The 72089-nt window shown below is 27.0% G+C and overlaps 2 protein-coding genes across 2 annotated transcripts; both read right to left on the bottom strand.

Moving 5' to 3' along the window:
- Window positions 1-1511: 1511 nt before the first annotated feature.
- LOC136075446 (zinc finger MYM-type protein 1-like) lies at window positions 1512-5218 on the bottom strand. The gene is made up of 2 exons (XM_065788676.1): window positions 5134-5218; window positions 1512-5062 (listed from the first exon to the last, which is right to left on the bottom strand). Exon 2 carries the CDS (start codon window positions 4130-4132, stop codon window positions 2735-2737), a length of 1398 nt encoding a protein of 465 aa, XP_065644748.1. The 5' UTR covers window positions 4133-5062; window positions 5134-5218; the 3' UTR covers window positions 1512-2734.
- Window positions 5219-29234: 24016 nt separating this feature from the next.
- On the bottom strand, window positions 29235-54843 carry LOC100203080 (glycogen synthase kinase-3 beta-like). The gene is given in 8 exon segments (NM_001309721.1): window positions 29235-29398; window positions 29476-29662; window positions 29811-30004; window positions 31350-31456; window positions 31529-31659; window positions 37037-37147; window positions 38844-39121; window positions 54756-54843. Coding segments are annotated over 8 exon segments (1260 nt in total).
- Between the last annotated feature and the right edge of the window lie 17246 nt (window positions 54844-72089).

Genomic DNA, 72089 nt, shown 5'->3' with positions numbered 1-72089 from the left:
GTCCTCGATGTATAAACAGCTGGTGCATGTGGCAGCCAAATAAATTAACAGGTAAATCGAATTACAAAGCTAAATTAAATCTTCCATTAGCAATAACCATTAGCAATAAGTGTTTGCATGGACAGACGCAAAATAATAACGAAGCGATCAACAACTTCATTTGGAAAAAATGTTCTAAAGATGTTTATGTTAGCCGAAGTACTCTTGAAATAGCTGTATCATCTGCTGTTTTAGAGTTTAATGATGAAGCAACTGGGCTATATAAAGTTTTTAAAAAACTGCAGATAAAAACCAGTCGATTTATGCACATTATGACAATTTTAAAAAATTCAACTCGAATAGGTTATATGACCAAAAAGACTTCCACAGCAGGTATCAGTAGAAGAAAGGTGCTAAGAGCAATAAAAAAAGGATTCATAGATAAAGAAAATGAAGAAGGAACATCATACTCTGTTGGTGGTTTTTAGAATGATAACTTTTTTTATTTTTTTATTACGAAATCTGTAAAAGCATTTTTCTTGTGTTTCATTTTTTTTATACTCTGCAACACATTAAACACGTTTTCTCAATTTCTAACGAAGATTTTGATTTGAAATTTTCAGGAAATGTTCCTTGATGTGTTGTCTGGGGTTTGTACCTCAACAAAGGTCTAATTTTTATGTTAAGTACAATTTTTTTTTTTTTAGGTACTTAATTTTACTAATTAAAAAAAAAAAATCTTTTATTTTATAATCTTTTGAAATATTTACCCGTTTTACACAAAAGTGGTTGAAACCCTAGTTGATAGTTCTCCTAACTTACCTTGAAAATTTGGAGTCAGTAGCATTTACCAAACTTTTATAACCTTTTTTGAAAATTTTTCAAAATGGCTGCTTAAATGTCTAACTACTCCCTGGTTACTTTTTTTTTCAAAATTTCAAAATAATAATAAAAATATTTAATTGATATAAAATAGAATTTAATTGCAATTGATGCTCCATTACAACAATTTAAGCAACTTTATTTTAAGGGGATCTGCTACCTTAATAATAGCCCAGTACTTTTCAATAACTCTCAATTCTGGGCAGCTTAAAGGATTTTCTGTTTTAGGCACAAATTTCACATAATTCTTTGTATACCATTCCATAGCTAGTTAACAATAATGAATTAAAGCTAAATCAGGCCAGAACACAGGTCTGTTATTGTGTGATTTAATGAGAGGTAAAAGAGCGTTTTTGTAAACATTCTTTAACATATACTTGTCCAGAATGTGTGGACTGAGAAATATAAGGTGCTAATTTTTTGCCACAACTGCAAATAGCTTGCCAAATCAAAGCTTTTTTAGCAAAATTGTCATGTTTTGTGTATTTAAATTTCTTATCTGCTTTTCCTCTAACTTGGCAATATAATAAACAGCACCAAGAATTTGTTAATGATCGTACTTGATAAAAGTTTCATCGTCTTCAATAATACAGAAATTTTTAGAAATAAAATTGTCATACAACTTTCTGCCGCTCTTTTTTTCTTTGCTCTTTTTTTTTCTTGCTCTTTTTTTTTTGAGTTTCAGAACGGTTGGGCATCTTTTGTGCTTTGAAAGACTGAAAACCATGTCTGTTTCTGACTTTTGCAACAAAACTATGAGAAAGTCCAAATATTTTTGCGCGTTTCTTTAGTGAAAGGTTGGGTTATTCCTAAAATTGTTAATTAATTTTCTAACTTTAAAACCTTCCTTTCTTCCACCACCAAATTTGCGTTTGATCGATTTTGTTTGAGAAAAACGTTGAATAACACGACTAACGGTGTATGGATGTATTTGCAACGATTTTGCTATCAAATTGTAGCTACTCTTAGGATTTTGTAAATATTTGTGCATAATTTTTTCTCTTTCGTCTTCTTCTTTTGTCATTTTTAAAACTAATTTCAAGTTAAATCCCAAAACTAACATATTTTTTTGAAACCACAACACGTTGAAAACAAAATACAAAACAATTAAAAAGATTTTAATACAACCACTGAAAAAAAATGACGTGCTTATTCTTTCACATTTATTTCATGTACAGGCTTTAAATCATATTTCTTGTTTCCAACCAGCTTTGCAGAAACAACTGATATTTGTTAGTGAATCGCGAATTGTTTTATAATGTCTCCACTATATTTAAAAAATAAACAATTACCGTTAACTTTGATGCACTTTTGCATATTCATCAACACTTATAATTAAGACTGGTTTGTTATTCATCAACACTTATAATTTGGTATTCATCAACACTTATAATTAGGACTGGTTTGTTAACTTCGTTTTCAGTAATAACTGTTTTTAAATGCAAAAAAATGACTGGTTCTTAGTAGTAATGTTGCTTCTCTTTCTCTTTTCTATAAATACTATAATGGGTGTAATAGGAGCTGATTATAATGGGTGCTGTTCTTACAGTGGCGGAACTTCAAAATTTGGCCCCCCCGCAAAAGAATGTTTTTTAAAAAAAAAAATAAAGCTTCACATATTAAATAGATATTTATTTCATATATCATATTTAAAAACAAAAAATTAAATAAAGATAAAGATAACTTCAAAACGAAACTAAAACTTAACCGAACTTAAATAGTGAAAACTTTCCTCCTTGATTTCATATTGGCAAAATCGGTAATGATGTTTTTCATTTCCATTTTTCCAGCCGCTTTTGCCTCAATAGAAACTATTGCAAGGTCGCTTAAACGTTCTTTACCAATGGTATTTCGTAAATAATTTTTTATTATTTTAAGTTTCGAAAAAGAATGTTGACAATTTTACTATTAAAAGGTCAGCCAATTCACGTATAGATGATATTTTTGATATTTCATCGTGTAGCATTGACTTTACCATAACCATTTGCAGCGGAAATTCAGTTGTTATATCTTCACTATATTTTCTCTGAATGGCTTCTGCACAGCCTATGATCTCACGTTCTTTCATTACCATTAATTTATTTGGATGGATGCAGGAAAATAATTGTACCACTTCTTGGATTCCTTTAAATCTATTGTCGAGTTGGTTGATAACGACGTCCAAAATTTTTATAAAAATATTGATGCGAAAAATTTCCTCACTACTATCAAAACGGTGATCTGTAGATAATTCGTCAAAATGCCTTTTCACAATTTTTCTTCTTTTTTGAAAAAATATTGCAGGAATCTGCCACGTAGTCGCTATTTCTACCGCTTCAAGTTTTGCTGAATCAAACATCTTTCTATATTGTTTTAAATTTTTGCTGGCATTTTCTAGAGAACCTGAAGCTGTTGTAAGATCTAAATTTTTAGTTTGCAGCAATTTTGATGGTATATGTACCTCATTAAGGATTTTAGACAAAAGCACGCATAAAAAAACAAATTCGAAACTGCTCATATTTTTTTGTATTCGTACTGCTTCTTCGCGTTCTTCACGTTTTGTACTTGTTATTGATATCTCGGAAAGAGCTTTCATTATATCAAGAAAGCGAATTTTAACGGCGAAAAGAGAAGTATATCGTCCTGCCCATCGCGTTGGATTTAACCTTTTTAATGTTATTTGTGATTCTCCTGTATACTTGGATAGTAGATCCCACCTGTTTATGCTATTTCCGAAAAATGAATACACATCTTCTAGCATTACAAAAAATGAAGCAACTTCAACACAACATTTAACCGCATCGTTAATAACAAGATTTAAATTATGAGCTGCGCAATGCATGTACATAGCATTGGGTTGATTTTTCTTAAAAAGGGCCTGAACCCCATTGTATATCCCACTCATGACGTTCGCACCATCATAACCTTGACCCCTGCAGTTACTTAATTTTATATGATGTTTTTCTAACAGATTTAAAATTTCTTCATGTAGTCCAGCAGCAGTGTGGTTATATATTTCCGTGAATCCCAAGAAAACTTCTTTAATTTCAATTGATGTGGCTTCATCTTTTTCATTTTTAATAATTTTTACGTATCTAAATACTTGACTGAGCTGATCTCTTTTAGTAATATCTTGTGTTGTATCCATTATGATTGAATAAAAAGGTGAACTATTAATATCAGCAGTAAGAGTGGCTTTTAAATGTGTTGCAAGGCAATATATGACTTCATTTTGAATTTGATGGCTTAAATATTTTATAGATCCATTTGGCATACTCAAAACTTGCTTCATAACATTATTATATTTAGCTAAAAGTTGAACTTGGGTTAAAAAATTACCATTATATTCATTGTCAAATGATTCACGATGACCACGAAAAGCCAAAGAATTTTTACAAAGTGCTAATGTTATATTTACTATCCGCTCTAAGACTTGCACCCAAAAATTTGATTGGTATCGTATTTGTTCTTCTATATTTTTATCAATTGTTTAATTATGTCGCCATTTTTCATAAATGCAACAAGCAAATATATGTTTTTGACTATTTTCGTGAACTTTAATTTTTTTAGAAAGACCACGCCAATCTCTGACACCATGCTCACGCCAGTTATCCTTTGCTTTTCGTTCTTCTGAGAAAAGCCAACAAGGCTCGCAATATACGGCATCAAGTTTTGGGGAATAGCAAAGCCAAAGAGGCGGAAAGTGGTAGTTTTAAAATATTCCTTGGAAAACCTACGGTTTTCTTGCAAGGGGTCGCGTATAAAAGGACCTTTTGGCCGACACGATTCCGATAATACAATTATTTTCTTAATATCTTTTGTTAGTATTTTACCATGAAAATTTGCAATGTCAGTAGAAAATAATTCACTTGATTTTTCTAAATTAATTTGTTCAATGGCGTCATTCGTATCAGAGTTTGAATCTTCCTGGTCTTCATTTCGGTGGTTTCTCGGAGACCTATTCACATCTTCTTCGTTCACATTTTTATTACCAGTAGCAATGTTTTCTTCGATATCATCATGTTCTACTGACTGATTTATACATACCACTTCTGCAGAGTTTTGACTTTCCACTTCCGTTTCCGCTCGCTTTTCGATTGGTTTCAAAAACGTTGTTAGCTTCGGCAATTTAGCTAAAGTAGCTTTTGTTTCTTTTAACTTTCTTCTTTTTGCTGCACCGCTTGTACTACTTAATTTCTTTTCCATTATTATGAGTCAAAATCTAAATTATTACAAATTTATAAATTCAGTACCTGTTGTAAAAATTTTAATTATTACAAATTTATTAATTACCTTTTATTAAATATATCAGTGAAGTAATAAACTCTCGTGCAACAATACTTTATTATTCGTAACACGATTAAATAAATTGGAGACTAGTAATTCAGATAAAATAAGATATGAAAAGTTAACTTAATACAACGGAAGATTTAATATAAAATTGAAAATGAGAACATAAATTTAAAAGTTAATTTGTATATGCAACAAGGATTATAGAATCATTATCCTTGATATGCAACGACATAACAAATAATATTGTTTATATTTTAAAAATATTGAATATGCAACTAAGAACTTATAAATTGAAGAACTTCTTACAGTTTAAAAAAAATTTATACGCAACAAATTATTACTTTTACCAAATTCAGTCTAATTGTCTAATTCATACACAAACACAACATAACGGTATAAAAATTAACTATACAATAACATCTGGAAGTTCGCAGCTGATAATCGTACTTTATTTCTCAATTGCGTATGCAATTTTAAAAAGGTTAAAACTTTTCGTTTAAATGTAAACTACGCATTCCAATACAAAAATAAATTTTTGAACAATATATTTTAATACGATGGATGACATTTTTTTTATCCAAGTTTTATATTTTAGGGCCCACTATACCTGCGAAAAAGAGTTTTATAGTATAAATATTATTGAGAGTATAATTTTTTTATATGAGGGCCCCCTATCGCTGGTAGGCCCCCCCGCAACGCAGGGTCCTGCGTCCAGTAGTTCCGCCACTGTGTTCTTAAGAGCTAGTGTATCATGCGCCACCTTTAAAACTCATTATTGTGTTACTTGTCATTCAATTAAGTCTCATCCTTTTACTGTGACTGTTTCTAAGTATTCCAAAAATTCTTATATGTCTAGTTTTTTTTCCTGGAATATCAGCTCTTTAGAATTTACCCAATCTTCTTGTTTTCGTAATTCATATCATTTGCAACCTTTCAAGTCATCTGTTAACAGTTATCTTGCTTTATAAAATTCATCTTTTCTTTTCCAGTAACTTTCAAATCTAATAGCGGTTGCTTGCAGCCTTTTTGAAAGTGATGATGTTTGTTTTTTGTTGTTTTTTTAAGGCTGACAGTTTAAATTTCTGGTTGATATTGTTTGAGAATAAATAAGATTGTTTGTTTGAGAATTTCTGAGGTTGAGAATTTCTGAAATTTTTTGTTTGAAAATTGTTTGAGTTTGAAAATTGTTTAAGTTTAAGAAGTTTATTGTTCAATGGAAAAACTTTTTCTTTTTCTTTCTTTTTTTTTTTCTTTTTTTTTCAATTGTAATAGTTTTGAAGTCAAAACAATTAAAAAAAATTTTTACCAATTTTTAAAAGGTATTTTTAGAAAATACATTTTTCTTTTTGAAACTCTCATTACTTCCAAGAATAAACAACTTGAGCAAAACCAGAAAAAGCAAACTAACTGGTAATAAAACCAGTTAAACAAGTTATTCGAATTTTTTATTCGAGTTTTTTCAAGTTATTTGAATTTTTTTTTCCATACCCATTATCTTTTAAAAACTGGAATCTTTTTTTTTTAAATTACAAACGCTAATAAAACATATAATATGTTTCTTAACAAGTTTCAAAGTTTTTCCGGAGACTACAAAATTTGTCAAAACAAAAACGCTATTAAATCCTTGGATGTTCAGAACCAAATGCCGGCTGGGTTGGTATTATTAGAATTTAAAAAAGGTTCGAATTTTACTTCTGTGGCTTCTATTTTTAATGCTAAGTTAGAACCTACATTAACAAAATACTGATTAAATTGTTCTGCAATTAAAGATTTATCTGTAATAAATTAATTATTTAAGATTGATTCCAATTCCGATTAGGATTTTTTTTTATCCAGTAACTTCTTTAATTATGTTCAGATCCTTTGCGTGTCATTTTTGCGTTTACTTAACTGTTCAGAATGATAATATTTTTAAGAACGTCTTAAAATTAATTTATAATTTTAAGACGTTCTTAAAAATATTAAAACGCTTATAGTTTTATAATTGGTTTCATTTTCAAGTGTTCCTTTGTTTGATAAATTTGTTATATAAGCGCTGTTTTTTATTTTGGACGACTTTAGAATTTTGTTACCTTTGTTATCCGAGGATTTAATCGCGTTTTTGTTTTGACAAATTTCGTAGTGTCGAAATAGATAGAAACTCCCCAAAAAGTTAACTTCCGGTTAAAACATTCTAACTCCCCGGTTAATCTATTTCGAAATAAACCCTGGAAGTTAAATTATTTTAAAATATAGCAAAATGGATTAACCGGGGGCTTAAGTATTTCTAACCCCCACTGAAATAAATTAACCCCCTATAATACGCGTTTTAAATAATTTGACTTATAATTATATCTACAAAATTGTGTAAGTATTCTATTTTAAAATTATTTTAAAATATATTTAATATTATATATATTTAAATATATAATGTATAAATATTTAGTGAGCGTTAAATAAAATTACTTTTTAACTGTTTATTTTTGACAAGCCTTTATATTATATATAAAAAGGAGATCAATACAATAGTTTTAGTAGAATAATAGTATTAGTAGAAGTTCGTGCAATAGTATAACTATTGTTTTGATCTACTATTACTATTCTTTGATACTAATACTTCAAAACCATTCTCTTTTGCTAATAATAAGGTCTAAGGTTATATATATATATATATATATATATATATATATATATATATATATATATATATATATATATATATATGTATAATAATTAGAAAAAATCACGCATAAAATACTTCAAATGCATCAACCACACACACACACACAAACTTATTATTATAAAACATCTTTTTTATTATTTTGCTTTATCCTATATATGAATTTTCAGTGAGCAAAAAAAAAAATTGCAATAATGGCATATGAAGACCATAAAGTAAGGGTGAAGGGGCGGGAAGGGAGATTTTATAATTTGGTGAATCCAGACAATCTATTAGGGAGGGGGTCGATTTTCATTTTTAATGATTTGTAAGCAAGCAAGTCATTATTTTAATATTTTCACTTCACAATGTTATTAAAGTTTAATGCCACTTTCAAACAGCATCCCTAATTTACAGCATCCCTAATTTACTCGTCAAGGTTTGTATTTCGGAGTTAAAGAGTTCAGAGAGGGTTGTACCACGGTAATTACATAGAAATTTAAAAAAAAAATGAGTAGCCTCCTCGACTGTAGTGACCCCCTCGGGCCTTGGAGAGGAGAATAATTTAAAACAAAAAAAACAAAAAAAAACTTTAGTTTTCAAATAACATGCGGTGTTAAATACAAAGATTTATAAAAAACAAAACTCAAAACATATAAGGATTACCCATCACCCCCTCCTTACTATGGATCTGCTCTTGTAATTGTAATGAATACATTCTTAATCTCTGCTAAATTGTGGCCATATAAAACATAATAAACCATAAAGTGACTGTATATAAGCATTTGCCTCCTAAGAAAGGCCTAATATAAAATCCCAATATAGGTAAGCGTAGACAAGGCCCTCAAGAGAATAAAAATGTGATAGTGCAAATTTTTTTAGGGGCCTCCCTCGTGTAGTAGTAAGTCATGTAGTAGTAGTAGTAATATGTAGGACGGGGCCCCTATATAGTAAGATCTGTGGGGCTCCATAGAATCAATGGGGGTTCCCATCCCATCAATTATAAAATGTGTTCTGAATGTCTTTAGAACATTTAAAGAAGGTTTTGAACGATCAAAAAATGTTTACTAAAAATTGGTAGTACTAAGTCACTGATATTTGGCAATACTAAGCAATTTAAATGTCTACACATTGTTATGTAATTGTTATGTCATATTTTTTTTTAAACTAAAAACTTATAATTTTCATGGGCATCTAAAATCTTATGGGTCCTGGTGCGGGCACCAACTGCATCCCCCTCTCATATGGCTCAATCTGAGGTGAAATTTTCAAACTCTTCTCTTAAGATTTTATACGATGAGATTGGATTTTGATAAAAATGAGTTATTCTTTCCAAACTCCTTAACTCGAGGTGGACATCACCTTCATTGCACATGGTTCACTGCTATTCATTGTAACGATCAAGATTGTAATGGATATATATATATATGTATGTGTGTGTGTATCTACATTTAATATAATACAAAAACTATATATACATATATATATATATATATATATATATATATATATATATATATATATATATATATATATATATATATATATATATACCATATATATATATATATATATATATATACCATATATATATATATATATATATATATATATATACCATATATATATATATATATATATATATATACATATATGTACATATATGTATATATATGTTTTTAAAAACGATTAATTTGTAATTAAATTAATGGTTTTGACTTTCGTCCAACACGCAAATGTTGGACGAAAGTCAAAAGTAATTAAAAGTGACGTATATGTTGGCGTAAGAATCACTTTTTTCCTTCCGTAAAAAAAGTCATTATTTTCAAGTTCTAAAAAAATAGTTTTTTTAAAAAGCATGTTTAAAAAAACTATTTTTTTAGAACTTGAAAATAATGACTTTTTTTATTTTCAGCTAAAAAAACAATAGTTTTTATGCATTTATTTAAGAAAAAAATTATTTTTTTGTAAATTGATTATTATTTTTAAAGTTTTTATATAACTTTGCTTCTTTTGAGTACCAGGTTGACATACTTTAGAAGAACTTTTATTTTCAAAATTTTAGGGACCAGTCAAATTTTTAAGGGTCTTGAGCTACCCCTAAAATAATTTTTTGTTCAAAAAAATTTTAAACCTAGTGTTTTAGTATTATATAGAACAAAGTAAAAGGGTAGGAACAAGTTTTTTCAAAAATGTTGTTTTAAGAGCCACCCTAATATAAGCTCATTCAAGACCATCTAGAGCTCTTTTTCTGTGCTGTAAGATCTGCAGGAATGTTTAACAACAATCCCAATTGCCAACAATTTACAGCCACATATAAACGACTCTTGATGCGAAGTAGCATTCAATGTTCAAATGGTAACTGCAGCATCAGAGATAAAACACATATATTAAATGTATTAGACGATTCTTTTGCTGACTCCAGCAATATAATATCTATGACTGAAATTGAATTGATAAAATATGATTTGATGGAGAGAAAACTAACTAGTAGTGATCATGATTATGCAAATATTCCAAATTTCAGCAACCTATCTGAATACAAAAAAGCTTCAATTTCATATATTGCTGGATATGTAGCAAAAATGACTTCAAAAAAATTATCTGCATTAAATGTCAAAATGCACAAGTACTCCCTTTTCATTTAGAACAAAATAGCTTTTTAATATTAAAAGACAGAGGAGGTTTGATTAAACCAACCATAAATGTTATCATAATATGCAAAGAAACTGAAAAGTGTTTCCAAAGATTGCTTGCTTCAACAGATGGCCATCTTCCAAATAAAATCGGAATTCAAAAAGTAATTGCAAGTGCTGTTTTGAGATCAGTGGATTTCTCTAAAATTTTCACTGAACTAGCATCTCATATGTTTCTCATATATATATATATATATATATATATATATATATATATATATATATATATATATATATATATATATATATATATATATATATATATATATATATATATATATATATATATATATATATATACATATATATATATATATATATATATATATATATACATATATATATATATATATATATATATATATATATATATATATGTATATATATACATATATATATATATGTATATATGTATATATATACATATATATATATATGTGCAAGGGCCCCGGGCGCCGAATATATAGGGGCGAAACTAATTGCAGGCCTTGTTAAGAAGCGTTACGCAGTCAAATCGCATTTTCTTGCGAAAAGGCGATTTGCCTACGCGTTCAGCAGTTTTGCGCTACGCAAAAACCTTTTAGAATATTTAAATTATCTTTTGATTGTCGTTAACTTTTATTAACGTTTATTCAGAAGAAATAAAGTCGTAAGTAAAATTTACCGCAATTTACCGCAATTGTAAACTAATAGATTTTTTGTTTAAGAAACTGTTTGTTTCATAATTTTTTTTGTTGTTGTTAAAAATTAGTTAAAAAAAATAAAGAGTTTTAAGTTTTATCTTAAGGAATTAAATATATAAATTCCTTTTAAATTCAAAAGCTATTTTTAGTCATAATAGTTTTAAAAATGCACGATTTATTTTGATGTAAATATTTTATTAATAAGATATTTTGTTTATTGTTAATTCAATAACGTAAAGTTTTAATGACGTTCGTTTAATTTATGAAAATAAACTATGATCACGAATATGTTATCTGTAACTGATAAATAACAAAAAAAAACTCTTTATTGTTTAAAAACATTATTAAAAAGAGTTCACAAATTAAATAAGAAAAAGTTTATTAACAGTTAATAAAATAACCAAAAACCAACTGTAAAATCATAAGAAAATAAACAAACATTATTTTACGTTTCATGAAAAAAATATTTTTTTTCAAAATAAAATTTAATTCATATTTGAAATAATAAAAATGATTTTTTAAATAAGAACTTAGGTTTTAGTTTACTTTTGTTATAGCGAGAAAAAAAAAACTGTTTGTATGATTTTTAACGCGTTAATAATAACGCGTTAATAACTTTAATTACAATGCGGTACTTGAGAAGACGCTAGTGACGCAATATAACTTCTAACGATGCAAAATATATTTGCTAAGTTAGAAATGCGTTGCTAACTTAGAAATGCGTTACGCGTTTTCGCTACGCAGCGAAATCTCGTAACAAGGTAACTGGTTATTTTACCCTTTGCCTTTTTTTTTGAATGGGGTCAAATTGAGCTAGGGGCGCCGTAGAAATCTCGCCCAGGGCGCTGGTAGTGCTAAAGCCGGCACTGTATATATATAATATATATATATATATATATATATATATATATATATATATATATATATATATATATATTTATATATATATATATATATAAAAAATATATATATATATATATATATATATATATATATATATATATATATATATATATATATATATATATATATATATATATATATATATATATATATATATTCTTCCAAAAACCCTAATGAACACAATCAAAATATACATAATTGCTGTTTTAGGTCGTTAAAAAAATAAGTTAACTAAAATAGTTGTAAGTTAATAAAAAAATAAAGTTATTATTTGAACATCAGTGGCAAAAAACATAGTTAGTTTTCGCCCGACTATAAAAAACTATCAAAAATGATGACGAATTTCCGACTCCAAGGATATATATATATATATATATATATATATATATATAAATATATATATATGTATATATATATATATATATATATTACATATATATATATATATATATATATATATATATATATATATATATATATATATATAATATTATCATATATATATATATATATATATATATATATATATATATATATATATACATATATATATATATATATACATATATATATATATATATATATATATATATATATATATATATATATATATATATATATATGTATATATATATATATATATATATATATATATGTATATATATATATATATATATATATATATTATATATATATATATATATATATATATATATATATATATATATATACATATATATGTTTTCTTAATGTTAAGTAAAACCGAAAATTATATTTATATTTGAGGCTTGTACATTAAGGGGGAAGTACCCCTTGAATTAAGTAAAAATTGAAAAAAAATTTTTTGTTTGTTTCGGAAACAAAAATTAATGAAGAACACAATGAAAATAAGAGATATTGTAAACAATGTCAGGAAAGTGGAATAATTTCAATTTTTTGAACCATACTCATCAAGTTTAACCATAGCAACGCACATAGCAACGATAAAGCTTCTGCTTTTCTGCTTATTTCAGAGGCTCACATAAAGTTATTAATCTGCTCATTATTAAGACTTTTTTCTACTTTGTTTTTACTTTAATTATCTACTTTGCTTAAATTAAGTTTGACTCGATTGCCTCTAATTATTTCAGTTTTTAAACATTCTTAAAATTCTATTATTTACTTTGTTATGAGTTGTTAAGTGTAATAAGAACATATTTTATCAAATTTTAATAAAAATTAGTCTTAATTATGGGAAGAAAAGATAGAGTCAAGCAAAGAACTAGAGTTACTGGAAAGAAAAGAGTTTTTTGTGGTAACCAACACACTTTATCATCACCAACATCAATGACAAACTCAAAAAAATATTCAGAGGTTGATACTAGTTCTTCAAGATCAGCCAACAAGATTGAATATATTAAAAATGATGTTCCAAATAAAAATGATGAAAAAATAAATGGTTATAGAGTAATTGATGTTGAAATTTTAAACACTATATTTGAATCTTTATGTTGTCCACAGTGTATTAACGACAATAGCTTGGTATTGAAAGAAAACTTTGTGAAAAAAAAAGGATATGCTTCGAATTTAATATGTTGCTGCAGTGTTTGTGGATATAGAAAAGATTTCTATACATCTAAAGTTTGTAACCGCACTCATGATATTAATCTACGTATTGTATATAGCATGAGATCAATTAGGCAAGGGTATTCAGGACTTGAAAAGTTTTCTGCATTAATGAACCTTCCAAGTCCGATGAGTAAAAAAAATTACAATGGTTCTGTAAAAGTTATTACTGACGCTGTTACTACAGTTGCTAAAGAAACAATGCTTCAGGCTGCAAAAGAAATTAAAGGTAATAGCAACAACATTGTTGATACTGGAGTATCAACTGATGGAACTTGGCAACATAGAGGATACAGTTCACTGAACGGAGTTGTGACAACATTGTCGATGGATAATGGAAAAGTGTTAGATGTTGAGCCAATGAGTAGACTTTGTAAGCAATATCAACTACGCAAAGATATAAAGTCTAAGAATTCAGAGAGCTACAAAAATTGGTACAAATCTCATAGTTGTAACGTAAATTGTATTGGCTCAGCAGGAAGTATGGAAGTGACTGGTGCCAAACGCATATTTAGTAGATCTGTCAAAGAATATGGACTGCAGTATATTAAATTTTATGGAGATGGTGACAGTAAAAGTTATCCAGCTGTGAAATTTACTTATCCTGGTGTTGAAGTTGAAAAGTTAGAATGTGTTGGGCATGTTCAGAAACGAGTTGGGACACGTCTAAGAACATTAAAAAAAAACATGAAAAACCTCTGTGGCCGTGGAAAGTTAACAAACAGTCTTATTGATAACCTTCAGAATTATTATGGGATTGCGGTAAGAAGTAATAAAAACAATCTACAAGGAATGAAGAAATCCATTCATGCTACACTTTTTCATGTTGCCTCATCAAAGGAAAATAACTGGCACGCTCACTGTCCAATTGGTGAAAACAGTTGGTGCAGATATCAGAAAGATAAAGCAACTGGCAAATCAACGTACAAACCAGGTGGAGGACTTCCACTATCAATTATAAAACATTTAAAACCAATATATGCAGATTTAAGTGAGGAGTCTTTGTTACGTAAATGTTTGCATGGGCAGACACAAAATCAAAACGAAAGTCTAAATGCAATGATTTGGGATCGAATCCCGAAAACAAAGTATGTCAGCCTAACACAGTTAAAATTTGGAACATATGATGCTGTAGCAAATTTTAATATTGGGAGAAAAAGTTCTCTTTTAATTTATAAACAGTTAAACATGGCTCCTGGGAACTATACATCAAGTTTGTGCGATAATCAAAATCGAAAACGTATTTATATAGCTGGATATAAAAATCTAGAGTCATCCAAGAAGCGGCGAAAGGTTCTACGAGGGTTGACAAAAGCATCAAAGGACAAATATGAAAACTTTGAAGGAAGTCAGTATGCCCCTGGGTCATTCTGAAACTTTATTTTAAACATAAATTAGTTCTATTTTATATTTTTTGTGAAATTTAAATTTTTTTTTTCTGTTTTTGCGTTTTTCTCAAAACAAGGTTTTTAAATGCCCCGGCTGTGATAACTTTGGAACTGCTTGGTGTTTAATGATGAAATTTTCAGTAATTGTCCTATTTTATACCTTCTGTGATTTGAACCTCCACTTTTATGAAATACTTGACAGAACACGTTCTACGCCTATTTCAGTTGCCTAATTTTGACCAAAATTCATTAAACGGCAATATATTTGCCCCCTGAAGAACTAACTGTCATATTTTTCATAAAATTTGAGGTTCAGATCACAGTTCAAAGTATTAGTTAAAGGGAATTGCAGTATGACAGTTTGAATATATGTAGTTCTTCGGATAAGTTAGCCGGGGCATTAACTGTTTTTTGTTTTTTTTTCAATATTTTCCTGGTTACCATGGCAACAATGCACAATTTCTAAAAAATTTCATTCTGAAATGTAAAATTTTGACATTATATATTGTTTAAAATCAATTTTACTGTTTGAACATGAGTTTTAACGTTTTTGGGGTACTTCCCCCTTAAATGATATTTATATACGAAAGATATAAAATTTCGCGCCAAAAGTTTTTTAATTTGTAATCAACCAAATTCGCTGCCATCTTGGGAGGCCAAAACTGGCTTCAAAAAATTTGCCGTATACGCTATCCAGTTATATTTTGAGATCAGTGAGTGATATATACATATAATGATCGTCATTAAATAATAAAAGAACGCGGGAACTCGTAGAAGACCATACGGTCTTGTCGTCGAGTACCGCTCAGAAATGATCGTGTTAAAATTTATAAGATATTTACAAGATAAAAAATAAGTTCACGAAGTAAGAAACTTAAAATATTCCGTTACAAATACAAGATACATTATTATATATTACAGTTGTTAATGATACATATATAATTTTTATAAATTAATAGATTAAATAGGGGGTAAAAAGGAAAATCACTAAAAAAAAATATTAATAGTATATTGTTACATCTTCGATTGTAAAAATGAGTTCTTTAAGCTTTCGTTTAAAAGAAAAGTAGTTACTTTGATGAATAATATCCTTAGTAAAATTTTTAAAACTATTTTATTCCATAAGAATTATCCGCGATAATCAATACAAAGTTTAAAAAGATTTGTTTGAAAAATGGGCTGCTTAATAAAAATATCATTCTGTAAAATGTATTCTTTTTTATCGTTTGATGAATACAAACTATAGAAAGAAATAGGGGATGAATTGGTTTTACATTTAAACATAAAACAAAGAATATTAAAAATGTTAAGATTATATATATTAAAAACTTTCATTTCAAATAATAGAGGCTTGGCATGAGTATAACGGTCTTTAAAATATATGAGACGTGCTACTTGCATTTGCTGACAATAAAGAGATTTAAGTTTAATTTTCTTTGCACTACCCCAAGCAATGTTTGCATAGTTTATGTGACAATGAATATATGAGTGATATAATTGTACTAAATTACGTTTATTTAAAACATTTCTTGCTTTGTACAATAATCCTATACTTTTTGAAATTTTACTTGATAAGTTTTTAATGTGACTTTTCCATGTAAGATTTTCATATATACAAACACATAGAAAGTTGGTTACTGTTACTTGTTTAATTTGTATATTGTCAATAACAAGATGAGGCATGTTAATTGGCAGTTTATGTTTTTTGATAAGAGGATGAAAAAGAACCCATTAGTTTTATCAATGTTAAGAGATAATTTGTTAGTCTTAAACCAGTCAGATATTTTGATTAACTCGGTGTTTACGCAATGAAATAAAGTAGGAATGCTTTTGTGTGACATAAATAAATTAGTGTCATCAGCAAACATAATTGTTATTAAATCCGAGGCTTTGTATAAATCATTAATATAAATAAGGGAAAGAAGAGGTCCTAATATGGATCCTTAAGGAACTCCACATGTAATATTTAACAAGTTTGATGATAATGTTTCATTGGCGTAAACAAATTGTTTACGATTAGTTAAATAACTTTTTAACCATTTTAAAACATTGCCTGTTATACCATAACATTTTAATTTTTTTAGCAAGAATTTTATGATTAATGGTATGAAACGCTTTCGCTAAATCAATAAATATTCCTAATGTGAATTTAGAATTATTAAATGAGTCTGATATACTTCTTGTAAGCTGAATAATAGCATGCTCTGTTGAATTATTTTTTTTAAATCCATATTGCATGTTATATAATAATTTGTTTGATAAAAGGTGATTGTATATTCTGTTGTACAAAATTCTTTCTAAAATTTTAGAAAAAACAGAAAGGATAGAAATTGGACGATAGTGTTTTACATTCGTTTTTTTTCCTTCTTTAAATATAGGAATAATTTTTGCTATTTTTAAATCATTAGGAAAAACTCTCTGATTAATAGAGCATTTAAAAATTTGGAAAAGTATGTTTTTTAAAACGTCTAAACAGTTTATAAAAACATTCCCATTGACATCATCTGGACCAACTGCTTTATTTGACTTTAACAATTTATAGACACTTTCAAACTCTTCAAAAGACAAATCAAAAAATTTAGATACGAGTCTAGAGGGTCATATGTTGCCTTTAATAATTTTTTAGGGTTTGGAATTTTTTCGGCTAGGTTTTGTCCTACAGATACAAAATATTTATTAAATTCGGAAGCAATTGTTTTTTGATCAAGAAAAAAATTATCATCTACTTTAATAACTGAGGACAAAGATTGCGATATTTTTTTTTTAGTGTTACTCGTAATTTCGTTTATTAGTTGCCAAGTGCGTTTTAAGTTTAGTTTGTATTTTTCAAGTAAATTAGTGTAGTATATTAATTTTAAATTTTTCCTTAGGCGTTCAAATAGTCTTACGTAATTTTTATAAACGGTCTTACTCTCAGTTGTTTTTGATTTTAAATATTTAATTTAAAGTTTTTGTTTAATTTTAGAAGATTTTAGAATACCTTTAGTAATCCATGGCGATTTAATTTTTTTATGTTTGTAATTTATTTCTACTTTGGGAAAATTGATGTCAAAAATTTCATAAAAAATTTAAAAAAAAGATTTGTATATTAAATTAATGTCTTCAGAAAAGTTAATAATGTCCCAATTAACTAAAGAAAGTTGATATTTAAAAGATCCTAGGTTTTTATTATGAAATTTTATTATGAATTTTTATTATGAATATTATTATAAAATTATATTATTATGAAATTATTTTATATGAAATTATAATTATAATATTATTATGAAATTTTATTATGAAAAAGTCGTTTTTTAAATGATTTTTTTTCATTATATAAAATTTTCGCATTAATATCTATTGAAAAGAAAATACGGAAATGATCAGATATGTCACTTTTAATAATGTCTTTTTTAAGCGAATTATTAAAAATATATCGTTGGTTATAATGTTATCAATTAAGGAAATTGTTGTTTGAGTAATTCTTGTTGGTTTGTTTATTAGAGGAACTGCTCCATTTTCAAATAGGCCATTATAAAACCCATTAATGTCTTTTTTGACGTGATACTCAAAGCAATTTAAATTCAGATCACCTAATATGTAAAGTAATTTCTTTTCGTGGTTGATTTTATTTATAATATCGTCATGTAAAAATGTACTAAATGTTTTAATTTCAACTATTGCAAAGATTTTCAAATTTTTTTTTAAAACTTCTTATATTTATAAGAATTGCATTAAATTTATCACGCTTAAGAAATTCTTTTATTTCAAAAGTATAAAAATAGCTGCAGTTGCTTTGTAAAGCATGTTTCACTAAAATAACTTTGATCCGGATCGGACTCTTTGTTAAGTATAGAATCATTAAATTTGAAAATATCAAAATTCTTAGAGCGATTTGAATCCATATTTGTATTTAAAAACAATAAAAATTAAAAATAAATAAATAACAAAGATAAAATCAATAACTCTAAGATAAAAGAATTTCTTAAAAGTCGCGCGTTACAAGTTTATTATATACAACTTTAGCATATTTACCTTTGGCTCTCAAATCTTTTGCTTATTTAAATAATTGTTTTCGCAATCCTAAAGTTCTTTCGCTGTAGTCTTCGTTTACGTAAAGTCAATTGTTCCACAATTTTAACTGAACGTAGTTATCCAACGCAGTTTTTTGTCTTTGTAGTTTAAAAATTTTACTATTATGGTTCTGTCGAACTTTTTTCCATCGCTACTTTTTTTCCCCGTCCTGTGCGCCCGTTCAATTTTAACATTACTTTAAATCCAAGTTTTGTCTTTAAAACTTTTTGAATCTTTTCCTCGCTCAATTCCCACGTTTCGTTTTCATCTTCTTCAATTCCCGTAAACCTTAGATTATTTCTTCTGCTCTTGTCTTCCAACTCAGCTAGTTTGTCTTTGACAACAACGTTTGTAATATCATTTTGGTTTGATGTTAAGTTTTGCTTTTTTTTCATTTCAGAAAGTTCTTGAACAATTGTTTCATATTTCTCGCTAAGAAACTCCGCCGATTTCCTTAATTCATTAGTTTCTTTTTTTAGTTTTGTATTTTCTTCTTGAAGATTTAACAGCTTAATTTCCATTTTATCAAACTTCTCGTTAAATATTTTTAATAAAGTATTATCACGAATATCTAATAGGTCTTTAATTTGAGAAACTGTTAATTTAGTTTACAAAAGCACGTCTGTTCAACGTCAAAAGTTTTTGCGTAAAAAAAAATTTATATATATATATATATATATATATATATATTCGAATAACGTGTTTACCTGGTTTTATTGATTGAACCGTATGTTCATTATTGTTCATTACATTTGTAATGGACAATAATGAACTTACAGAAAGAGAATTGTTGGATGCAACGTTTTTGTTAAAACCTAAAAAGTGTTTAAGATATGATGATAATCAGTAGTCGCGTCATTATAAAATCAATAAAATATATAACTATTCAACTATTGGACATTTTGAATCTTTAAAACAAGGCATTTTTCCTGAAAAACTTAAAGTTGCAAAAGTTGTACCAATTTTTAAATTTTGTGATGTTTCGAGCGTTGTAAACTATAGACCGATTTCAATTCTTTCTTGTTTCTCGAAAATATTAAAAAAAATTAACGTACAATAGACTTTATTCCTTTCTAAATAGAAATAATATTCTTTACAACAAATAATTTGGATTTAAACCAAGATATTCCACCGATCATGTCATTATTCAACTTATTCATGACATACTTAAAGCATTTGATGAAAAAATATATACAGTGTGAGTTTTCATAGATTTCAGCAAAGCGTTTGACACAGTTGATCATTCTTTTAGTTAAACTAAAACATTATGGCATAAAAAACTTAAACATTGCTTGGTTTAAAAGTTACTTTTTTTTTTTTGCCATATAAATTTATTAAAGTTGTAAACCATAATATAAATACAGATAGCTGGGGTAAGAAAAATACATAATTGGTCTTATCACCTAGCCCCTTATTATACTTAACAAATAGAAAACAATATATATATCGTGTAACGAAGAAAAACCAAAATATATGACAGTCACATTCTGTGTTCTTTAAGGATCAATTCTCGGACCACAACTCTTTCTTTTTAATATAAACGACTTACTTAAGTCTTGTAATATTTTAACTTCAATTTTATTTGCCGATGACACAGACTTGTTTTACTCTCACAGTAACATCGATTTCTTGTTTGAGTCGGTAAGAAACTCACAAGTTTAACTGAATGGTTCAAGTCAAATAAACTATCCTAAATATCGGGTGGACACGGAAAAATCCGGTCAACTTTAAATTGAAATTTCTCTAAAGCCACAAATGCTTTATTTCTTTTATTTTTTTCATTAAACGTCACTTCCTTATCTTTATCTGTGTTGATAAACTTTTGTTTACAAATGTATGACTTGCAAAATGTTTCGGAAACAAATTGAGGTGCGTAAAAAAGTTGTGAACTTTTTTTTGAAAAAATCCATTCACTTTATATTGCTTAATTGCTTAAACGTACAAATGTTCCAAAATCTACAGTCATAGATATTATAAATAAGTTCAAGATTACTCAGAGCTTTGAAGGAAAACCTGGAAGTGGAAGAAAGAAAATTTTCCATAAATCTAAAAAGGTAAAGTCGATTCTTGGTTGAAAAGCAAGAAATCCGAACCATTCACAGCGAGATCTAGCGAGAACATTCAAGACCAAAAAAGTACTTAAAAATGCTCGAATTAAAAATTTTTATAAGAAAATATACTTTAGAGAAGTTTAAATGGTGAAATTAATGGAATTTGATGCGCAAAGAAGGTGATTAAATAAATGGCGGATAAAAGTATGTGCATAATTGAAGACGACAAAACATATTGCAAGGCGAATTTGTTACAAATTCATGGTCAACAATTTTACTATAAAAACAAAGATAAACCTGTTGATAATCAATTTAGATATATTTGGCTAGAAAAATTTGCTTCCAAGTCCCTTATGTGGCAAGATTTGTGTAGCTGTGGTATGCAGTTCTCTTGTTTTGTCACTAAGAAGACCTTGACTGGCGATCTCAACATCAAAGAATGCTTTTAAAAAAGACTTTTGCCATTTATGAAAAAACACTAATACCGATATCTCTTTTGGCCAAACCTTGCTGCTTCTCACTATTCTGAAAAAGTTCTATAGTGGTGCAAAGATAATAATGTTAAAATTGTTCCTTAAGAAGCGAATCCTCCAAATCGTCCTGAAGAGCGCAAGATTGAAAATTTTTGGGCAATAGTTTAGGAGTTCTCACTAAGAAAGATGGAGAAACAAAAAATAAAAAGGACTTGCAAAAAAGTGGATTAATGCCACCAATAAGGTGAAAAAAGAAAAGGTTTGCGAGATGATGGCATCAACCCGCTATAAAATTCGGTCTCTTGCAACAGCCCATCACGCCTTATAAGTTAAGTTGAAACCCTTATTGATGTAGACATAATTAATTTTAAAAAATTTGAAATAAAAAGCATTTATGGTTTTAGAAAAATCTCAATTTAAAGTTGACCGGATTTTTCCGTGTCTACCCGATATAAGTAAAACCAAATACACTCGTTTTCATAGACTCCACGAAAAAAAAATTTTTCCATTAAAACTTCCCTATCTATGTATTGATAATTTTGATATAAAAAGAGAGCACTCGTGCGCGTTCTTAGGAATATTTCTTGACGAAAATCTTTCGTGGCGTAACTTCTTTCGTTCTATTATAGTGGCGTAAAATCTTTCGTTCTATTATATGTAACACATAAGTATAAAAGAAATCAAAAAATATTGGCTTATTATATAAAACTAAAAGGTTTTTAAACCACAAATGTTTAAAAATAATATGCTTTTCTATTATTCACAGCTACCTTAATTATGGGAACATTATTTGGTAAAGCACTAACGCAACCATAATAAAAAAACTACTCAGTAGACAAAAACATGCTATGCGAATTAATTCAAACATAAATAGTTTAACGCCCTCAAAAGATTTATTTAGTAAACTAAATATACTCAACTAAACATTGATCACTTTTATGTACAAAATTGATAAAAAAATGACTCCTTTAATATTTAAAACCCTTTTTAACAAAAGAAATCATGTTTACTCTACTAGATTTTTAAATCAGAACTACATTCAACCCAAAACCGATTATACGGCCACTAAATTCTCTATTGCAAATAGGGGACCCAAATTATGGAATTCTAAACTTAATAACGACAGCAAAACTCTTCTTTTCACAAATTTAAAATAAAACTTAAGGAACTTCTTACTATTGAAAATAAATTAAAAGTTATTTCTAAATATCTTAGATAATCTTATTCTCTTTATTATTATTATTATTATTTTTTTGTTTCGTTTTTATATATACATTTTTTTTTGTTTTTAATTTTTTTTTTAATAATATTTTATATTGATTTTTTTTTTTTTTTATTTGTTTATTTAATTCCTTTATGCGAACAAGCATCCTGGTTTGTTTTTTTATGTTTTTTTTTTGTTTCTTTTTGTTTTTTTATGTTTTTGTTATTATAATTTAAAACAGTGAAAAAAAATTTTAATGCTATTAACAATTATTAATTTAACAAGTTCTTTTTATAACTTTTTATTTTAAACTATATTTTTCTTATATTTAATTTACGTGTGCGTGCGTGCGCGCGCGCGTGTGTATGTGTACATCTTGTTTTTTATTGTCTTTTATTAAATTGTCATATTTTTTTGCTTTTTGAATTTTGTTAATTTTAAACCTATTTCAAATAATTTTTAACGGTATTATAAAAAAAGAATTATATAAGATTAAAAAAATAACTGCTTGTAATCTAAAAAAAATATGGAAACTACGGGGTTTAGTGATAAAACTATTATTGTTATTTTATTGCTACGGCCATGTAAATTTTAATTATACATTTTGGTATTGTAGCAATATACATATACATATATATATATATATATATATATATATATATATATATATATATATATATATATATATATATATATATATATATACATACATACATACATACATACATATATATATATATTTATATATATATATATATATATATATATATATATATATATATATATATATATATATATATATATATATATATATATATATATATATATATATATATATATATATATATATATATATATATAAACATATATATATAACTTTAATTGCTTTAATCTTGTTCTTGAGATTTAAAGTTTAAATTTCAATTAAACTTTAAATGCCAGGAACAATATTATTTCAAATAATCCGTCAAAACTAGTTTTATCGGATTATTTGAAACAACCTTTTTTTTCCTAGTACTAGGGAAAAAAAAGACGAAAATAAAAATAGATAAGAAATAAAAAATATTCAAGAAAGTGCTAAGCAATTAAGTATTTGAAAGCTATAGTACTTACAACTACCAAAACTTTTATGAAATATATAAACAAAAATTCTTGAATAAAAAAAATAAGTCTGTGTCATAATTAACATTATTACTGATCAACAATTTATGTTTTTTTCAGATATTTTGAGATCTACGAGCAAAAATAATTGTTTTGATTCATTCTTAAATTGCTATGATGTAGTTTTCTTTTTGTTAACACAATCTGGAATTTTTTTCCACAAATATTTCACAGAGGTCCGCGGTGTTTAATTGAGTATGAAATTAATTTTAAGATATTTTGGAACAACAAAGTTGTTACCTGAAAACTTTGTTGAGATGATTAATTTTACTAAAAGTTATTAAGAAATTTTTTGGAGACTATCCCATTTTTGTTTTAAACATAAACAATAAAACTTGGTATAAGTTGAATTTATGCACATTTAAAGCAAGAATCGGGTTGCATAGAATATTTCTGTCGCCTCCATGTATGTCGCCTCTACACGCATTTTTTTTTTTTAGTTGTGGAGTTTCTTTAGATTTGTATGAATAGTTACTAGCCCACGCAAAATTAAGAGAAATAATTGTGAATAAAGGCGAAATATAATTTTTTCAGAGATGTTGTTTTTGGTAAAAGTTTAATCCTAAACATTATTGCAATAATTTTTGAGAGTTTTGTAAAAGTATATATATATTTTTAACCGGATTTAGTAAAAGGTTATTACGTACAAACCTCTCATTAATTTTACATAACTGATGGATTTGTGGTTTATCCTCCGCCAGCTAATTGCCTTATGGAGGCCACATTACCAAAGCTCGCAAAGACAAGTTCAGCTCCCGAAGGAGTATCATTACTTGCCTTGCGGACCAAAGGAGTATCATTACATGCCATGCGGACCAAGAGTAAAGTGAGTTTGGGAAGAACGAAGACATATTAGAGCGAAAGATAGAAGAAGTCGTGTTAGATAGATAGCATACAGAAAGCGGACAGGAATTGCACACGATCTTAGAAAGTGCAATATTACGGTTAGTCAAACCAACTGGGAAGCCGTTTCATGACATTGTATTCATGATCCGACTTAACTTTTACATTTTACATAACTGATCGTTAACTATTTTATTTTATTTATTTGAATTTTCGTGCTATATTTTTACTATACAATGTTCTTAGATCGATTGATAATTGTGGGCTTAGTATAGGAACAGCCACAAATAGACATTATTACTAATCCAAAGTAGAGTCCGTTATTGACCAACATTTTTCGTTCGAAGTACTACTCAAGCGCTGAGTTGGCGGTGGCAGGATTTGAACTCGTATCTTACTACAGTCTGGGTTTTAACTTTTCGTTTGATGCTCTAACCAACTGAGTAATCAAAACACCTTGAGATGAAAAACAAAGAAGGATTGATGTAGGCTTGTATCTTAAAATATTTATCTTTACTTATCTCCAAATTAAAAAATTGGGGTAGTTATGCGGGTAGTTTTGAGTTTTTCAAGAACGATACCTGTTATTAATAAAAGATCAAAACGAAGAAATAAAGTAGGTTCAATTACATCAAATATAAATTCGAACTCAAGATTAAAAATATAATTTTTACATATTTTTAATCTTGAGTTCACTAAGTTCAGTTCTCAACTCGCTCAGTTTTAAATGTGTAAAAAATTATTACTTTTCTTTCTTTTTTGAAGATTTTAATAAGCTTTTAGACATCTAGGGAGTTTGAAGTGACTTAGTATATATATACTTTTTATCTGGAAACCCTATTTTACATCGTTTGCAAATATTATATTGTAGGAAACTTATGCATTAAGAGCCTTATTTGATTGCAGTACCAGATCACAGCCAACGCAAATTTTAAATTTTTTTACGGAGTTTTCAATGATCTGCCGTGTGTAGTTAGCGACTCCACGGCTCAACGAAAAATATTTGACGTTTAACAAAAAACACGTAATTTTTATAAACTTTACTCTCTTATATCTTTTTGTATAGTTAAGGAAGCACCTTGAGGTTTTTTGCATCAGTTAGTGTTACTCAAGTTCTTTTCAGCCATATATAGAAAGTACTATGGTTTTTATGGCTTCACTTAAATATTATCCATATTCTAAGACCACTTTTGAGAAAAAAACTTAAAGCGGGAACGTTTTTTTAGAACGAAACTTTTGGAGGTAAGGTTTCCTTAGTACTAAAAAACATCCAATTTTTATAAAATTTTCTGTATATATTAAAAAAGAGATAAGGAATCTAATGGAATGTGGAGTCTTTTGAACATTCATACAAAATATTTTAGCTCTCAGCGTTTAAAAACTTCTAGGTTGATTTATATAGAAAAGAAAGTGTTTTTTGAAAGACTCCAGGTGCAAATGGCAACTACAGCCTTTCCTCATTTTAAAACAGTTATTTATTTATGTTTTCTTGAAAAATTAGTACTAAGGATTTGCATATATAAGTTGTGTGTATAATGCCTTTCATACTTCGCGTATTTTATGATGTTTTTGTTTTGATTTTTGCGTTTGTTTTGGTTAAGTTGTGAAAATAAAACTGAAAGTGAATGTATAATTCTTTAATTTTTTCATTTTTTCCATAACACTGCAAATTTTCCATGCTTAAGCCCTATACCCTACGTCAAAAAATTATCAATTGTTGCACTACAAAAAATTCAAAAAAATCGTCTGGAATGGCTAGTGTAGTGTAGGAAAATGATCCGACAAACTGGTCTAAATCGGTGTAAAGAGGATTATTATGAAAACTGTTAGTTATGATGTTATTAAGTAGAGAAAACTTATTTGTTGATTAAAGCGTGTACACGAAATAAATGTGAAAGTAGAAAAACAACTAAAAAAGAGTACTTCTCAATTTTTATTTTGAACCAAGTAATGATTTTAATACAATAATATAAGAAGATCAAACATTAAAAAAAATTAATTTTCTGTTTTAGGCACAATTTTCACATTATTCTTTTTATACCGTTCCGTAGCTAGTTTACAATAATGAATTGAAGCTAAATCAGGCTAGAACACAGGTCTGTTATTGTGTGATTTAATGAGAGGTAAAAGGCGTTTTTGTGAAAATTTTTTTACCATATATCTGACCAGAAAGTGTGGACTGAGAAATATAAGGTGCTAATTTTTTGCCACAACTGCAAATAGCTTGCCAAATCAAAGCTTTTTTAGCGAACTTGTCATATTTTGTGTATTTAAATTTCTTATCTGCTTTTCCTCTATACTTGGCAATATAATAAACAGCACCAGGAATTTGTTAATGATCGTACTTGATATAAGTTTCATCGTCTTCAATAATACAGAAATTTTTAGAAATAAAATTGTCATACAACTTTCTGCCGCGGGTTCTTGCACTTTTTTCGTTGAGTTTCAGAACGGTTGAGCACTTTTTGTGCTTTGAAAGAATGAAAACCATGTTTGTTTCTAACTTTTGCAACAAAACTATGAAAAAATCCATATATTTTTGCGCGTTCCCTTAGTGAAAGGCTTTGATTTTTCTTAAAACTGTTAACCAGTTTTCTAACTTTAAAACCTTCCTTTTTTCCACCACCAGATTTGCGCTTGATCGATTTTGTTTGAGAAAAACGTTGAATAACACGACTCACGGCGTATGGATGTATTTGCAACGATTTTGCAATCGAATTGTAACTACTCTTAGGATTTTGTAAATATGTGTACATAATTTTTTCTCCTACGTCTTCTTCTTTTGTCAATTTTAAAACTAATTTCAAATTAAATCCAAAAACTAACTTATTTTTTTGAAACCACAACGCGTTGTAAACAAAATACAAAACAATTAAAAAGATTTTAATACAACTACTAAAAAAAATGACGTATTCTTTCACATGTATTTTGTGTACACGCTTTATATTAGATTTTTTGCTATGTTAATATGATTATTGCCAAGAAAAAAAGCGAAGAGTATTTACTAAATTCTTTGCATTATTCTTTGAAGCATAGTTGATCAGTTTGAGATTAAAAAACCCCATCAATTAAATGTTTCCTTAAATTTGTAATCTCTTTAGAAATGTCTAAAATGAATTTCAAAACTTTTCTTAAATTACCAGGTGGTCAATAAATTGTATTTGTAATTACGTTTTTTTCAAATTTATTTATTCAATGCATAATAATTGACGATCCGTTTCATTATTACATAGGTCGTTACGTATAATATAATATAGTTAAATGAATTATATAAATATAGTTAAAAATACTAACGCCCTGCATTCACGCGATTGGCGAATTGATGTTTAATTAATTAGTTCAAATTCGTAATTTGTTTCACCGCACATTTACACCAAAATTCCGTCAGACACAATTTTCAAATTATCTATTTAAAATTAGAAAAATGCTAGTATTTGCTTTCTTTTATATAATTTTAGGCAAATTATATTCGCTTAACGAATAATTCGTTTTTTTTAAACACGATTCGCCAGTGCTTATTTAAAGGTGGTCCAATTTTTTAATCTACTTTTGGACTTAATTGTGTTGTGGACTCATAAAATTGTAATTTTATTTAAAAAAGCACGAGAAAATATTTTAAACGTTTTTTTATATCATACTTATATACAACAATTTCATTTCAGATAAACTAAAAACATTAATGTTTTTAAAGCCAAAAACCTTTAGAGAAAGATCTGAGCGAAACAATTTACAAAGCAAATTTAAGAAAAATATCTTTAATTTATTAAAAACAAAAGCGGCGATAAAAATCAATTTCAAATGAAACCATGCGTTTAGGCTCAGCATATTAGGTTGAACCGAGTCGACAACAATAATAAAAAGTAAAACAAAACACCATATTAAAACAAACACAAAAAAAAATTCGCAGAGACCGATAAATAACTTTTTTTTCTTCCACCAGCCAGGTTCAAGATTTTTGAGAAAAAATTTTAAAACTCTTTAAAGAAAGTAATCGATCTTATGAAGCAAACCCTAAACGATTGGTTTCGGTTAGCTGATGAGAAAACAAACACACAAATACTGATTGCGTTTATCGTCGTTATTAAAGAGCAGACTTTAAAGTAAATTAAGAGCAGACTTTAAAATAAATTAAAATTATTTGTAACAAAATTGAAGAAAAAATAAATAAGGATTTCGAGTACAAAAAAAAGAAGAGGTTTACACATTACAACGACGATTAAAAAATATTAAATATCCACAGCGCGTATCCATCTTATACAATAATCTTATTAAAACATTGCAAATCCCTGTTCGGCATCCAAACATAAAAACAAATATATTAACATGACAGAGATCGTTGGGCGGCTCTAATTTACAGGTACCACAAACGCTCTGCCAATTCATTTTATAATTTAATAAAAAAATTAAGAAGCTTCTGTTGAAATATTGATTGATGTCTTATTAGAGTCCGTAGTATTTACTTGATTAGAAATGGTAGAAGAGGAGCTTGCCAGACTTGTGCTACTCTGATGTTTCTTTACAAAGTCGGGAATAAGTATGGACTGTAAACTCGGTTTTGAAGATAATTCTACAAAAAAAAAAAGTTCAAATTAAAAAAAAAAAAAATTAAGTAGAAGATTAAGAAAAAAACAGATATTCTCTAACCTTGCGCCGAAAAGTTAAACAGCTTAGGCATTTCTTTGTTATTTGGTAATCTTACTCCTTCAACGCGCAATTCGTCAAAAAAAGGATGAGCACAAGCTTCTAATGGAGAACACCGACTGCTTGGAGTGTACTCCAATAATTGTGAAGTCAAGCTAATAGCATCGCTTGGCGTTTTTGCGCGAAAAACCTTTGTTTTAAATAAAATTCAAAATATAAACTTTGAATCAATATCTAATAAACAAAAATCAATAAAAAATAATAATAAAAAATAGTGATTACAAATAAAATTACAAAAAAAAAAATACAAATAAAAATTAAAAAAATTAACATCTAACCCGGGACCAAGGATGGGGTTTTATTTGAGGAAAACGGAATTCTGTATAATGTTGATTCATTTCACGAATCTGTTCTCTGGTGGGAGTACCAAGAACTTTGATAATTTCGACTAATTGATCAACACCACTATCACCAGGAAAAATAGGTTGGCCTAGTAACAACTCAGCTAAGACACAACCGGCTGACCATGTATCTAAAACAAATTAAAAAAACAAATTTTTTATAATACAAATACTGTTAAGAGCAAAATTATTATGGTTATTAAAATTATATTTGGATAGCATGTTAATAGCTATAGTCCTTTGATTTGTAAAAACTCCCTTAGTCACATAGCGTTTGTTATTAACTCTAATTTGAATCAAGCCTAAGTATTTTTTATGCTATTTCCTACTGTGAAACCATTTTGCTTTTTATTCATCTCCTTTCATAAAAGTGTGCTCTTTTCGATGCTGCTTCTAAACAAATTAACCCAGCCCTAATTCTTTATCCATTTGCCAATACTGTTTTTTAATGACTTTAATGCTCATCATACTGAACGACTCTAGTGTCAATGATTATATACATATATAGATACATATAAATATATTTATATAATTATATGTAGGTGTGTGTGTGTGTGTGTGTGTGTGTGTGTGTGTGTGTGTGTGTGTGTGTGTGTGTATATATATATATATATATATACACACATACATCTATATATATATATATATATATATATATATATATATATATATATATATATATATATATATATATATATATATATATATATATATATATATATATATATATGCTCTGTTTTAGCAGAGGTTCATGGAACTATTTCTCCATCAATTATAAGGAACTTTTAAATTTTATTATCACCTCTATTTATGTAAATTTCTGTTTGCTTAAAAACAAACCAAAATGCATACTTGAAGTTTTTATTTCAATGAGCATAATTTTTTTATTGATTGAATTCACATCCCAAAGGCCAAGAGGGCCACTACATTCGAATAGGTTATTATAATTTTTTTCAAAATTTTGACTTTTTTTTTTGTATTTACTACCCTCAATTAACTCTAAAATCGGAAACACAAGCGTTGATGAACAAGGGCGCTACACAGAAAAAGTTAAGTGTGATACTAAAAAAAAAAATTTAAAAATATACATTTTTTTAAAACATATTTTTTAAAAAAGTATTCCTTAATTATTGAAATAAAAAAACTTTTATAAATTAAAAACTTACATACTAAACACTAAAGTACACTAAAACAAAAAATAAAAACAAACAAAAAGCAAACTTTTTATTAATATAAAAAGTTTCTTTTTGAACAATTTTAAATTAATTTGTTTATATTTTAAAAGAAATTGTCAACAAAATTTATTTTAAAGACTAAAAAATAATAGCGAGTTTCAATAAAAACAACAAAGTGTATTTTTCTTTGTATAAATTCATTATTTAATATTTAATTTCTATTTACAACATACATCAACAGCAGTATTTATTACTGAACTGTCCTGTTTAAATATGTTAAATATATAGATATTCAATTTACCTATATTTACTGTATAATCAGTGGCTCCAAAGATAAGCTCTGGTGCTCTGTAATATCTTGAACAAATATATGCTACATTGGGCTCTCCAGGTATCAAAACTTTTGCACTACAAAAAAGGATATAAATCATTTAACTGATGCAGAGAAATAACAAGATTTAAACAAAAATCAAAATTTACCTTCCAAAGTCACATAACTGGAGAACGCCTGAATCTGGATTAAGCAATAAATTTTGAGGTTTTATATCTCTATGACAGACACCAAGAGAATGTATGTAAGCTAAAGCGCGGAACAACTGATAAACATATAACTGAAAAATAAAAATAAACAAAATTTCTAATGCATACTGTAATCTAAATGTTTGACACAATTACTGACAACATAAAAATCTTTTTTTTTTTAAATTTTTTGCTTTAGGTGCATAAAGAAGACCTAACAGTCTTGTCACAGAGCACGGCAGAAGAGGATTTGACTAGGAAGTTCAAGCCTCAGATGGCGCAAAATATTCCTAGAGCTTACTTCAAACCGTGAATCTCTTGCTTCTTAAGCAAGCGTTTTAACCACTGCGCCATGGCCATTTAAATCTAAACCATGTCATTCACTTGTTATGATAACCAACAATTTAATTGAGGAAAGAGTCATAATATAAAATATAAAATATTAAGCATAAGAACATTAAATTAGTATTGATTCAAAGATACACACATGCACGCCTTTAGTTTGCCACTTTCATAGGAAAATTTTACAAAACAGATTTATAGGGACAAAAAAATTATGACGACATAAACATTTTTTTTAAATTTTAAAACAAATTAGTACTTGTATATGACACAATATACATATAAATTTTCCCTTCCTTAAGACGATTATAAATTGAGCTTTCTTAAAAACCACTTAATCAATTTGATTTAAAGTTTAAATTGCTGTTGTATGGTAACTTATAACTATTAGAATATTACTTTTAGTAATTGTTTTTACTTAACATGATACTTTAAAAAATGATAGTAAAACACAAAAAATACAATATTTAAAGACTTTGAACAGTATAAAAACAATTTAAAATAGAATTGATAACAAAAACATTATCATAAAAAAACAATCACAATGTATGGACCAAACAAGTAAGATTAAATTAAAAAAAAAACAAAAAAACGAACAGTAAACTTAATACCAAACTTATTAAATTTCATATGTTATCTAGATTTACTGCTTCTTGATCCAGCATACTATCAAAAATTTAAGTAGGGTCATGGCACCCCCTACCGTGAAGAGGCACCATGGTTTTTGAAAAAATCAGTAAATTTTTTATGTTTTTTTTTTAATTTATTTTTTTAGTACTGTTTTATACAAAACTAACTTATTTCAGTAATAATATATTTTTAAAAAGATATATTTTTAAAAAGATATATTTTTAAAGATTTGAGATGATTTTTTATTGCCTTCTTAAGAAAATCTTTAACAGTAAAAAAGTTTGACAAGTTTTTTTTATGGCTTGAAATTTATACATTTATAATTTATTCGATTAGAAAGATGCAAGGTTCAAAAAAGAAAAAAAAATATTGGAAAAAAGCTATTGTATTCTGAAGAACAACTGCACCCAGCACTTAGAGCTTTAAATGAAGGTGAAAAAACTGTGTCAACAAAAAGTTTAATGTGAAGCATTGATAAGAAAATGGTTTAATGAGGTGTATGAATTATTAGGTGATGATGCCTAATACCTTAATGATCCATCTCGTGTTTTTAATTTAGACAAAACTGGTTTTGAGTTAGCACCAAAAACTGGAAAAGTAATTGGCATTAGAGGAAGAAATGTTTAGGAAGAATGCAACAACAGCGATAAGGAAAACCTTACAACTCTATTTTGCATAAATGCAAATAGTGAATTTGCACCATCATTTTTTTTGTACAAGTATGCTCGAATGCCAAAACATTGTATAAGTATGCCCGAATGCCAAAAACTATTATTACTGCTGCACCACCAGGTTGGGGTTTCAGTAAGTGACAGCGACTGGATGACCTGCAAATACTTTTATGAGTACTTCACATATGTGTTAGTACCATATTTGAAATCTTACACAATTACCAATATATATGTTCATGGATGGACATTGCTCGCATCTGTCTAAAGAGCTCAGCATGTATTGCTCTTCGGAAAGAATTCATTTGATTTCATTGTCTCCTAATGCTTCACACATCTTACAACCATTAGATGTGTCAGTTTTCTGACCAACAAAAAAAATGGCAGAACATTTATCGACAATTTAAATTGGATAACGATTTTAATGAAATTCACAGAGAAAATGAACTAATGTTGTTGAATAATTTTGTTATGAATCCAAATATGAAAGAAATTATTATTAACGGATTTAGGTTGAAAGAAATATTCACATTTAATGTGAAAATGTTGATTATAAAAAAGTAATTCAACGTATTAAATTAAATTCTACAATTGATAATAATGAAACAAATCTTTCAAGCCAAAATAATGTGGGAAACATAATTGAAAATAACGTTGCACCTGAAGTACTGTTCCAGTTTGAAAAAACTGGAAATAAAGGATCGGGAGGAAAAACTGATTTCAGAGACCTATTTAATTTTTGGAAAAAACTGAAATTTTACGATAGCTCCAAACAAACCAGTAATTTAAAAGAAGCCAACAATAAAGTATCGAACAATAAAATTGATAAAGAATCATATTTAGATATTAGCAGTACGCAAAATGAAAATGTATCTAGTAATGTTAGGGAATTTGGAAAATGCGTAATAATTGATGAATCCAGTGAAAGTAAATCAGCAACAGATCCACTACATTCAAATAAACAAATAATAAAAGATGTAAATCTAGTAAACGACTTTCTTTTATGGCCAAAACAACCAATCACAAAAAAAAAAGACTGAAAAAAGTTGAATGAGTACCGAGCGTTGTAACTTCATCCAAATAGTTAGAGATTCAAATAACTAAAGAAAATGCAAAGGAAGAAGATATCAAAAAAACTGAACATAAAAATAAAGCTGCTGAAAGAAATGAATTGAAAGAGAGAAAAAAAAACAAAAAAAAAACAAGCTGTTTCAAAATAAAATAAAAATAAGACAAAAAAAAAAACATTTAAAAAAAGAATTTAAAAAAAAAAAGAAGGTTAAATTCAGAAAAAAGCTTTGGTGGATAATTTTATAACCAATGTCTTCGTTTTGTAATCATATTAAATTTATGTATTTGTTTGTTGATTTAAATAAATAAAACTAAAATATACGATTTTTTTCATACAGGGTAGGTGAAGAATCGATTACAGTAGGTGATGTTTAATCATGGTATCTGACAAAAAATTAAAAATAACATTAAAAAAATAATTTTACTCAAATTTGAATAATATAAATTAGTTAATAATTGAGTATAATACATTAATTCGAAAACGCTAAATAAAAATCTCTTAAGGTTTTGGAGTTAAGAAGTTTTAAAGTTAAAAGTTTTCTTAAAGTTGCAGTAAGGGGTGCCATGACCCAATAATCAATTTTTTCATTCAATGGGTTTTTAAGTTTTTGCTTTTATTCAATTTTCTTGTTTAACTGTTTTGCAATAAAATAAAGCAAGAGAAAAAAAAATTGGTTTAATAAAAAGACAGACTATGTTTTCCTAAGCCTAAGTATATACTTAAATTTCAGATATTTTTCAGAATTTTTTGAACAGAATTAGAACAATTTAAGCAAAAAATGATGGCAACAAGTTTTTGAACATTTAATTAATATGTTTTTAATTACTGTGCCAATGTAGTCTGTAAATATCGTAGCTGCATAGTCAGAACCATGATGGGAACTTCCCAAATAATTGACCCTATTTTCTCTTTTCTCTAATGCAATTAAATAAGGATAATCTGTGAAGGGACACTTGTTTTGCCATGTAGTATGCAACATTAAACTTTCTTCATATTGAATTCAGTGTCTTCTGTGGCCATTTTTCCACTTTATATGTACACCTTTTCGGGTATGTATTTTGTATATATTTTTAAGATTTGAATTTGAGCTGGCAATGGCAAAGCCAGGAGTGACTTTAATTCAAGAAAATTTTAATGGATTTGTTTCACATTAGGATAAAGCATTTCATATTTTTGAATTTAGATTTTTTTAACCCTATTCCACTGTACTAGTTTGTAAAGAAAAGAAAATTAAAAATGCAAGTAAAAATGTTTAAAACAGGTAGGTTAAAATGAATATCACCTATAATCAGTTGAAAATAAAAATCTATAATATTGGTCAAAAAATAAATTGGTCAAAAATGAAAACGTCATAAATTGGTCAAAAATAAAAAAATTACTATAATCGGTTGAAACAATTTAGACCTCCATAGGATATCTGAATATTAGCTTCACTTTTTAGTAGATGTTCTCTTTGTAGAACAGATTAATAGGTTGAGATTTTTGTACATCTAACTGTCTGACATGTTATAACATGCTTTGAAATCAACACTGAACTTAATGTTGGCTATTAATAATGGCTTTTTTATGTTACCATTCATAAAAATTGAATTATATAAAAAACATTTGTTATTTTTATGAATAGTAAAAAAAAATTAAAAAAATAAAAATTAATAAAAAAAAAAAGTTTTTAAGAAAAAACTAATTGCGAAGGTACAAAAAACAGGGGTCAAATTAAGTGAATCACGATTCAATTAATTTGACCCCTGTACTTAGTGGTTTATTTTTCTGATGATTGTTCATTTAACAAACCTTTAGATTATAATTTTTAGATAAAAGCATAAATATTTTTTTATTGAAAAACAATTATTCAACACTTATAGTAATAGAGTTCATAGTAATCAAAATACCAAAAAATTTATAACTAGAAATATTTCCAAATATTGCAATTTACAACCTTTTAATTTGTCCCTTGTCTTTTCAAAAACAATTCAAAGATTATAGTTAATACTGCTAACTATAGGCAAGTAATGTGCAATGCGATCAAATCTGTAGAAAAGTGCACAAAAACATTTTCACCACAAACAACTTTTTTCATCACCAACTTAGCTCAAAAAAAAAAGAAAACCTTATTTAAATTTCTGTTTAAACACAGCACTGCATCATTGTTTTCCTTATTTTCCATTATTATTTTTAAATAGCAAAAATCTTTAAACTGACAAAATATTTAAATACATACTTATAACTGTTGCTGTTTTTGCTATTAACAATTATTATTATAACTGAAACAAGTTGAGCATATTCAAAAAATTGTTATTTATATTTAAGCTTGAACAACAATCATTTGGTAATACCTTTTTCTTATGGAACTCTTATGTCTCTAAATGCTGCCAACCAATTTGTATCTTTAAGCTTTACATGCCAAAACCACCTTAACATTCCCTGACACACCCTATTAGAAACACTCAATATTACCAATATCTCACATTATGTTTTTAAATTGTTCTCTAGTTGTTAAGATAACAACACACACTAAAACATCAGCTTCATGATTTTTTCTTAGACAGAAAATCCTCAAAATGATAAAAAGTTTCTTAAATATCTCCGTTCAATTAAATCAACAAGATCTAACAGGAAGGGATAACTTCTAATTTTAGGGATGTCTTTTAGAGCAAATACCTTTAACAAAAACTATATTAAAAATCAATTTTTAAAAAATTCACTTTAAGGCTAACAGCAACTTGAAAATTATAAAACCAATAGTAGTAATAATCTAACCTTTATATATATTATTGGAATAGTTTGTCTGTTTTTTGTATAGTGTCTTGCAACTCTATATACAGTCTCTGGCATATAATCCATAACAAGATTCAAATAAACTTCATCTTTCTGAAAAGAAGATAATGTAAATTAAATCATGAAAGAATATCACTTCCCATAAATGGCATTATTGATAGCATAGGTATAAAAAACCTTGAAAACATTATTTTTTTAAAAAAAAGCCTTTAAAACCTTGATAAAAAACAAGATTACTATACAAACTTCAATGTACAAATAAAAAAGTACGTAAGTAAATCAATTTAATATTCAATATTTTTAAAAAACATTTAATTTTTTTGTATAAATAAATCTAAGGTTATATGAATCACATTCAAATAACCTTAAATAAATAAATGTCTTGTCAAAAAGATTATATTACACTTGTTTTTATAATATTATAATATTTAAATTAAAATAAGCTTAATTCAATTAATAAGTTTTTTTGCTTTTAAATGCCAATAAATCTAGTAAATTAAAGGTTGTTTTTTTCTAAGAAACTGTTTAAATGAAGTTTCATAGTTAAAATCATTGAAAGTTCTTGGTTTTTAGCAAATATCCTGGAAAAATAAAAAAATTGTCCTGGAAATGGTCCAGTTCAATGTTGAGCATGTGTTCCAGGTAATACTTTTGGTCTGAATACTAGATCTAGAAGTAATATTACTGTAACTACATATAGGCGAGCTTCTTCTAGTAGTAGAAAAGAAGCTCATCTTTTACAGATGAGCTTCTTTTCTACTTCTTTACTAAAAAAAACTATATAACATTTTTGCACTATCAAGGTCCAGATTGTGCTTTTTGTCTGTGATTAGATTGCAGAATCACTAAATCAGTGACGAACCCAGAGTTAATCAAGAGATATCATTTTATCGTTGTCTGCACTAAAAATAAGGGTTTTTTTTAAGTCTAAAGTTTAGTTAGTAATCAAACAACAGTTTTGAATGTTAAATGATTTACAGCAATTAATTACTTTTTAATTCATTTTATTGTCCTGAAAAAAAAAATAAACAAGATAAAATAAAGAGAAAATTAATTATTTAATACTGCATTTGAAGCTAAAACCTTTTTTTACTTTTTTTAATAAAAAAAAGCAAAACAAAAATAACAAATAAGAAATATTTCTGGGGGCTTTTTTTTGAGCACCCATACTGCTCCAGCAGAACTAAAAAAGGTCAGTGTTCGTACTTGCACTAAATAGTCTTTCTGAATCAAATATAATCATCACTGTAGTTATATTTCATGTATTACATTTACCAAAGTGGAAAAGTCTGCAATTTAAAAATTAAAAAATGCAAAATATATTTAGACAGGGTGAAACTAAAGCGTATATACATTCTAAAAATATTATTTCAAATAACATTTTTAATACAAAAAAGTTACAATAAACAAGCACTTGAGTAATTTTTTTTAAACTAAAAACTAGAAGGAACATTGACATTTGACACAATCGATATTGTCATAATAACAGTCAGTAACATTGTTGATATTGTCATAATAATAGTCAGTTGAACTAAGAAAACATTAAACTATTAAAACTTGATCTTGATAGTATATATGACATTATGTTATTTTATATTTATATTATGAATACTATATATAATTGTGATACTGTATATATTAAGTATATAATAATAACAACCTTACTAATAACATACAATGTCTGGATTGAGTTTACAGCAGTATATGAAATAAAATTAAATATTTATGTTTATTTTGTATGAATACAAAAGATAAATTTTATAACTATTCATAAATAAAGTAAACATACTTTTTCTCCATTAGTATAAAAAAAATGACGCAGTTTTGCAATGTTACAATGATCTAGTTTACGCCATATCTGCAACTCCCTGTTTTTAAAACGTTTATCTTGAAGTACTTTTTTGATTGCTATCATATCAGTGCTATCGACAATTTTTGCTTGATATACAACACCAAATGAGCCATTTCCAATAACTTTAGTGTCACAATAACTTATCTCTTCAGTTTGATCAGGGTACGAGGCAGTTGTGGCCAAAACACTAGTTACTTTGCTACCATCTTTATCTCCTAAATATAATATTATAATATAGTTATTATGTCAAGGAAACATCAAGTTTGTCAATTTTTTTTTACTTCAACGTCGACATTTGATTAAAAATCAAAAAAACTAACACAGCATTTTACTTTTTTTGTTTTTAAGTATTAAATATTAATGTAGCACTATTTATTGTTTTATGTTTTAAAGATATGGAAAGAAACCAGCTTAAACATTCTGTTTTTACGAACGCGCATAACAACTTTTAATCAAAAAATTTTCACTTAATTTAGATGCAGCATTCCGTTTTAGCCAGGATACTTATGTTAAATAAGTACTCGCAACAAAAGTTCGATTCTTTTTTTAATTGCAACAAATGCTTTTTATTCTTCTGTCAAACTTTTAATTCTTGAAATTAAATTAATTTATTTTTAAAATGAATATTAAAGATCAAACTAAAAAAAAAAACAAAAAAAAAAAAACTTTTTTTTTAAACTCTTACTACATAACACAATAAAATGTTTATTATGAATTTTTATTTTAATTATCTATTTATAACTAAAATAAATTGTTTGTTTTTTATTTTAATTATTTTATTTATACTTAAATTTAATTATTTTAGATGGAATTAATATCCTTGCTTTACCGTAATTATTTAAATTATTTTATTTATAATTAAAATAAAATGTTTGTTTTGTCGATTTTTTTAAATTAATTTAGTTTTAAAAAAACATTTGATTTTCTGTTGTTTTTTTTATACGTATATCATTTAGAGTTTAAATAAAACGTTCGCTTTTCCTTTTTTTTTAATTCAACTATTTTATTTAGAATCTAATAAAATTGTTTATTTTTCCATTTTTATTTTTGGTATTTTTATTTAGAGTTTAAATAAAACATTTATTTTGCCTTTTTTTATTTTAATTACTTATTTAGAAATAAAATAAAACATTCAGTTTGCCTTTTTTTTTTAATTCTAATTATTTTATTTAGAAAACAAAACATTTGTTTTGCTGTTATTTTTTAATTGAAATAGCAAATAAAAATTGCATAAACAATAAATAAACAGCATATAATAAATAATAAAATAATGTGCATGGTAGTCTACAAATGCAAACAAAGAATACGTAGATGTTCACTAATAAATATTAAAATGAATCTCAAAAAAAAAAAAAAATATATATGTCTTGTCAAGCCCTGACAAGACATATATATATCAACCCTCGAAATTAGGAAAATTGAGGTCGGCAATAATTTGCCGACCTCAATCTTTTAGAGGTCGGCAATAACAATTTGATACAAAGGTCTTACCACAAAACATCGAAAAGAGGTCAGCAATTTTTTGCCGACCTCAAACACTTTCAGGTCGGCATTGCCAAATGCCGACCCTAATTCTGAGGGTTGATATATACATACATAAATATATATATATATATATATATATATATATATATATATATATATATATATATATATATATATGTATATGTATTGTGATAAAGCGTAGAGTTTAGAGCACTTTATGCACGCAAAAAATGATTTTACATATGCTTTTTACATTATAATAAAAACATTTTTTTGGAAATATTTAAATAAATCTAAAAATTGTTTAAATACTTTAAACAATTTTTAATCAATATTTACATTACATAATATATTTACATATATTATATTGTGTAATATTTGTAAAATTAACAAAATAGTTTTACGTCTCTTTATGAATTCGAATAATTATTTGAATAAAAAAGACAAACATTTAACAAACGTATTTACAATTATTTTAGTTTTAAAATTTTAATTTAAATTTTAGCAAATCTGTTCATTTAACTTTTACTTAAGGTTTTTATCAAAGGTTTTTATTTTTAAAGTCATTTAAAGCGTCTTTTACATTAAAGATAATTAAAGAGATAATTACAATAAACGTAATTTAAAAAATTAAAAAAATTTTTTTTTTTATTATTAAAAAACATATTTTTAAAAATATTTTTTATTTTTTTATTCATTAAGTATAATTTAAAAAAATTATATTTAATAAGTTTCACTAACTATGGATTTTTTAAACATTGGAGACATTGAAGTTTAAAAATAACTAGATCTTAATAAAACTTTTATTAAATTATTGTAATTGTTATTTTTATTATTAGTCAAAAAGAATATGGAAAAGAAACAAAACTTTCTAAATAAATTTAGGTTTCGTTTTTTTGTTTTCCTTATGTTAACTAAAATAGAAAGCTAAACTTCATTCATTCAAAAATTAAACTTGCATGAATACGCAAAAAAATTAAGTTTGTGCGATTGTTATAAAAATTATTAAAAGCAGTTCACTCTTAATTGCCAACAAACAAAAGTTTTACTATAAATGGATATTTTAAAATCTTTTAAAAAAAGCAAACTTTTTATACATTCCATTGTTATAAAACTTTGTATCAAGTTTTAAAAATTAAGTTCGTAACGAAATTCATTTTTTTAAAACATTCAGTTAGTGACCAAAGGACAGCTATGCCACTTAATTACGTGAAATAAGAAATTCCGTTTTAATTTATATTATTGTTCTGAAGAAAAAATAAAGTCGCTAAAATAAACTGAAAATTATTTATATACTACTGCATTTAAAACCGAAATACTTTTTTTTCTGTTTTTAATAAAAAAAACAAAAGAAAAATTAAAGAAATAAAATAATTTTTGGGCGCCCATACTGGTCCAGTGGCACTAAAATAGGTTTGTCCCTGACTAGTTTGGGATAATTAAGTAAATTGCGCTAGTTCAAAAAAGTTAATATTGATAAATTAAAAACATTATAAAATGAAAACCAAATAAAAAGTTCTATGACTTTAAAAACTTCATTTTGCAAATGTGTCACGCATTTTTTTATTCATGGCAAGGTCTGTATATATATATATATATATATATATATATATATATATATATATATATATATATATATATATATATATATGTATAAAAAAAAAAGCATTGTTAAAAAGACTTACGCAGCTAGATAGTTAAGTACAAAATGGTGATTTTCATACGCATTCAGCAGTTTTGCATTAAGCAAAAACTTTTTTATTTTGGTATATTTAAATTACCTTTTAACTAATGTCACATAAACGTAACATTTGACATTTATTCAGAAAATATTAGGTCGTAAAAAAAGCATTTAACTGCAATTGTGAATTATTTTTGTTAAAGAAAATGAATATTTTATAAAACTTTTTTTTAATTAAAATAATTTGAAATAAATATAATTTAAAAAAATTAAATTTAGTTTTGATTGAATGTGAAATAGTTAGTAAAATGTAAAAAGAAAAAAATTTAGTTTTAAAGGAATGTAAAATAGTTTTGCAATATTTATTAAAAAAATTTTTTTCTTGTCATCTAACTTATTACATAAAACATGAATCTTTAGATATGTCAAATAAAAAATGTCAAATAAAATATGTCAAAGCAAATAAAATTATTAAAAAAACAAAATTTTGTTTAAGATTTCACCAGTAATTTATGTTATACTTGTTTAAATGATTTTTAACGCAGTTTAAAATTAAATTTAATTAAAATGTGGTACTTTAATATACGCTAATGACACAATCAACTTTTAATGATGTAAATATCGAAGCTGTGTTTACATTTATTAGCATTATTAGTTACATTTATTAGCATTAAGTGTTTTTGTTACACAATAAAACCTCATAACAAGCAGGCTTGGCCAGGAAGGCGTGCAATTTCACATCATAATATGACCACACAAATAATATTTGACTTTACTTAACTTGACCACGCTGTTAATATGTTTTGAAAATTTGTATATGTTTTAAAAAATTGATATAATTTTTTTTTATTTAAAAACATTTATAATAAAAAATAAATACTTATATAAATATAAAAAAATATATATTATTCATTAATGTTTTTATAAATTATCATTAGCAGTGATTTGTTACTTTATTTAAATGTGTTTCAATAATATAAAAACATAAGTAAAGATCAAAGTTATTTAATTCAAACAGCTTTCAAAAAAGCTTGTCTTTTTTTTCTTCTTAACTAAAACTTTAATGACTCTTATATAAAGTTTATTAAAGAGCCCTATTCAAAATATTATTTGCATGGTCATATAAAGACTTAAAATTGCATGCCTTCCTGGCCAAGCCTGAACAAGGCCTGAAAATAAGTTACATTAGGTAGAATTTCATAACTAAAAAATTTTCTTTTCAAATTTATATGTGATGTTAGAATAATAGGGTTTTATTTCCCTCTTGTGATGTTGAGAGAATTTGAACAAAATTTGTTAAAACCTCTCAAAAAAATTAGCGAGTAACAAATGAAAAAACTAAGTTAATTTATTTACTTAATTTATTAAAAGTTTTTTTATTATACCAACTTTATTTTGTTTTGAATGCAAAGAATATTTTTCCATACAATAATTGCTGCACTTTAAATTGCAATATAAAAAAAAGTTTAACATACATTTTGTGCAAATTTTTAATGCAACCTCAGAACACGTATATAAGGAATAAAATTATTAGTAAAAAAACAAAAAAATGTTTAGGAAAGAAAACCAAAAAAATAATTGAGATAAAAATGAGCTTATTTCTTTTTAAGAATAAATAAAATTTAAATATTGAACAATATTTGGTAATATTTTAAAATAAATTTGAAAGTTAAGTTCAACCCAAGCATTAACTTTAATTTTGTTAAACTTAAATATATTTTTTTAATCAGAATAAAATTATATATTTTTTAAATCGAAATTAAATTTTTTTTATTAGAATAAAATTATATATTTTTATTAAATTAGTTTTAAATTAAATCATTTATTATTTTATCAGAATTAAATTCTATATTTATTATGATCTTTACTTCAAGCTTGAAGTATTAGTGTTTTTTTTCAAGCAAAAAAATCAATCATTACAATAAAATAAAAACAAAATAAAATATAATAAAAAATAAAGATAATATAAAATAAAATCAACTTTTTTTTTACTATTAATTTATTTTTTATTATTAAATAGAAATTTAAAAGATTTTTTGTTGCTGCATTCAAAGGTTGTATGAATATTCTGGTGCTCACAAGAAAAAAAATAATTTATTTTATATTTTTTTTATGGGTTTTATTTTACATCTCGTTTATTAATGTGTTTACACATGTATACATATTACAGGATAATATATAAACTAGTCCTTTGGGATCACGTCAAATGCGTAATTCCCAAATTAAAATTCCCAAATTAGAGTTAAAAAAATCCATTCTCCAAATAAGGTTTGCCAAATAAAAGTTTAATAATAATTCTGAAAATTATTAAAAATTAATTATTATTAACTATTAATAGAAAAATAGCATAAGAAATTCTAATTTATTAATTGTGTGAAACTTGAAATGAAACTACGCAATTGCGTAACTGTGAAAATGTTGGAAAAAACTTCTTGAAAGTTGGAATTAAAGATTTTAGGGATTTTATTCGGCAACTTGCTTGTAAAATTCATTTCTCAATGTTTGCAAATTCTTTGCAATGCCTTCCAACATCAGCAAATATAATATAAAAAAAGTTAGCAAGAAATAAAGTACAATCTAAAAAATTAATAAATTAATGTAAGTTCTTAGTTCTTGTTTTTTCTTTTTTTGTTTGGTATTTTATATCAACTGAATTAGGTGATCGTGACTATAATCTTTTTTTACTTATCGGCATCAACTAAAATCTTTTTTTTATTTATCTACTATCATTTCTCGACTAATATTTTTAAAAAGCCATCTCTGAAATATTTGAAGAACATCACCTCTGAATCTGAAGAACACCATTTTTGAGTATTTATATCAATTCTGCTCAACAGCGTTAACTTAATTTTAATGAAAAAGTTTCGAAAAAACTCACTATAGATCTTAGCTCAAGAAAGAGTTTACAATTACAAAAAATTACCAATAAGTGATCAGAACAGATTATATTATTAAACTATGATGTTCATTTAACCGAAACATCGTACTTAATTAAAATCTTATATTATTTGGACAAGCAATCGTGATTTTAGGAAAAAAAAGTTATAAAAAAATATAATCTTCAGTCTGTTTTTTGTTGTTGGTACAAACATTTTTATTTTGTGTTACGACATAAATTTAATTTTTTTTGGCCTTAATAACATTTTATGACTATGAATAAAAAAATTATTGTTGTTATTCTTTGATCCTAAGATTGCGAGCAATCGCTTACGATCAATATTCTTTTGAATTTAATTTAATACTTGTGGTTGTTTTTGCCGAGACTTAGTAATTGTTACTTTACTTTGCTATGCGATTTATTTATAAAGATAACTATTATTAATTATTAAATTGAACTCGCAATAAATGTAGAATATAAATCTTACGAACTCGTGTTTACTATTTTCAAAACCAATTTAAATTCTTTTTTTCTATTTTTAAAACATTTCTTTTGATTATACAATTTATTATGTGACGATGTAAGGGTCATCCATAAAGGCAAGTTTCCACTCATCATTTTTTCTATGGGAATGAAAAACTAATCACATGAGCATGCGCAGCACTCCATCAGACAACCTCCAAGGGAACAAGGAAAATAGTTCGGTTTAAATGTTTGACTGAAGCAAATTAAGTCAAACTTTGGCTGAAATGGGATATTAGTTTGAGTTAAGTCAATTTTCCTTAATTCAATGTTAAAGTATAAACACCAAATATACATTATTATACTAATAAAAGCATGAAAAATGTTTAAGTAAAAGAAGTTACATATTGTATTCATGCTGCACACCCAAAAGGTATCCTTGAAAAAAGTTAAAAAAAAAAACACAACAACTTCCTTACTATTTGCTAATAAAATTGCATCTAAAAGCAAGTGACTTTTTGTTAAGAAATTTGTTAAAACTATTAAATAATTGCTTATTTAACAATATTTTATTATGATTTACTTTGTAATAATTATATTATAACATTATTTCACATCTGATAACGATCTATTATATTCAGATCTAAATACAACAAAAAAATTACAGAAAATATTAGGCTAGTGTTATTTATGTTTTATACAAAAGAAGTTCTAAAAAATTTTTTTACTAAGATAACTTGATTTTTTCGATTGCCATGCAAAAAGTAAACAAAAGAAATTTGCTGAAAAGGATAAAAAAAATTGATCAACTTAACAAAGCTCCAGTTATCCGAGGTTTGACTTAACTGGAAAATTTTTTATAGTAATCAGCTAAATAATTTCAAAGGATCAAATGAAACAGTTAGCAATAACAAAAGTTCGAGTTAACTGGTGTTTGACTTACCAGGAATTAAGTGTAATTATAATTATTCATAACTATAAATATAATTTATACTGATATAAAAATTTTTTAGCACATGAGCTTTTTAGAAATGTACTTTGTTCACAGAATGGTTAGCATATAAGGATAAGTATAAACAAATGCAAATATGTCAACTGGGGATAAAATTGTTTAAACAGTCTTTTTAAAAATGGTATAATATTCTTTATACAATTATATAATATAATTTAAAGTGGTCCCCAAGTGCCAAACAAGTTGTGCTCATATCTTAAATAATCCTTAAAAAATAAGTTTCATGTTAATTAAACTTTCCAAAACAAATTATTTATCCTGTTAGTGAAAAACTTTATAATTTTTATGGTATAAATTTTATGGTTTAAAGGTAAGTTCCAGCTATTTGATTTTTTTTTTTAAATACTGGTCCAACTAATTTACTTTTGTAGTTAATAAAAGATGTCAATACAAAAAAGTTTTTTCAAATAACCTAAACTCAAGTTATAAAAGTTATATTTGAGTTTTTCATTCTGCAATTAATTTAATGTAGAAGAATGCTTTTATATATAACCTTTTATAAAATGTATAATAACGAAACAAAAATAACACGATTAAGTGAGGGTTTTAAAAATTTAACTTATATTCATTTTATTTCAAAAAGAGAACTAATATTAGTGCTATAATATAAGATATGTAAACTTAAAAATTTACATATTTTTTATTTATAAAATTTTAAAATAGTGAAAATAAATTTCATTTCATGGTAAATGAAAACAAAATATTTTAATAGAAATAAAAATAAAACAATATACAAAAGCGGTATTCTTTGTTTAACTACAATTTTTATTTTATTAAAATTCTCAAGTTGAACTAAAATGTTTAATGTAGCATGAACGTTTATTTATAAAAGGGGAAAACCCAATCTAATTTATTATTCAAACCAGATATTTTTACAACGTAAAAAACTATGCAGATTTATGAAGTTAACCGGAAGTATAATGGTAACTATTATAATTTGTTTTTGGTAATTTTAATTAACTCAAAACTTATTTTCTAACGTTTTTTTCAAAATAAACATAACTTGTCACAGCACTTGGGAACCCCTTTAAATAAAATGTGCCTACAATTTAAATAAAATATACTGCTAACAAGCAATTTAATTTATTTTTAATTTGAGCATTACAAGCAATTTGTAACTTTATTAAAAAGCATTTCACAAAAAGAATTTAAAAATTATTATAAAAGATTTGAACTTATTCATGCCTACTGTAATTGAAAGTAAAAAAAAAAGAAATCTTTAAAAAATATATAATACTTGTTTAAAAGATTGTGAGATAAAAACATTAAAAAAAACTTCAAAACTTTTTCAATAATTAATTTTAAATAATTTTTAGAAAAATATTTTAAAGAATTATTTAAAAAGACATGGAAGAATAGAAAAATAAAAACAAAATATATGCCTATAAAAAAAAATTATACTCTGAAAAATCGCCTAAATTCAATAACTATTTAACTTTGGTCATTGAATAATAAATAACAAAAAATGAATGCGCATTTCAATTTTTACAAACTTTTTTTTCTCCAATAATATTTTATATCACTTTGTGCTTAAGAATCATTAAAAAAAATGAAAGTTTATTTGAAATCTGCTGAAATATTTGTTTGCAAAACAAAAGTTTTGAAATTATGCATACTATTGAAATCTAAAATAAGCAAAGTATTGAATAAAATGATCAAACTTCCTGTTCTAGACAACCACACAGTTCTACTTCCAGTTTTTGTTAAGGTGATGTTGGTAGAATATGTTTATAAAAATCTATCAATTATATCAAGAATATGTTTATAAAAATCAAAACGTCTATCTTCAAAGTCTTGCCATGCATTCCCAAACACGATGCTCAAAAGTTTTTCGACATCTTTTCTTCTCTGCATTGATAAAATGGCTTAAAGGTAAACCTTCTTGAGTGTTAAGTTTTTCAAATATCTGTTATTAACATTTCATTTATTTAGTTAAATGAAACTTTTCAGCATCTGATTCAAAGAAAATTTTTTGCATTACTCTAACTTTGATCCAGTTTTAGTTATCTTTCTTTTTCTTGATAATATAGATTCGTTTTACATCACTTATCATAAGTAGATCCTTATAGTATATCTGCAGTGAATTTGTATCTTTTAAATTCCAGTTAATGCCACATTTTCTCACTTACCTACTTGTGAGTAAATGTCATAATACTCATCTTTGGATAAAATTCACATTTTCTTAGCTTTTTTCCAACCTACCAAAAATCTGCCAGTAAAAAACTATAATCACAAACTGGAAAATAAAACTGTATCTTGTTTATACTTGCAGAATTATTGGGTTGAATCTGAAGAAAATGTATTGCTGTTCTCAACACAATATTATTTTTGCTTTAGGAAATACATCTGTTGCAAAAAAAGCGTAGTAAGTTCTTTGATTGAAAATTAATATTCTATAAAAAATGCAGTAGGGCTGATGATACCTCCTGACTGCCTTTGCCTGCTTGTTTTTCTGTCCAGGTATAGAATAATGGCTTAGTTCAGCTATAATCAGTAATACATAAATCATAAAAATTTATTTGTCTTGAATAAAATGCCTCTCTAATGAAAGCTTTTGGCAAGGGCCGGATTTGCAGCATATCGAAACAATAACTTAAAGCAGTTGGTACATCTGCTTTTAAAAGTGTATAAAACGCATTACCTTGTTTCTTGTGAATCCTTTTTTGAGTGATAAAATCATTTCTTTAAAGAACTTTTTATTTGTATGCTCAACAAAGTACAGTAACTGCACATATCAGAAGCTGGAGACTTAAAACCTATATAAAACTTCTGAACATTGCAAAATGGACCTTCTTATTGTTTTTACAGGTTTCATTGTAGAGTGCTTAATTTTTTAATACTAAGATCACATCGCGAATAAATTCTCCCCGATTTATTCCAACTATAATGGCTTTCCGTACTCCGCAGTTGACTTATGAATGTTCTCACAGAAGCATTTTATTCAATAGACTTATGGCTTCATCTGTCTCCACCTCGTTTGTCTTCTACAGGATGTCCAACACTTGTTTTCTTGTTATATTTTGCAATCTCGTACGACCTATTTTCATTACACTGAGGAATAGGTTCATTCCACAAACATTCAAGCATGGTAACTGGTCAGATTTTAGAAAACACTTTATTTTGAAATTGTGTGAACCTCCTTTCTTTTGTTTTTGGGCTGTGGGTCTTGGCCGCCTTCTTTTGATAACACTTGAAAATTATAACATATTGGCAATCATGTTATCTTGTCTCTGTTTATTGGCCTCTTTATAAAAATTATCCCCTGCGTTATATATAGGGTGATGTGCTTTATGGATAACCCCCTTGATTGCATTTACAAACGATTTGTTTTACTAAAACAAAAATATTAACCAAAAAAGAATTACGTGATGATAGTAAACAACCAGGGTTAATATTTGACCGGGGTTGGGTTTGATAAAATAAAGCCGGGGCCAAGTTTGTGAACGGGGCTGCATAAACATTTATACATCGTAAAGTATAGTTTTTTTAAAATTCATGTTATACTTTGTATGCATATATAAACATCATTAACATCAACATGATCATCATAATCATAATCATCATCTTTCGGAAAACACTACACCATATCAATATTAAAGTTTATATAAATATGAAAGGATGTTGTATGCCAGCATCTAAATAAATAGCAAACATATATGTTTATATCCATAATATATATGGATAAATCTCAGAAGCAATCTAAACAATTTTATTTTAATAACGTATGAATGAAAAAATTCAAATTTTATATTAAATATAATAAATTCCTTATAAACAAATAATATGTTATGAGTTAAGAAAAGACCTTTTTCAAGTTAGCTAAACTTCACACAGGTAATAATTTTTTAATAGTGAAAATATATTACAACTCATTAAAAATGAATACTTTAAAGATAAACTTTTTCACAATAAAAACATTTTTAAAGTAGAAACTTTTCCATAGTAGAACTATTTTCAGAGTAGAAATTTTCCTTGCATAACTATTTTCATAGAAGAAACTATTCCATAATAAAACTACTTTCATAGTAGAAACCTCTCTATAGTAAAGGTAAATTCCAGAAGAAAGAAATTCCTTCTGAACTAAAAGTTTCTATTATAAAAGTTTTTATTCCTTCTGGACTAAAAGCTTATATTCCTACCCTTCAATTTTAAGTCAAACCTCATTCTACTCCATATTTTATACCATCTTGAGCAGTTGCTTTATTATTTATTTAATCTTTTTTACAAGAACATCTCTTTTAAGAACAAATATCCTTTTATTTTTCCAAGAAGCCAATGTTTCAAGATCCTGTCTGATGTTAAGCTCTGTTATTCTCAGTTTACTAAATTTTGTATCTTATATCAGATGTTAGGTTCTAGAGACTTTTGGTTAGTCTTCAACAATATCATTAACTAAAGTAGTCTAACATTCAATCTTATTAATTATATAATATTTCATAATATTTAATTTTTAAAAAGTGCTAAATAAGTGGTTCCAATTTTTCAAAACTCTAAAAAACACTTTGACCTCTCTAACTATCCTACGATTTGTCTTCACTCGGTTATTATTTTCTTTATACAAAGGTTTTGAGATTATTAAATTATTTCTTACAAACTGCAGTAAAGTTATTCTTGAAGGCCTACACTATACTTTATTTCAAGTAACTTTAAGGATACCGCAAGGTATCTTTTGGTATCCTTAAATCTTTGCTCCTGTATTGTTTCTTATCTACAATATCAATCTTCATGAAAATTTAAAATCTTTTTTTTTTTTAGATTATTCACCTCCCCAAGGCCCGAGGGGGGCCACTACAGCGGAGGAGGCTACTCATTTTTTTTGGTGCTTTTTTATTCGCGGTGCAACTCTCTCTCAACTCTTTAACTTTGAAACACGAACCTTGCCGAGCAAGGCCGCTGCGCGGAGAAACTAAGTTGAGCGCGGTACTTCCAGGGACATGGTGGGAGTTGAACTCTGAACCTCTCGCTTACAAAGCCAGCGCTCTTACCACTACCGCATATTCCTAATATCGCATATATCTAAAGTGGCTCTATTTGTTGACGACTCAACTCATGTCTTGACAAAAAATCTTCACTTTTTGATTGCTTAGAACAAGCAGCTGATTTTTAATCTGATCTCTTTTCTGTAACAGCCTAAGGCTTGCTGTGGCTTATGGACTTAAATTCTGGACTTAAAATCTGCAATTTTTGTTAGACAACAAAACTCATTTATTTACTGCAAAAAAGTATTGCAATAATATTGGTATTTCTATATTGATTAATAACCCTTCTTACTCTTAGACAAAGTCTAAAAGCACATTATAAATGTAATACGCTCGTAGTGTAGATGTAGAGCACTAGTTTCATAAGCGAGAGGTACCAAGTACAAACCCCATCATGCCAATTATAAGTCAAACTTTATTCTACTCCAAATTTTTTACCATCATGAGCAGTTGATTTATTATTTATTTAATCTTTTTTTCAAGAACATCTCTCTTAAGAACAAAATCCTTTTATTTTTCCAAGAAACCGATGTAAAAAGGTCCTGTCTGATGTTAAGCTCTATTATTCTCAGTTTACTAAATTATCTTATATCAGATGTTAGGTTCTAGAGACTTTTGGTTAGTCTTCAACAATGTCATTAACTAAAGTAGTCTAACATTCAATCTTATTAAGTAGCCTCCTCTTCTGTAGTGGTGTTTTCAGCCTTGGGGAGGAGAATTAACATTAAAAGAAAATAATAATAAATTAGACCTGCTTTATCTGCCAAGCTTGAGCCACTCTCCTATTGTTGTAAGATTGCATTTCTTTTTTTTTCCTACAAATGCAATCATGGTCAAGGCTCAAACAAGCTATCTTCTCTATAACGTAAACCAAAACTCATTCTTGCTTGTTTCTTATTCAACAAGTTGCATCCTTTTCCTGTATCTGTCTCTTCATGCTATAAAAACTTTTACTAATCTAGTTTTTTTCCTTGCACATCAAAGAAAACCTTATAACTATTAGCCATCTTCATGTTTTTTTTTTATATGCAACCTACAACTTTTCAAGTCTTCAGTTAACTATTTCCTAGTTTTTTTACTTATTCTTTATTTTAAAGTAACTCATAACTTAATAGTGGTTGCTTGCAATCTTATTGGAAGTAAATTAGAGTTTGAAAATATATAAATATATGCCAGTATTTAATAAATAGTAAATGAAAGCATAAAATGATAATATTTAAAGTACTATAAATTTTTTTCAAGCCCTAGCTATCAACCCCTGCTAAGCCTGATAGATTAGTTTAGGGCTTGGTTTGAAAAGTCTCATTTTTAGCCGGAGCCCCGGTCACTTACTACGTGATGGCAAAACTAATTTTATAAACAACAAACTTGAAAAAGTTAAATGAAAAAGTGACAGAAAAAAGATTAATGAAAAATAGATTAAGAAAAAAGATTAATGAAAAAGCGACAGAACTTTAATAAACACATGTAGTTTAAACTTATGTTAATTTTAATACTAAAGGGATATTTGAAACAAACTATCTACATATATATATATATATATATATATATATATATATATATATATAGATATACATATATATATATATATATATATATATATAAACACACACACACACACACACACACACACACACACACACACACACACACACACACACACACACACACACACACATACACACACATTGGTTTGTATAGAGGGTACAAACTTTGAAGAAACTGTTTTTAAATCAAATAAAGATTTAAAATTTTTTTGTAAATGTTTAAAAAATAACAAACTTGAATTAAATAGTCTCAAGTCCATAGCCATGCTTATTGTAAATTCAAAAAAAAGAAAAGATAGTTTAATAAATCATAACAATAACATAAAAGTTATATTGGATGATGTAGTCATCGAGTTTGGTGATTGCGTGAAACATTTAAGATATCTTGGTAAAATAAGCAAATATTTAAATCAATGGACCAAAAAGATAATCTTTCAAACTATAATTGCTCCTCACTATAAATACTGTGCTTCTATTTTTCTTGTAATAAACAATAATAACTTAAATATCCTAGAAAAACTACAAAACAAAGCAACGAGAATTATATTAAAATGTCAACTTACAAAACAGAAATGCTAAAATTGCTTGGTTAGATCAGTGTAAAAAATGAAATTATTTTTAAATCATTACGTTTCATTCATATGCTACATCAACTGAAAATGATATTTTTAAACCGTTCTATTTAAAAAATTGTAAATTACATCAACATAACACTAGGCAAGCTATTTTCATAAAAGTAGCCAATATAATAGAGCAGGGCAGAAGTCATTGTTTGTGTATGGTTTAAAACTACACTATGAAATAGCTTGTTGATTTGTTCAACTAGACACCGAAAAATTCATAAAAAAACAACTTCAAACATTAAAAAATAATCAACTTATTAAATAGTGAACATTTATTTTGTAAAAGTTACTAAACTAGATTCAGTGGCTAATTAAATAAATATATATTAAAAAATCAATGCAAAAAAAGAAAAAAAAGTTTGAAATTGCTTAATCAATATAATGTTTATACTTCAAAATTGTTTTAATTTATATGCATATATAAATTTTTTAGTCATTAAAAAATCATTTTAACAAATAGTTTTTTGTGTGTTAATATTTTATTCTTTTATGATAAATAATACAGATTTAAATAATATGTATATTTTACACAACACTTTAAATGAAAAATATATTAAAAGAAAAATTAAATTGAAGCATTTGACTAGTAAAATAATGCTAATAAATCTTAATAGTCGACTATTAAAATTTATTAGCATTATGTAAATTTCATCTTTACAAAAAGAAAATTGAAATTATAAAATAAAATGAATTCAAAACTTGTATTCTTAAAGTAAAACTTAAAAAAAAGACAATTTATTTCCGTAGCTATAGGCTTTACCTAAAGTCATTTAAGTTGCCATAAAAATTATCTCAAGTTGTTTGGAACTTATTTTTTTTACCAAATTCTACATCAAATATATATATATATATATATATATATATATATATATATATATATATATATATATATATATATATATATATATATATATATATATATATATATGTATATATACATGCATATATGTGCAAGATATATTTTTCTCCTTTTAAGACTCTTGAATTTAATTTTTTACATACAAACTTATATATATTAAAAACAAATTGACAAAAATTTGTAACTCAAAGGGAAAATATATAAAAACAAGTTGTAGCTATAATTGTGATTAACTTTATCAGTTATCATTTTAATAGTAAAAATGTATACATGTGTGTAATAGTATTAGTAACTTTTATTAACTAGACTGTACACAAACTTACGAGTAATTCTAATTCCTCCATTGTTGCTAGGGGACATATTTTTCCCTGTGTCAACTAAAGTAGTCGTCCGCACTCTTCCCCCACTCATGAAAAAATGCCAGCTATAAGTTGGTGAAATGGACTATTCTTTTTTGGATATAGTTTCGTAAAATAACCATTAGAAGTTTTATATAAATTCAAATCTAAGAGATTTATTTAAGGAATTATCTTCTAAGACAATTTATTGAAATTGTCATTAAAAATCCCCAAATAACCAAATCTATACTTAAATTTTTTTTTTTTTGAAAACACAATGCAAAGCTAAGAAGTCGCTTTCGCAAAATGATTTTTAAAAGCACTCCTGCAATGGATTATGGAGATGAATATTTTTCGATTTTTATTTTCATGGAGATAAAACCAAATTTAAAAAAAATCTCAAGAAATAAAATCTCAATATTTAAAACTAGGAATGAAATTTTTGTTTAAAGAAGACTTGAACATATCATAAGTATTTTATTTACTAATTTTTAGCTATTTGTTTTCATATTTATTATTATGCTCTTTTATTCTCACTGTTGTCTTGCTTTATATATATATATATTATTATTATTATTATTATTATTATTGTTATTATTATTGTTATTATTATTATTATTGTTATTATTATTGTTATTATTATTGTTATTATTATTGCTATTATTGTTATTATTATTAAAACTTTACGAAATTACTTTTTTATTATAATTTCATAAAACCATTATTTTTGTGACATCATTATTTTGTATTAATTCTTATTTGCTTTGGTAATGATAATAAAAAATTACTTTTCCATGTTGTTTCAAGTATTAAATATATCATACAAAAAAAAAAAGGTTACGAAACAGTATTTATTTTTCAAAATAAAACATACTTTGAAAAAAAATTAGGATTCATCGAGTTAAACTACGAACAAGACCTAATGAGCCCAGAGTTTCACTCCACAGGGCGAATAGATGTGGGTTGTAGTGTTGAATATTCCATTCATTTTAAATGTAAAATAAACACGTAGCAAATCCTCTTTGACAAATCCTATGTTGATTGTTGTTTTTGATACTGTGAGAAATTTAAAATAACAAAAAAATATAAAATACAAGTAGAAATCGAATATTTAACATATTAAGTATTTAAAGGTTATTAGAGTTATTGGAAAACTAGTTAATTTGCGTTTTTTATTACTTCTTGATAATTTATTAAGTTGAAACGGTCAATTTTAAAATTAGCTTCAAATTTCATAGAAGACATACTTATCTGAAAAACAATCATTAATCTTCCATTTTATTTGTTTTTCTTGTTTTACTCCGTCAAAGTGTTTTTAACATTTGTAATAAAAAATTAAATATAGGTATTTTACTTTTCAGCTGTTCATGGTTTTATCTATCAATGTATAAAAATTCAGTTAAATTTTATTTATATGATTATATTTGACCTATTTCTACGGCTTCAACCTATTTATTAGAACAAGGGCTCGGAAAGTATAATTGTTGTTAACTGTAACGCTTGTTTGCACGCGTTACAGTTATCTACAGTTACTGAACGTACCTGTCGAGACATGCTGAACCACGAAAGCTCTACTCTCCAAAATTAGGGGGTTGTAAATCTAATATTGTTATAACTTTTAAACACTAATAGATTATTTAATGAAATTTAAAATTAATTAAGAATTAACAAAATTTGTTGACAAAATTAATGGACAGCCCCTAAAAACACAAACAAAGAATATACAATGACTTTAAAGCGTGAATTTTTTTACAAGAATGACGCTAAAATTAACTAGAAAAGTATTTAATCATTTAAAAATCTATTGGCATTGGTAACTATCTGCCGATAGTTACCAATGCCAATGCCGTTGTCAATGCCGATACCGATGTATCGGCATTGACAACGGCATTGGCATTAGTAACTATCGGCAGATGTCAATTATTTTAAGAGCATCAGTTTTTTTATTTTTGTGTTTCTATACAAAACTATTTCGGTGTTTGTAAGCATTAAGTTATGCCATAAACACAAATGCAATGTATAAGCTTAAGTTATTATACAGGCATATCTGCAACTACTAAACTTTTTGAAATATTTTTGAACTGTTTTTTATTAGAGGCTCCCCACTTCTTTAGTGTTTTTTTATAATTTAGAGCAGTTACATGGCTTATGGATCCAAACTATACATAGAGAGAAATTTAAAACGTGAGAGCAACAAGTTGATAAAATATTTTTTTTAAACTATTTTTAACTAGACTTGTTTCTAGAGTTTATTCAGCGATAAACTTTAAGTTTTAATAGAATGATCTCTCAGCGTTCAAAAATTATTACCATAAAAAATTCGTAACCTTGGGAGGTTTGAGGGGGAGGTCCAAACATTTTATTGTCATAACTTTTGAACGGTGAGAGAATATTTTTGAGAGAATATACTACGAAACCTAAAATTTATCGATGAATATAAGTCTAGCTAAAAATAGTAAAAAAATATATTTTATCAACTTGTTGCTCTCTTGTTTAGGGCAAGGAGCGAAAGTTTTGTTCCCAGGCTCCAATCATCTAAGTTTTTTGCAAGGTCTCTTCTAGACTTATACCTATAAAAACTAGACTCAGGTCTTCTCCACAGCTCAAGCTCCAGGATTCCGTTCGAGAGGGAAGCCGGAGCGGGAGTTTAATTTTTATTAGAAGACTAATGTAATGTATTAATTTTACTTAATTAAATAAGTATTATTTAATTAAGTAATGATTGTTAACTTTTTCCACAATTAAATTTTTTGAAATAAAATTAGTAATAGTTTAAAAAGTAGAAATTTTATACTCCTAATGCATCAAACCACGTCATAATAATTAGGAAAAATAATAATAATTACGCAATAAACGCTTCAAAAATATTAACATAAAAACATTTATAGTATAATATTTACATCTTATCTACGCAAAAATTGGCAGTAGCAGATTTCAATTAACTAGTGTTTAATCTTTATGCCCAATCCTTTGTTTATACTGAGACCAACTTTTGAAGAACGGTGAACAGCCTCTCCAGTCTGTTCAGCATACAATTCTATAGAACATTATTTAGGTTTTAAAAGTGGGATAATAAAAACGTATTAAACTTTTAAAATGTGAGAATAAAAGCAAAGTAAACTGTATTCCATATTTAAAATTGCACAAACTATGTAAATGATGTGTTCTTGCATAAATTATAATATTTTGAGGTATTTAAAAACTAAAATACTAATGTTTAGCTAATTTATTAATACCAAAAATCGAAGATAACTCTACGGTCACGTTAAAGTCTTCTACATAATAAAAAGTTTCTTAAAGATTTATCAACAACCAAATTTCGTGACTTGGGCCAATAATTCTTTGCTTCGTTATTGGGCCAATAATTCTTTCTCATTGAATAAGAATAAACCTAACTGTGTAGCTAACCACCATCCAAGATCTACTACCGCCAGATGACATCTACCTACTATTCTCCGTGACATCTACCTATTATTCTCCGTTATGAACAAAGAACTTCAAAACATATCTAAATGGTTTAAAAGTAACAAATTAACATTAAATGTAAACAAAACAAAATGGATTTTTTTCCACCCGCTCTCCAAAAAACGTTCTCTACCCCAAAATTTACCAAAAATTTTTATTGACCATAATGAAATAAAAAGAGATTCTGTAACTAAATACCTGGGGGTTTTCATTGACGAGAACATCACATGGAAACATCATATTAACTATGTCTGCTCGAAAGTTTCAAAAAGTATTGGAATTCTAAATAAGGCGCGTACTCATTTAGATAAAAATAATTTAACTAAACTTTATTATTCTTTTATTCATAGTTATATAAGTTATGGAATTATTGCCTGGGGTAGTACTGATCAAAGTAAGTTACAATGTCTCCATCGCCGTCAGAAACATGCGATCCGTGTAATTAATTTTGCGGATCGGTTCTCAAATTCCTCAATATTTTTCAATCAAATGAAAATCCTCAATGTTTATAAACTAAACGTATATAAAAATTTATCTTTTGTTTATATGTGGAAGTATGATTTATCTCCTTTAATTTTTAAAGACCTTTTTATTTTGAAACCTCTAAGCAAGTTTAACATGAGGAATAATAACTATTTAAATAAACCACTCTGTCGAACAAAGTTCAATCAATTCTGTATCACTTATCGTGCAGCTCATCTCTGGAACAAAATTATTTTGCCTAACTTCGGCTTACCCCTAACTTATTCTGTTTTTAAAATTAAATTAAAAGATCTCATTCTCTCTATTGAAAATATCTTAGAATATTTTTAATTTGTCTTATGATATATAATAATTTTGAAATGTATGTTCAATCTTTGTTTTATACTTGTTGACAATTTGTTTCTATTTATCTAAGTACTATTTTAATATTTTTATGTTAATTTTTTACGTTCTCTTATTGTAAAAAGGCGTTTTTATAATACTTTATGTACTCTGTTTTGTAAAAGGCTTCTGACGATAAGATCATTTGATCTTCTTTTAGAAGCCTTGTTTGTATTTGAAAAAAATATGTAATTTATATATATTACGTCAAATGTAAACAAAAACTTACGAAAAAAAAAAAAAAAAAAAAAAAAAGATGAGGCAAAGGAGGCAGCGTTGCTATTTACATAAAGGATAAAATTGTTGCTAAAGAAATATTCTTTAACTTGTCTGAAATTAAACAAATATAAGACATGATTAACATTGAGAAGGATTTGATTCTCATTTTAATGAGAAATAATTTTTTCTCAATCTTCAAAATTAAGGGGGAAGTATCACCTTAATAGTTGCTACATCTCCATTAACTTTGAAATTTTTTAGAAAAAATCAATTTTTTAAATGTTGATATTTTTAATTCATAAAAAATATTTATGAACTTTTTTTTTTTTTTTTTTTGTAAAAAAAAGAGTAAAAATATGTTGTTTTTTTTGATGTAGTAAAAATGTACTAAAAATGATGTCTAATAATGATTTCTAAATAATTTTCAGAAAGATTGTTTTGCTATATAAACTTTTTGATCAAAGTCAGAAATAGGTAAAAATAGGATCAGATTGCCCCACCATACCCTAAATTTAGACGCGTTACACATGAATGTTATTTGTTTGCGGTTAACAAACGCGTTTGAGAAGCTATAGAATGATGTACAATTTTAACAAAATTTATCGAATTGTCGCAACAGTGTAGGGTTGCGGTTCTAAAAATATGTCATTATAGGATTGATATATGGACAAATATTTCACCGAAACAATAGAATTTTATAATAAAGCAAGTCATTATGGGATTGATATGCAGATAAAATCATTTTGTGACGTCACCAAACCCTTACTTTATTTAAATAATCAGTGTTGATGTGACGTGCAATGTGCTTATAAGATGACGAATGACGTTTAAAAACCTACAATTTAGTTAGTTTGCAAATTTAATTTAGTATGAGACTTTAGTATCAGAGTTAAGGTGGTCCTCCACAGAAAAGGCTAACTTTTGAAAGCAAAGAGTTTTTGATTTAATTTTTGTACCAAAAATGTGGTTCTATAAACTATTTACAAAAATCAACTTTAAAAAAAAAAAATGTCTCGATTAGCCAATTATTTAAAAAATGAATGAAAAAACTAGCATTTTTTGTGACAAGCTAGCAATCAAAATACTTATCATATCAAGGTGAAAATTGGTGTATATACTCATTGAGTTATATTAATCCGGAGGAGAGAAGCATTTTATATTATTCACAGTATATAAAAAGTTACAAGATTTGAAACAAACATAGAAAAATTGGCGGACAAATGGCCAACATTAGTCTCATAAAAAAGTACTTTCCTAATTTTATTTTATATATCCTTCTCTCATCCGGATCCTTTTTAATTATGTGAAAAATCAAAAAAAAAAATTAGATAAAAAGCTTAAACGAGTCCAAAGTTATCATGTTTTAAAGATTTTTATTCGAAGCAAAACTTTATTCTGAGAAAACGACAAATATATAAAACAAAAGAATAAAACCATAATAAAAAGTTCACAAAAAACATATCAAAACCCTCCAGGAATATATTTCGAGTTTTTTTCTTCATCATCTTTGTCTAAGTAACCCTTTTTAATTGTTCTTAGTTGTTTTCTTCTCTTTTTGACACGGTCAGTGGACTTTTGAAGAGACCGCTTTATAGTTTCTTTCTTCTTTTCATTAAGTTTCAATCTCTCGTGAGGCAATAATGCTTCTAATATTTATATCAAACGGCTCCTTCATTTTTGAACCTTTCGAGATTTTAAATTGTCAATAACTTGTATGTTTTTGTTGCAAGTAAAGCATTTCCCAAATTTTTCTATAACAGTTATAAAAATCTTGAAGTTTATTAAAATAAAATAATCAAATTTATCAACGTTATTATTCTCCTCTACATCTGATTGTGAAGACTCACTTTCTGTGTCAGAAGAAAAATCTACATCACAAACAGTATTTGATATATCAATTTCAACTTCTTTGTTTTGTTTGTCATCACTGCATATGACAGATTTGTTGTGAAGATGCTGATTCGTTCTCTTTCTTTTCCTGTTAAAAATTTTCTTATTCCCCTTAGCCATAATTTTAAATATAATGCGTTTGGTACCAATACAAATGGGGTTGCAATATAAACAAATATCCAAAAGCTCCTAAAATTGACAGCACTTTTTTCATTTACGAACAACTTGTACAGGCTGTTTTATAACTTATGACTTTAAGTTGCGTATAACCAAAACGAGGTTTCATATTCACATAAATTTTTAACAATAAAAAAGATATTTGACTAGTTATTAACCTAAAAATAACTCAAAATGTGGTTGCTATGGGCGTTTCTAAGGATACTTTTTTAAGATACCTAAATATAACAGCTAATATCTTTTTTAATAGAGTTTGTTTACAATCCAATATAATCAGAGACTATTCACAAGTGATGAATAAACAAAATAAGCTTTTAAAAAAAAAAAAAATTTTTTTTTATAAAAATAAACTTTTATGAGTGTAGGACCACCTTAAAGCTTATAATCAAAAAAATAAAAACTTATTATGGACCACAATACGTAAACGTTTGTTTTATAAACGCCAATTAAAGCTTATTAATAATTTTTTAAACAGTTTTTATTTTAAATCTCAAATGAATTTTTAACCTACGGATATATACAAGTTTTTTTTTACATTACTATATTGCAAATTAAAACTGGTGTAGTGTTTTTTTAAGTACTGCGTTAAACTGCGCGTTTTTAAAGCACAGCCCTGAAATTTTAAACTGTTCAATTTCTCTCCAATAAAATTACAAAATTAAAATAATGCGCTAGCAGAAAATTTTTCAACGTGATTGTTATTTCTTTTACTGAGTTTTTAGTTTACAATTTAATGGTTTTACCTTTCCATTGTTTTCAAAGTGTGTAAAAATATTAACTTAAATGATATCAGGAAATATTTGAACGACAAAAGCTTTCCTGAAGATGTAAAGAAGAGAGAAAAATAAGGAAATTTTAAACGCCAATGTAAAAACTATATTGTATGATATTGAAGACAATAAACTAATGTATTACTAAATAACTATTGGCAAGGTGAGGAAAATTCATTCAGTGGAAAGAAATTTTTATTTAACTCAAACCGCTCAACTAAATAAAATAAAATCAGACTTAAATTTAAATAAATCAATACTCCGAGTTGTGATTGTCTTGCTGTGATTGGCCGTGAATTCTCCGAGTTGTGATCGGCTATGAATCAACAAACATTTTTAAATTAGCGTTGTAAAACAGCTGTTATTATTCTAAAAATTCAGTCATGTCGTATTCCTGGCTTATTTTAAGGAATATTTTAATAAAACAGGTGCAATATCAAAACAAGCTCATTACCAACCATACTAACCATATCATATTGATGTAATTTAGCGCAAAGATTTTATACCTACACTCTTAATTAAAAGGTGTTAAATTACACTAAAAAGGTGTGCAGCATAAAAAACACCGAATCGGTGTTAAGTACCACCGTTTTGGTGTATTTCATGCTGAACACCTTTTTAGTGTTTATTTATACCGTTTTGTTATTAAACTACGCCGTTTTTGTGTATTTCATGCCACACACCTTTTTAGAGTTAATTTCAAACAAAAACAAAAAATTAACTTACACACATATTTAATAAAGATAAAACAATCGATTTACGGTTTTCAAAATCGTATATTTTTTGTTCGACTGTCAGTTAAGAGAAGTTTCTAAACTTAAACGAAGTTGAAATCCGCTAAACTTCGGAAAAAAGTTAATTAAACGGTTATGAAAGCCGTAAAAAGTTGTAGCTTTAGCTTTTAATCGACTTTGAAAGCCTTTAAAAGCTGTTAAAACTTAATTAAAACGATGTTGAAAGTCGTAAAAAGTCGTAGTTTTAATTTTAATCGACTTTAAAAACCTTTTAAAAGTTTTTAAAACTTAATTAAAACGATATTGAAAGCCACAAAAAGTTGTAAATCAAAATTTTACGGTTATGAAAATCGTATAAATTTGTTTACATTTATATTTAACGAATTTGAAAAACTTATAACTTTGTATATGTTATTTAACACGATTTAAACATTATATAACATCAAACAAATATGCCAAAGACCCATCGCTCGCTGGTTTGGCTGTACTTCCTGAAGGAACACAGGGGAGATAAGGCCTATGGTGTGTGCAATATCTGCAAGAAGGACCTAAAAATGAATTCTGGGTCAACATCGACCCTGAATGGTCAACTGCGATCCATTTCGATGTACTCATCCATAAGGATGAGTACATCGAAATGTGTTAGAATCAAAAGATACGAGATGAGGCAAAAGCTGCCAAGGAGGACAAAATTGAAGAGGCAGAAGATGAATTGGACACAATTGAGACTGGTAATTTAGTTAAACAATGGATGTTACGATGCGGTGTAGCGAAGTTATAGGACTTCATGTCAAATTTTTATGGTTTTTTATTGATGTAAGCAATGGTATCCGAAATTAATTCAATGTTATCAAACGTATACGATTTTTTTCAGGTAAAAAGAAAAGAAAAAGGGTTCTAAAAGCCAGAAAGAATTTGTGCTATCCAACACAGAGCACCACTCAACTTTGTAGTGACACGGAGCTCATAATTTACCTTGCAACTGACAATCAGCCTTTCTCCAATGTGACTCTATCCCGTTCCAAAGACTGCTTGCCCACTTTGACTCGAGGTTTAAGGTTAAAATTGGTGCCTGCATAGTTCGCTTCAAGTTACCTCTCATCTATAGGAATCTTTGTAGAACTCGAGAAACGATTTCCAAGAGGAAGTCGTGACATCATGCTTTATGCTGTAGGCTGACTGCTACACCGCTTCTTGGAAGATCAACAACTGCACGCTTATGGTGTAAGGTATGAGATTTTTGACAAGTTGAAAACCAGTCATCCTACAACAGCAGACTGAATATCAAACCAGAAAAGTATAATCAGTGTCTCAGATGAGATCACCCATGAGCTTCTTGAAGATGATGGCGAGACTGAATTCTGGAAAGCAGCAGCAAAGGTAATAGCTATCAATATAATATTAAAATAAATTTCTTTAAAACTAGTTGAATATACTTCTACTAAACCTAATGTAATCGAACAAACAAAGTCATAAAAATTTTAATTTGAGGATACGATGTCATACGGGGGAGAGGAGGGGGGGGGCAGTTCAAAGTTAAACGAACTTTTTAAAAATTATTTGAATTTAAACAGTTTTAGATTAAAGTAATCAAAGTTTACTAAACGTTTAACTTCCTTCCTTCCTTTTAGACTGTATCCAGTCAATTCAGGCAAACAAATGCTACAGCTAAGGTCTTCCGATTACCGTTGAGTGGGCAAAATTCAGAGAAACAACTGTGATAGATTCGAAGGTTGATGTCCTTGACTGGTGGCGGACACGTTGCAGAGAGATGTCCATCTTGACAGGACTATTACGGGAGTGTTATTGCCTGCCAGCCTAAAGTGACTCAAGTAAGTGCCAAATTTTTGGCGACTCTTTCTTATTTTGAGAGTTCCGACCTGGTTCATTGAAGTGCATATCGTGGATATACTGGAAAAAGTCGAAAATTGTTAAATAAATAAAATAAAATAGTTTTAATTTAATGATAAATACAAACTGGCAAAATACAAGTCAAAGAAAACACTATCTTTATCTTTGTTTATAAAAACACATTTAACGTTAACTCATAAAACGGGTGTTTTCATTAGGTTAAAAGCTTCTACATCAAAAAAAATAAAAACCATGAATATTTTCATAAACAAACACCTAAAATTATGGTGTATTTAAATAACACCAAAATGCAATTTAATAAGATTATAAAAGTTTCAAAATGAAAGAAAACTTAAACGATTCTTTACTCTTAAAAGGAACTTTTGAGTTAAATAGAATACCCACAATATGTTAACTACGCTGTAGGCACTTTTGTTTAATTTATGACTTGGATGTGTAACAGCACACATTATTTGTTGACTGTTACATCAATTTGATGTAACAGTCAATTTGATGTAACATCAATTTGACGTAACATCAATTTGATGTAATATGTAATATGTAACATGATGTAACATCAATTTGATGTAACATCAATTTGATGTAACATCAGTTTGATGTAACATCAATTTGATGTAACATCAATTTGATGTAACATCAATTTGATGTAACATCAATTTGATGTAACATCAATTTGATGTAACATCAATTTGATGTAACATCAATTTGATGTAACATCAATTTGATGTAACATCAATTTGATGTAACATCAATTTGATGTAACATCAATTTGATGTAACATCAATTTGATGTAACATCAATTTGATGTAACATCAATTTGATGTAACATCAATTTGATGTAACATCAATTTGATGTAACATCAATTTGATGTAACATCAATTTGATGTAACATCAATTTGATGTAACATCAATTTGATGTAACATCAATTTGATGTAACATCAATTTGATGTAACATCAATTTGATGTAACATCAATTTGATGTAACATCAATTTGATGTAACATCAATTTGATGTAACATCAATTTGATGTAACATCAATTTGATGTAACATCAATTTGATGTAACATCAATTTGATGTAACATCAATTTGATGTAACATCAATTTGATGTAACATCAATTTGATGTAACATCAATTTGATGTAACATCAATTTGATGTAACATCAATTTGATGTAACATCAATTTGATGTAACACCGAACGGTTTACGGCGAGCGAAGATGGCGGCTTAATTGAGCATCAATTTACTTTTCTTTTAATCCGTGGTTATCAAAGCAATCACCAAAGAAAAAAGAATAAAGAACATAATCTATATATTTATAATTCAATATATTCAGTTGTTGAAGTTGTTTGAAAGTTGTTGTTTTCTGGTGGTAAAGTTGTTCAATAAATTCAGCTGTTGAAAGTTTTCGTTTTCTGATTGTTGTTGTTTTCCGGCAAATTTTTTTTTTTTGTAAATTTGAACAGAATTGTTTCTGATTTGAATTTTATAAAAGAAAAAGAACTTGATCATGATAAAGTAAAAGAAGAAATAATGGAAATTACATTGAAAAATATAGAGAAATTATTTACAAACAAACTCGAAGAACAAAAAAAGAGTATTTTAAAAGAAACGGAGCGCCTGTTAAAAGATCAAGAAAAATTTTCTACTGGTATAATTAGTGCAATTTAAAAATACTCACTAATCAATTAGATAAAATTGAAAAAGAAGTAGACACTAACAAATTGAAAGTCTTGAGCATAGAAAAAGACCTACGTGATTTTAAAGAAAGTCTTAACTTTCAAGAAATAAGCATCACGGAAAAATTAAATCAGATCACCAAGCGTTATGAAAAAGAAATAAACAATTTAAATAAAAAGGCATTAGATCTGGAGAACCGGTCTTAAAGGAATAATTTAAGAATAGACGGGATATATGAAAAACCAAATGAAAATTGGGCTGAGTGCGAAAATATAGTAAAGGAAATGTTCAAAAAACAACTAAAAATTAAAAATGATATAGTTATAGAAAGAGCTCATAGAATAGGCCCACCTAAAGAAGATAAGAAACCAAGAACGATTGTCCTAAAGTTGTTAAATTTTCTCTCTCGAAGGTAAGGGGTCGTCCATAAAGTACTTACGCCAAAAGTTTTGAAATTTCACCCTCCCCCTCCCCCTGTTGCCATGCGTACTTTTATGTTCCCTCCCCCCTTAAAAAGTACGTACGTTTCTCAAATACCCCCCCCCTCAACTTTTTTTTCTCAATAAGAAAGTTTATTTAAAAAAAAAAAAGGCGGAGGGTACCTTAGATACTTTATACATCCCCAAAGCCCATTGTTTGCGCATTTTAAAAACGTCTTTAAGTATATATGCAAATAATAATATTAATAAATTTAAACTATAAGCTGGGTAGAGTGCGTTTGGCCGAGAGGTTAATGCAGCTGAAATAGACGGCGGAGATTCAGGTTCGATTCCCGTGTTAATCTCTTTTTTTGTTTTAATAACGAATCAAATATAAATAAACTATACTTAAGGCGGACGTTTTTTTCAGGTACCCCTCTTTAGTAAGTAAAAAACGAGTCTTAGGCGAGATCAGTTATATTGAAAACAAAGGGTAAAACCCAGTGCTGAGGGTAGCCTATACCTCTTAGTTGGAGGGGGAGGAGGGGAAAGCAAATTTTGTGCCCTTATGCTAATTTAAGAAGCTTTTTATTTTAGCAAAACTTAGCGGTCAAATTTGGAAGATTTTGAGACACCAATGACACGTTTTTTTTGGGGGGGGGGGCTCCAACCCATCAACCACGACCCTGCTAAAACCTGTTTTTTGTCGACTCAAAAAATAGGTCTTACTCAGGGCCAGTATATAAGTGGTGGCATGTGTGCATGGGTCCCCGCAGGATTTTTTGATGTTCCAGATAGAACACTTTCACACATCGTGCAAACTCCAAATTTAAGTTTGTTTATATGCCAAATTAGGTGGCCTTGCAAAAAATTAGGATGGCGGAGGCCTGGGAACAGAAAGCCCTAAAATGTTTGCCTCCCCCCTTCCCTGCCCAAACGTGCTGGAAATATGTAGCAAAATTTTCAACTTTACTATCTAAAACTAAATTTAAATTTAGATTTTAATTTTTGTAGAAAAATATTGTAAATTACAAAAAAGTTTTGACCATGCAAAATTTACACCCCTCTTATTTTGGGGGGTCGGAAAATTTGCATGGTCATAACTTTTGTAATTTACAATATTTTTCTACAAAAATTAAAATCTGTCAATTAATTTAAATTAAGTTTTAGATGGTAAAGTTGAAAATTTTACTACATTAGTGCCCTCACGTATGGGCAGGGGAGGGCAGTGTTTTAGGGCTTTTTGTTCACAGGCCTCCGCCATCCCGATATTTTGCAAGGCCTCTTCATTTGGCAAAGGTATAAATAAACTTTTGTTAGGAGTTTGCACGATGTGTGAAAGTGTCCTTTCTGGAACATCAAAAAATTCTGAGGGCGCCCATACATGTGTATGCATAGAGGAAAACTATACCCTCTACTCCATATACCATACATCTTTTTATATTGGCAAACTAGAATCTTTAGTCAGAATGTAACTTTTCTATTGATTAGCTGGTTAATTGTGATAAATTAGAAAATCGAAGTACGTACTTTTAAATTGATCCCTCCCCTCTCCCCCCATACGCTTTCGTACGCTTTTTGAAGACCTCCCCCCGCCCCCTATGAGCGTAAGTACTTTATGGACGACCCCTAAGTATGCAGTTATAAAATATGATAAAATTTTTTCTAGAGAATTTCGGAAGTACATGTGTTCGATCTTAAAAAGAACTCCTTTTTAATTTATTTGTTATAACTAATCAAGGTTTTAATAAGTGACTTTGAAACTCTTGCCTTTAATTTTTTTGAAACGAAATTTTTTTCATTACACGAAAACTCCGACCCAGATATTAATTATTTTCATGATAAAAAAATCGAATGTTCTTACTATTATCCAAATGAGTTAAAGGGAATTCTATTTAAGAATGTTAACAAGGAAAGCAACGATCAAATTAGAATTCTACACGTAAATATCAGAAGCATTAATTGTAATTTTGAAAAGTTCCAAAATTTACTTGAGGAAACTAAATACTTTTTTAATATAATTTGCTTAACTGAAACTTGGGCTACCTCAAACGACACTAATAAAAATTCTAATTTTAAGCTTTCTCATTTTGAAATGATTTCTCTTGAAAGGCAAATAAATAAGCGTGGTGGTGGAGTTCTAATTTACGTTCATGAAAATATTAGGCATTGCTGTAGAAATGATCTTTGAGTTTCTGACGGCAATGGAGAAATATTAACAATTGAGATTATTAATGAACGAACAAAAAACATTTTAATTAGCTGTTGTTATCGACCGCCAGAGGGCGTGAGCGAGAACTTGAGCATGTTTTTACAGTAAAAACTTATTGCGAAAGGTAACAACGAAAAGAAAAAAAACTTTCTAATTAGTGATTTTAATATGAATTGTTTTGAATCTTGAGCAATTCCTTTAATAAATTGTCCAACTAGAATAAAAAAAAATTCAGCAACCTTGCTGGATAATATTATTTCCACAGACTTGTTCAACAGTGATATAAAATTCGGCATCTTAAAAACAGATATTTCAGACCACTTTCCTACATTTCTAACCATAAACACTGACCAACCGCAACAAAAATTAAATAAAGTTATAAAAAAACGTTTTTTTAAACCATCAAATATTGAATCTTTCCAAAATCAGCTATCATTATTACATTGGAAACACTTAAATTCTAATGAAAACGCAAACAACCTTTATGAAAAGTTCTTTGAAACATTCACCTCTATTTACGAATCTAATTTCCCAATTGTTACAATTAACATGCTCAATTAACAAAAAACATGCTCAAGCTCTTTGCCATAAATGCTGAAAGTCGATAACAATAGCTTGTATGAACCACAAATAATAGCTCATGAATTCAATAAATATTTCACTGAAATTGGATCAACTCTGTCAAGAAAAATACCAAATACCCAAACCTTATTTTATGATTTTTTGGTACCTATTGACAAAGATATCTGCTCTGAAGAATTATCTGCCGAACTATCATTTGATGAGTTTGAAAAAGCTTTCAAATCCTTAAAAAAAAAAAAAAGCACCTGGTGCAGATGAAATAAACGGGAATATTGTTATAGATTGCTACGAACAATTAAAAAAAAGTCTTTTTAAAATTTTCAGAGCATCTATTCATCAAGGTACTTTTCCTGAACGTTTAAAACTTGCCAGGGTTACCCCTATCCATAAAGAAGGCGACATATCCGATATCAGTAATTATCGTCCTATTTCTGTTCTTTCTATATTTTCTAAAATTTTAGAAAGAATTATCTTCAATAGAGTATACAATTATTTTAATTACAACAACTTATTTCATGACAATCAGTATGGTTTCAGAAAAGGGATTTCAACTGAACATGCCGTTATTCAATTTATACATAACATCTCTGAATCTTTTGAAAAATCATAATATACACAAGGTGTTTTTATTGACCTATCAAAAGCTTTTGATATGGTCAATCACCGCATTTTAATCAAAAAAATTAGGCATTATGGTTTAAACAATAAAATCTTAAAATGGTTTAAAAGCTATTTAACAAATCGAAAACAACTTGTGTATAGTAATGATGGTCAGCAAAGTGAACCCCTGAGCATAACCTGTGGTGTTTCACAAGGTTCTATTCTCGGACCACTACTTTTTTAAATCTATGTAAACGATTTAAATAATGCTTCCAAATTGAAAAGTACAATGTTCGCTGATGATACTAATCTTTTCTTATCCCATACTGATGTTTATGAACTCTTTTCAACTACAAACAAAGAACTCAATCTCATTTCTAATTGGTTCAAAGCTAATAATTTAACTTTAAATATTAACAAAGCAAAATGGATTATCTTTCACTCCTGCGCAAAAAAACGTTTTTTACCAAATAATATGCCTCAAATTTATATTGATGAAACGATAATAAAAAGAGATACTGTTATAAAATTCTTAGGTGTTTATCTTGATGAGAATATTACTTGGAGAAAACATATTGATCATGTAAGCACAAAAATTTCCAAAAATATTGACATTTTATACAAAGCCCGAAATTATCTAAACAAAAAAAACTTAACCCAACTCTATTATTCATTTATACATAATTATATAAATTATGCAATCATCGCCTGGGGAAGTACGGATAAAAGTAAATTACAACATCTTTATCGCCGTCAGAAACATGCAATCCGCGTAGTTAATTATGCGGATCGTTTTTCACATTCAAAATATTTTTTTGATTATTGGGTAATTCCGTGTCAAAACAACAACAAAATTTCAAAAAAATAACCCACTATCTCTAAATGACTTAATTTTTGCAACAAAGATACTTAACTAGGCTAAAAAGAATTCCACTAAGTTGTTTTAAACAAATCGGAATATTTTAGAAGTTATGCTCGTTTAAAATTCAAAACTTTGTAACATTTTTACTTATCATGTAAATGTCAATACATACGTTGTTACCTTAACTATATTATTTCATAATTTGAAATTTTCCACATATTATTAGATGCTAAACCATAAAATTATACTAAGAAATAATAATTTTTTATATTTATTAATAAATCAAAAAGAGTAAATTGGCGTTTTTAATAAAATTTAAAAGTAAACAGGCTTACTATAAGAGGAATTACAGAAAAGGTTATGATCTATATATTTCCAAATTTCATATTCTTAAAGTTTATATAAATACCTAAAAAAAACAACAGAGTTGTTTTTCGACTTATTAATCTAAAAAATTTAATTTTTATTTTTGATTGAAAGAATATTTAGATTGAGACAGAAAATTGATAGGTATTTATGTTTAGGCACAACCAGAAAGTAAGAGTTCTTACTTATGACTAAAACTACAATATGCATATTTAATAAACTCAATTAAAAATATTTAAATATTAAAAACAGGTATTTTCACTCAGAGCTAGTCAAAAATAAGAGATATTTTCACTTAGGTATAAAAATGCAATATTCATGACATATCCATGTCCATAAATAGTATCCATCACCATAAATAAATTCAATTTTAAATATCAAAACACATTAATTCTTTGAATTCCATGTTTTTATGAATTGACAAATTTATATACAAATTAGTGAACTTCTTCACATATTCTTTTGTTTTTCTTTGGACTGTAAAACAAAACAAATGTAGGTAATACTTTTTTAACAAATGCAAAAATATTGTCATATCATATCTTAGACATACGCAAACTGTCAATTCAATTTTTTTTATCAATTATCAAAAGAGATAATTGATAA

Source organism: Hydra vulgaris, chromosome 01 (assembly GCF_038396675.1).
Source record: "Hydra vulgaris chromosome 01, alternate assembly HydraT2T_AEP".
In the NCBI taxonomy this organism is placed as follows: Eukaryota; Metazoa; Cnidaria; class Hydrozoa; order Anthoathecata; family Hydridae; genus Hydra; species Hydra vulgaris.
Note: the sequence above shows the minus strand (reverse complement) of the source record. Positions and strands in the feature narration are given on the sequence as shown.

What these genes read in the sequence shown, in the direction of transcription:
- LOC136075446 (XM_065788676.1), bottom strand. Translation starts at nt 4,132, where the DNA reads ATGAAGCAAGTTTTGAGTATGCCAAATGGATCTATAAAATATTTAAGC.